At 54.4% G+C, this 70,045-nt stretch overlaps 2 long non-coding RNA genes across 4 annotated transcripts; one reads left to right on the top strand and one right to left on the bottom strand.

The window, feature by feature from the left end:
• The first annotated feature begins 18,719 nt into the window (after nt 1-18,719).
• LOC121077441 lies at nt 18,720-21,949 on the top strand. 2 transcript variants are annotated; one of them, XR_005824045.1, is made up of 3 exons: nt 18,720-18,848; nt 21,285-21,445; nt 21,659-21,949. It is a non-coding gene; the product is annotated as an uncharacterized LOC121077441 (long non-coding RNA). The 2 variants fall into 2 exon arrangements; XR_005824044.1 differs by having other exon boundaries at nt 21,266-21,445.
• Nucleotides 19,172-65,570, bottom strand: LOC121077440. Of its 2 annotated transcripts, none has more exons than XR_005824043.1 (5): nt 65,440-65,570; nt 64,956-65,076; nt 37,885-38,393; nt 37,449-37,598; nt 19,172-20,781 (listed from the first exon to the last, which is right to left on the bottom strand). It is a non-coding gene; the product is annotated as an uncharacterized LOC121077440 (long non-coding RNA). The 2 variants fall into 2 exon arrangements; XR_005824042.1 differs by lacking the exon at nt 19,172-20,781 and adding an exon at nt 24,837-25,822.
• Nucleotides 65,571-70,045: the final 4,475 nt, after the last annotated feature.

The raw sequence follows: 70,045 nt of genomic DNA, 5'->3' as shown, positions 1-70,045 counted from the left end.
GAGCGCTGTGGAGCGGGGATAAATACAGAAGATTCATGGTTCATCTGTCTCCCATGGGCAGATGATCTGGCCCACGGGGGGTTATCCAGGAGCACTCGTGACATTGGAGAGGTGTCTGGAGACCTCGTGCGGTGCTGGGAGGGCACAAGCAGCAGCAGCTCACAGCTTCTGGGAACAACCAGGCACTTGGAGCCAGTAGTGACTTATTAAGGAATGGCTCCATGCTAGTCTGGGCCCATGCAAACACTAACTAACCTCTGGCAGGTCATCTCCCAGCTGCCTCCAAACACTCTGAGCAGGGAACACTTCCCTGGGCAGCAGGGTGAGAGCGTGCAGCGTAGGTGGACGGTGGGAAGGGTTAAAGGTCTCAGTTGAGAGTGGATTGCCCTGGGAAGAGGTCGCTTCCCACCCTGCATCCATTTGCTGTACTTTGCTATTTAGTGAGGCAAATCGATACTGTCACAGCACCTCCCAGCCCGGGCTGTGGAAAGGGCTCTGGGAAATGGCGCTGGTGGTGCTTGGGTCACTTCTCATCTCGGTGTCTCCACGATGCTGGAAGCACAAGAGACCCTGCAGTAACTCTCATGCATGAGGGTTGCTCTTCTTCCTGGACCCAGCAGGCCCCAGCTGTGCGGGGCAGCACCGCATTTAGGGGATGCTCAGTGAGGCAGGAGGATCCCCAGGACCCTCTGAAGGCAGCGTGCGTGCAGCACCCCTCTCCTCCCTCCCGCAGCGCCGCACTGCTGGATTCTCGTGGCACGGGGAGAAATCTGGAAGCTATTGCGCTGGTGCGTTTCTCCAGCAGGAATGCCATGCCCAGTTCATTTCCTTTAAGGAAACACAACCCGAGGGGATAATTAGAGCTTCTTTGCGTACACAATCCCATACTGTTTATCCAACACAAATTAAAAAACGTGGTCCTCAGGAACACGGAGCTGGGGAGATAAAGAAGTGATCGGCTCCCAGACGGGTTTCATTACTGCCTGACGCACCGGGCCCCAAACTGCTTTGTATGTCAGTGCGGTGGCAGAAAAGCCAGGGCCTTCTGAGCACCCAGGGATGTGCTAGGTTTTAATGATGCACCCGGAGTGCTGTAGATAAATATGTGATGGAAAATCAGACGAAGCTTTGCACTGGCATGCCTCTCTCCCGAGCTCCTGTGCCTCTCAGGTCCCATGTTCAGGTCTTGGCCACACGCAAGCCACCTGAAAGCCTTGTTGAGGATGGGAAAATGCTGAGGACTTGGCTGTGGTCCCAGAAGTGCTGAGGGCCGAGCCGACGGCGTGCTTTGTGCTCACACCTCTGCTCTCCAGTGGGTAGGGGCACAGCAGATAGCGGGGATATGCAGTGCAAAACTTTTGCCCTGACGTGCAATCCGCTTTGAAACGAACTGTTTCGGGGGGACAGAGGCTGCTTTGCCCTGCAGGGACACAATGGCCACGTGAGACACCAAGGCACCTGGGGACAGGTGGCAGCTGCCGTGCCGTGACCAGGCGGTGGGGCAGGGGACATGGGCAGGGGACATGAGCAACCACAGGGCACAGCCCTCGGCCCGTCCCCAGCACACATGGCAGCGGTGGCATCCTGTTTTAATCACCCCTCCTCCCGCCCGAAGCCGGAGCTCATTACGGGCAATGCTGTTTGTTTGTTTTGTTAATCGACACCAAGAGGCCCTGTCTGGGCTCGCTCTGCTCAGCACTGCTCTTCGGAGCCCGGCTCTGTCCCTGACAGCAAGTAATTCGAAGCGAATTTTCCAGTGTGGTTTCTGTGGCCTGGAAATGGATTTCGGGATCCTCTTTTGGAGACCTCGATCAAGCCCCCATGGCCCTCCTTGCTCTCCAACACTTCTCCCCCTGCCCTGCTTGTGACCAAGCTGCCCTCCTTGGGCCAGCACATCCTGCGGGGACCCTGCCGCCGCGGGAGGATGGAGAGCACTCCGGGAACCCGCAGTGGCACCCCCTGGCTGGCACCCAGCCTCCCTGCCTGTCCCTGGCATGAGCACCCACGGGAGGTGCCAACCAGAGCCGTGCTGCTGCTCGCCTTCCTGCCAGCCCCTGCTCTGATGAGGCAAAACCCTGCTTCTTGGGAGCACAGAGCAAAACCCCCTGTCCCCTGTCCTGGTGGTCCACCTCCCACCTGGGCAATAGGGCAATTGAATGATGGATGTTCCCCAACCCCACAGCAGTTATCATCCAGAGGTCTCCTGCAGGGATCAGTGGGCGAAGCCGTGTTGAGGATATCCTACCGGAGACTTTCCAGCCTTCTTTGGGCACTGTGGACCCATCGGACCTCTGTTGATGAGGTGGGATGGACAAAGCAGAAAGCACTGTCCTGCAGCAGAAGACCCCCAGAGGCAATGAGTGGGCTGGGACACAGGCAGGGGCTCTCCCGTGGGCAGTCAGCACGCTGGGGACTGGGAGTGGACGTGACGAGAAGCCAAGGCAGAACCGCAGCGAGCTGTGTCACCATAAGGCAGCAGGGCTGTGCAGAGCAGCAGGGCTGCTCCCATCTCCAACCCACCCCCATTACACCTCCTTCCTCATGCCCACAGAAATGTTTTTGTAGCCATACAATGAAAAGACATGGCTGGGAAAGAGTGTTTTAAACAAAAGCCAGTGAATCCATCAGGTGAGAAGGATGGATGAGAATGGTAAGGATTTGGAGGATGAGAATGGTAAGAAAAGGCTTTTCTCTGCCTCCCCCCAGCTCCCTCCGCACACACAGCCCCAGAAGCATCTGTCCTGCTCCAGCCGGGCAAGATGGGAAAAGCAACGTGCCACACGGAGGAGGGCAAGCCTCTGCCAGGTCGATCAGTCCTTCCTCTCCGATTCTGACTGGGGGAATTGGAAGCACGGGCAGAGGCCACGGGCTCCAGCTCCAGCCGCTCACCCAGGCTTGTCAGCACCCTCCGGTGACCACAGCTGGCTGGCAGCAGGGACACCCCGCAGCCCCCAGCTGTGTGCCCTGCCCCTGGCAGGTGGAGAAATGTCCCCGTGGGTCTGGGAGGCTGCAGCTCACCCCTGCTCCGAGAGCCCGGCATGCATTTCAGCCTGGCCTAGGGCTCAGCACCACCAGCGCTCTGCTCTCCCCTTCCCGGTCTCCCAGCTCAGAACATGTGTCTAGCAGATTTTTATTAACTGTGTAGCCTTCCCTTGCTCACTTTCTGTCTGTCTTTTTTTCTTTCTCTCTGCTTGCTTGACAGAATTTAGATTAGACAAAACATGAGATCATTTCTGCCTACAAAAAAAATAAAAAGGGAATCAGGAGAGAAGTAGAAATTGCCTCTTCTCTGCACCCCCTTTCTACCCACCCCCGCCATCACACCCCCAGCCGTCTCCCCCAGCAGGCAGCTTTTCGGCTTTCTGGACCTGACGAACATTAAAAGCAGAGAGGCTGCTCAGCACCACCTCATCCCCAAACCATCCGGCGCCCCGTGCCCGAGCCCTTGCTCAGCCCCCCGCTGCAGGATGGCCTGGCAGCAAGACACAAACTGGGACGCACTGCAGGCAGCAGCACAAGCCCCGTGGTGCTCATGGGGTGAAGGTGGCAGCCTGCCACCCGCCTGGAGGGTCCTCTGCCCCAGGGACCCCTGGACATCACTGGGGGAGTGTCCCCCTCCCTCTCCAATCTCAGTGCTCACTGGAGGAGCTTCTTCTGCCCTTCCCCACAAGCACGGGGAAGGGGCACCGCGGCGGCTTCGGGTTTCCTCCTCGCCACTGCTCCCCTCTCCGTGGAGGAATCTGCGGCTGGTTTTACGGACACCTGGAGGTGCTGGAAAAATGATCTAACGTCTCCGAGGGATTTGCAGGGATGGAGGGAGGTGTGAGAGAGGGGGAGGAAAGGCAGCTCTGCAGCCATGAGCCGGGCGGGCAGCTGGGAGGTGGGAGGATTTCCCCCTCTTCCCTGGTTTCCAGAGAAACTTGTCTTTTGGGTGGGTGGAAGCAGGGTCTGTGGCTCCAGTTTGCATCAAAGTCCAAATGCTGGGGAACACCCAGATCTCGGTGTGCTGCGTGCTTGGAAAGGCTGAGCCCATCCCTGTGGGACCTCTGTGGTGTCCCCCGGGGGTGCCCCCTGCCTCCAGACCCACTTACAGCCTGCAGCCCAGCTCACTTGGGGTGCGTACTCCCAGTGCTGGGCACAGGTGGGTGAGGAAGGCAGCCCGCCTGCCCTGCACACCCCATGCCGAGGGACCCGGCTTTCTTTATCCGAGCAAACCCCACCTTTAAAACCTCCCAGCAGCTGAGGCTGGTGTGCTGCCTGCTTCCTGCAGCTCCTCTCCACCAGCCTCAGGAGGGGCTTGCAGCCAGGCTGTAACATTTTGTCTCAAATCCCTAACAAAGGCAAGACGACAGCCACGTTTTGCCCTCAGCAGCACCAGGAGCTCTTTGTGGCTGCAGAAGCAACTGGCACACGGATTCCTCCGGCCCCAAGTTCAAGTTCCTAGTGAAAGAATCCATCCTGTCTGTATCCAGAGAGCTTTACTGTCCTTTAAAGTGTTGGCCATGGTCTGGTCAGCACACACGCACGTGCTCGCACACGCACCATGTCCCTAATCCCGCGGTGACCACCAAGAAGCGTGTTTGCATCCCTGAGCACGGCAAAGGATGCATCTGTATCTCACAGGCTCACTTTTGTTTCTCTTCCATTTCCTTTCCTCTCCCTGACCTTCCTCTTGGACAGGACACCTGTGTGACTAACTGGAACTTAACAAAGGCACTTGGATAAATAAACACGGGCCCATCTTGCTGGGCTGACATCAGGCCGTGACGCGGCCGTGCCTCCAAGCTCTGCAGGCTGCGTACGAGTGCTGTGCGTGTGCCAGGAGAAGGAAAAGGCTGTGCGGGTTTATTAATTGAGATGTCCACAAATTTAGTGGTGCCAAAGTTTGCTGAGAAACATCTGACTCACTGGTGGGTCCTATTTCCAGCACAGGTGACCTCAGAAAGAGGAAATCAAAGTTTGGCCCAGCCCTCACAAACACTGCTGACGAAGCAGGGAGGTTTGGTTGGGGTTAAATGTTGTTATTTAATAACACCACAGTGACAGCCCAAGGATTTCAGAAATCAAGGCCAACCTGAAACCAATTTGAAAGAAATCTTAACTTGCACCTCATGAGGTCGAGCAAGAATGATGCTTTTCCCTCCCTTACCTTCCAGACCGTTTTGGGGAAACCCTGACCCCATTTCTCAGGTTTTCTTTCCCCATGATCATGATGAGGTTTTTAAATGACAGGCTTCATTTCAGGCCTCGGCTTTGTCCCCAGCTTTAAGAAGCAAAGCAAAGCCTGTGAACTATCCCAAGGCATTATGTGATGAGAGTTACTGTCCCTCAGAACTCCTTCTGTGCTTCTTGGTGGCTCCATACACGGCACAGGAGGTGGCACATCGGTTCTGTGAGCCCAGCCTGGGCAAGCAGAGGCTGCGCTAAGCCCCCAGTTCCCATCCAAAAGTAACCATGTGCTGCTGGTCCACTTGCCATCCTGCAAGTGAGAAGCATCCTTACCCCGGGGATGAGCTGTGGGGCGGGTGGGATGTGCAGCTCAGGTCACACGTGGAAGCTCGGCTCCATGAGTTATGTCCCATCATGATGTCAGAGCACGGAGCAGTGCCAGGAGCCTGGTACATCATCTCACCAATATAGCAGCATGCGCTGTTCACAACAAGAGCAGAACATCTTGAATCCTGAAGTTCCCGATACGTTCCAATTCTTTGCGAGCCCAGCAAAATGTCATCTGCTCCCTCGCAATGCAGTGGGACATCACTGAACGAAAGCCAGCCGGAGCCCCGGTGAAAGCTGGTAGATCCTCCCCACAGCTGGTACTGGGAGGATGTCACAGCGCTGGTAGGTGTTTTGTCAAGAAGTGGCATGTGTTAACATGTGGGCTTGGTGGAAGAGGGAAGCAATCCCAGCAATTTTCACAGCGCTGCTCCAGCTGGAAGAGAAGCGCGGCACCCCACCCAAGGGTGCCCCTTCCAGTGCCGCTGTGGGCGGTGGCCGGGCGCGGAGCTGGCAGCGGCACGGTGCCACCGCGGTGCCGTGGCAGTGGGGAGGAGCTGCCACCAGCCCAGCCCTCCTGCAGCCAGGCGTGTGCAGAGACAAGAGCACCCAGAGCTTTTACTGGGGACTTTACTTCCTCCTCCTCCCTGCTGCGCTCCCGTGCTGGAAGGAAGAGAAAATCTCCCCTTGCCCAACAAACCCAGTCCCTCATGGCGACGTGGCCATCTCGCTAAAGTTGAGGCCCAGTTTCCCACACTTACGTTTCCTGGAGGCCTTTCAGCTTGGCAGAGCCCTGGTGCCCGATCCTTCCTGCTGCTCTTTCTCCCATGTCCCATGTGCGCCGCCTGGGTCCCATCCTGCCCCAGCCTCCCGGGGCGGGGAGCCCCCGCACAGCCGCTCGCCGCGACGGCACGCTCAGCGGCACACAAGTCTCCTATTATAGCTTATTAGAGGGCTATTATGGACTCACTCATTTAGAGAATTACTCATTTTTTAGGCCTTTCAGGAACTTTAATGAGTTGTTTTAAACACATGCAGCAGCAGCAGCAGATGTGGCCTTGGGATGAGCTCTTTCAAACCCTCCCTCCCCCAGCTATTGAGGCAGCAGCAAGCGAGCAGCCACGACAGCTCCACGCTCGGGAGGGAGGGATGGAGAGGGGCTGGCGATGCCTTTGGGGGGCTCCTTGCCTGCAGAGCATCTCCAGCCCCTCACCTCTGCACCATGCTGCTCCTGCACTGGCTGCTCCTGGCTTTGCTGGATGGAGAACTCCCAGAGCAGGCAGAAGGGTTGAAAATAGGAGGCAAAACAAGCAGAAGACGGGAGTGTTTGGGCTGCTTGGGGCAGCTAAAGCCTCTCACCTCCCAGGGGTTCTGCCCTATGGGACCTTCTTTCAGGAAGGGAAACGTGTCCACTCGTGTGTTAGGACCAAGCACCCAACACCGCTGCAGAAAAGCCAGGATGGCTCAGCAACACCCAGTAGTTTGGCATGCCAGCTGGCTGATGATGGGTGCAGAAAGCTCACATGGCTTCCTATTCCCACCCCTCTCCCTTCCCAACCTCACCCCTTCCCAAAGCCACCACAAAGGATTAAGCTGCAATTTGCTGAGCTGGTGGATGATGCAAGGCACTGCCCCGTGAGAAAAGGAGCCTTCAACAGCATGCAGATACTCAGCTCCAGCCTCTGCCTCCTCCCAGAAATTGCCTTGGCTTTTTTGTTACTTTTTTCTCTTTTGGATATTCAACAATGTATTCGGAAAACCTGGACCAAATTATAGCCCATTACCCAATCCAGCTCATTCCAAATCCCCTGCATTACTGCAATCAATAAAGGGAAGCCAGCTCATATCACAGCCGAGACCACGAGCCAAGCGCGCCGTTCCCAGCCCCGCACAGGTTCCCTTGTGCGCTCTCGCTCCTCGTCCCTGCTCCAGGACGCGGCGGCTCTGCCAGCCTCAGCCTGCGCAAAGCAGCTCGGGCTCTAATGGGGGGGAAGGAAGGAGGAAGCAAGGGGAAACCAAAGACTGTGGGTGCAGGGGAAATCTTCAGGCCGTGCTGGAATGTAGGCTCTGTTTAGAGCTAGAATTCATGTAACCTCCCCGGATTACAGGTTCCTCATGCACAGCGACTGCACATGCAGGGGGACGGGGCAGCAGGCACTGTGCTGCTGCTGGGGCAGCTGGGTTGGAGGGGACACAGCACAGCACCCCCTCCCCAGCCACCACCGGGTCTCCCAAACGTCTCTCATCACAGGGCCTGCAGACTTCAGCTGCTCACAAAGACAGCCACATGCAACCGCTCACGGTGATGGCTGTGTGCTCTTTGTTTCTCCCTATTTTTGTAGCGTGCCGCTGGAGCTGAGGAAGCATTTAATCACTCCTACCAACCGCTGCGAGACGGGATCTGGGGAGATGCAGCACGAGGATCAAACCAGAATGCACGAGTGCGGAGTGCTGGGAACGAAGGTGTCAGTTTAAATTGCACCGACAAGAAGTTGCTTCTGGTGCTCCCTTGCTGAACCTGCTTTGGTTCAGACACAAGCCAGCAAGCGTGGAAGTGACTGGGTAATAGAATTAAGTGATTCCATCTACCCGAGGGGGCGGGAGCTTCACCTGCAGGAGCTCTCGCGCAGTGTGCTCACGGCAGCAGCAGCGGACAGAGGCAGGAGCTGAACACGGCCCAGCAGCGAGCCCAGCTGCGGGCAGGGGGCTGGCCACAGGGCAGGGCAGAGGGGGCTCCCTGCACACCAGCCGAGGGCATCGCCGCTTTCTGCAATCACAACGTCCTGTGTCTTTGCACCGAGCTGCCGTGACCTGGCCAAACATGCCCCTCCGTGCCTTTTCCTCAGTTTCTCCTGTTGCTTTTTTCTATACCCAGAGGAGGTTCTGCTCCTCCCGCCCTGGGAGCCCAGGGACAGGGCAGGGATTAGCAAAAGGGGCAGAGCAAGGAAGCAATCAGCAACGTCCCGAGAGCCTGGAGCCTATAAAGGGGGCCCTGCACCCATCTGCCCCCAGGGTCTTCCCCGCACAGGGCTCCGCGTGCTGATGGAGAGGCAAGGGTTGTGCAGGGAATCTCGTGTGAGGGAGAGCTCTGCTTCACCTGTCTTTGTGGCCCTCAGGTTAAGCAGCAGCCGCGGCACGGGTCTGGCCAGGCAGCTCCAAAAACTCCGGCCCCGTTAAGGAGCTGTGTGGCGGCGGTCAGAGGGGGCTGCGCTTCGCCTCTGCTCCCCCGGCAGCAGCGCGCTGCCACCAGCTCCTGCTCCCCCTCCTCAGGAGCACTCGCACCGAAAATGCACAGCGCTCTGGGACGTCTGCCAGGAAAACATAACAAAATGTAAACCAAAGCTTGCTCCCTAAAAGCGCAGCTTAGCCTGGTTTCTCTTACGTTTCTCCTTCTGCGCTGTCTTTCCCTTGATTTTTCTCCTTTCCCAGGGCTCAGGTATTGCTGCTGGAGCCCTGCTCACTGTGGTGCTCTCTCGGCGCTGACACTGCTCTCACTTTCCACCTCGTGTCCGACTGCAGGGTTATTTCTCCCCCATTTCCCTTCCCATTTCTTAGGGCTGGGGACTTGCACCAAGTAGGAACCAACCCAGCTTGGCTTGGCCCTACCCAAACCTGTGAAATATCTCTGGTGGCTTTCAGAGCAAAGCAAACTGCTCCTTTGGCACTTGTAAACATCTCCTGGGCTCTCCGGGTTGCAGCACAGGGCCGGGGGGATCTGTCCCTCGTGCCCGCCGTGTCTCGAGGCCCAAGGGAGGGGACAGGGATTCCAGGCCTGGGGCACTTTAAAGCATGGCCCAAAACGGAGCCGTTTGTCCCCGATGTTGGCCCAGCCCCGCAGCTCTCCCAGTGCCAAGCAGCAGAAAAATGACTTCCAGGAGGGAGCGATCTCTGCAGCGGGAGCAAGGCGAGGCTGCCCCCGCTCTGCACCCCATATGTGCATTTTTCCAGAGCCCCCACTTAGGCGGGGGCTCCTTTCAAACGCCACAGCTTGTCAGAGCTCGTAAAGCGAGACAAAGGAGCGGCAGGGAGACGTAATGCAAGCTGAAGGGCGGCCGGGAGCAGCGGGGCTGGAAGGAGTTGGTGGTGAGGAGGGGGCACCGGCGGCCGGCGCGCTCTGCACCGCACAGCCCGCGCTGTGCTGGGGGTGTCTGGAGCCGAGCACAGCCCAACTGAGCTCAGGTTAAGTTACATACCTTGCTCCAGCAAGGCTCTGAAACGCTCAGCTGATTAGCAGCGTTTTCCATCGGCCCCTGGGAGCCGAGTTCAAGTTCCCAACAAGAGCGGAGACATAAGGCTGGGGGTGTTTTTCCTCCTTCCCCCCGTGCAGAGCTGGCAGCTCTCCTGCCTCTCTTATCTTTCACCAAACACAGCACAGAATGTTTTTTTTCCAGCATGCGAGTTGCAGCTGGAGGCCTGTGTGTAAATAATAAATGTATAAACAGCGAAGGAGCAAAGCGTGAGGCCATGGAAGAAACCTCCACGTAATTGGAAGGATGGTGTTCAGCGAGCGGGAGGGAGCGTGGCATTTTAAGTAGAATACAAATACATAAAGTAATACAAATAGCTAAAGTGGCCTCATCATTTGCTTATCCTGGGGAATGAAATTCTCCTCATGAGGTTCGCTGCCGAACTCTGAAGCAATTTGCCTTGAGTGCGGGGCACTGCAGGGCTGCTGGGTGTGCTGGGGAATCGCTCCGTGTTCCCCCGGTGCCCTGGTGCTGTCTGCAGCCAGGACACGGCCCTGATTTGTGGCACTGCTCGGGTTCGGGGGGACTTCGTTCGCTGGCTCTCGCTTCCAGGGGATGAGGCATTCGGTGGGAGCAGGGAGTCTTGGTTTATATCAGTGACTGCACAGATATCTTCCTTTCTTAATGGAATAAACTAATAAAAGTTGACAATAGCATCTGTTCCCAGGGTTTGATCTGCATATAGATCAGGAATGCAGTGATTCCAGTAGGAGGAAACAATATTTTGATGAAAGAACATAAGACGGGGAAAAAAAATGCCATCCAGAAAATAAAGCAAGGAAAGGTTGTGGCCGTGACAGCAATGGCAGATATAAAAAATTACATCCTCTAAATCATATTGATCTGGGATAGCACTTGGGCTCTGTGCCCACCGCACAGGACACAAAGCGTTTGCTCCTGCTGTTTGGCAGGGGGCTCCCCGTCCTGCCCCTGCCTGTGTTAGCCTTTGATCTCCCGTTACCTCTGATAGGGGAATGCCGGGCGGGGGGAGAGGCCGCTCTGTTCTGTGCTTTGTGCTTTTCCTCCTCCTGAGCAGCAAGTTAAAGGTGAGATGCAATATCGGACAGCCCGCCCGGTACTTGGGATGGGGGTTTCGCTCCAAAGAGCAGCTTGTTACAGCGCTGCTGCGCAGCAAGGAGCAGAGCGGGCCTGGCACGAGAGCTCTGCACCAGAAACCAAGGCAGGAACCAGCCTGTGGGTACTGAAAGACACGGAGCTGCTTTGTAGCTCAGACGGTCTCTTTGCACCGGGCAATTTCGTACAGACATTTTTGTACTTCTTGTTCCGTCCTAGAACGGTTTGGGTCCTGGAGAGGCGAGGTAGGCGTTTGCCCAGGCAGTCCTTCCCCTCTCCTTCCCTCCTCGCGCAGGGCCTGATCTCCCTCTGCTCCTCCGTGCCGGGGTTCCCGCAGGAAGCCTGGCAGGATCGGTGCTGCGGGTGGTGCCGATGCTCCTGCTGCAGTTTGTGCCCCCATTATGGCTCCTGCAGCTCCCTGGGGTGGGCAGGGGGGGAAAGCTCCTGGGGGGCAGCAGGAGCGGGATGCCTGGAGATGGCCAGGAAGGGAAGGAGCTGTGGGTCCATGGGTGAGCCACCAGCCTGCCCTGCTCCGTGGTCACAGCCTTCTGACATCAGAAACGTTCCCCCAGCACCGACTGCATCATCGCGCAGAGGGAATGACCTCACAGGGAGGCAGCAGAAGAAACCCAGACGCCAGGTGAGAGCTTCAGAAATATTGCGAGCATTTTCATGCAAATCTCCTTGGTGGTAAAGAATGAGGGGGGCGAGGAAAACACGGAAAAGTGATGTGTCGACAGAATTGTTTCTATGCAGAATATTTTTCAAAGACTTCAATAAGGGAGTATGCACAAAGAAAACACAGCTGCATCTTCATTCATGAAAGGAAGGAGGCTGGGCTTGTGGCTATCAATCTGTGCTGGGCGTGGGGTGAAACATCAGGGACAGATTGGGGCAGATAATGTAAGTATTTTTCCGCAAATATTTGACTGTTCAGATTAGTTTGCTTTAGCTGCTTCTTCCCCCTTTTGTGTTCCCGCTCCACAAACATTAGCACTATCAACTTTTACTGGCAAGAGTGCTCTCAGTGGGAGACTTCAACAGCTGATTCATTGAGGGTTTGCAGGAAAGAGACTTTTGAAGGGAAAATTTGCATCGTGAGTGCTTTCCACGTTCAGCTAACTGAGGAGCACAGACAACACCACGGGACTTTGGTGGCCAGTTGCAGCGTAGCTCCGAGAGTGGCGATGGAGCACAGGCTCGGGAAGCCCCGGCAGCCCCTGACCATGCAGAGGGGCAGGCACGGTGGTGGCAGTGCCGTGGCCCCCCCACACGGCCCCTCCATGGGGACCACTTTGGGGCTGGTCTGCCCGAATTAGTGGTGTGATGCTGCCAAGAGGAGCGCCGCAAGGTCTTGCAGTGCGGGGAGCTGGAGCTTGCTCGTGTCCTACAAGCAGACACCGCTGCAGCAGGGGCTTTAGAAACAGCCTGGCTTTGAGGAAGTGCTGACTAGAGACGAGACAAACATTTTCAGAGAAGCTTCCAGCAGTTCAGATGGCTATCTTGAACCCTTTCTGATCTTGAAATCACTCTGAAACCATGGCACAGAAGTTCTCCCATGACATGTGCGCCCCATCGTAATTTTGCTGGAGTTGCAGACCCCAAGAATTGTTCCTGGCTTCCCAGCTCAGTGCTTTCATTTCTCATTCTGGGCAAAGCCTGGAGGAACAAAGAGGCCTGGGGGAAGAATATTAAACAGGATCTGCAGGCTTCTAAACCTGTCCTCGAGTGGAGGTTCATGACCCAAGCAATGGCTCAAGCTGTGGCCTGGGGAGGACGTTCAGACTCTGACTTTAACTTTCCATCCTTTTTGCTTTACTTTCACCATCGCATTGCTATTTGGGGAAAAAGCCTGTAATATTTTGCATCCAGCAGTTCTGGGATGCCTTCCTGAGCTTGCCTCATGTGCTGTTTGAGCACAGCAGGACACGGCACAGCCAGGCATGGCACCAGCTCCGCAGCACCCTGCGAGGGGATGAGCAGCTCCCGTGGGGCAAGAGCAGGGCTGGTGCCATGGGGTCGATGCCCAACGCCTGGGCAGGAGGGAACACACAAGGCGTGAGGGGTGTGCTGCTCCCGTTTGTCCTCCCAAGTCTTTCTTGCGTCTTCTGTTTTTCTGCTCCTACTGTGCTTCCTTTGTCTTCCTTATTCGCCCCAAACTTTTCTTCTTCGGAGCTATTTAAGACAGAGTTCCAAGGGGTCTGTACCATTTCTTTCAATTAACCTTCATATCAAAGAGATTGCTCTGTGTTCAGCAAGTGTTTTTTGGAGTAAATGCTAAAAAAAAAAACACTATCCCAATTTTTCTTTCTTTTTCTGTTATGCCTGGTGGCATCAACACATGCCTGTCACAGCTCTTTCATTCCTAGAGCAGCTCCATCTCTAACACATATTCCTTTTCTTTTTTTCTAATTTTAATTTTCTTGTGCAGCCACTTATGTTTTTCTGCCTCCTCGTTCTGATTTCTTCAAAATGTTTTCTCTTTCTAAATTCCTACCCAATGGCAGCAGGAATCTGCCTGCGCTCAGGGGAAACTCTATTGAATTCTTGTCCGTTACTCGGAGAGCAATGTACTCTCTTTGAAGCCACAACAAAACTCCTGCTATAAACTGTGAAATATTCTCCTCTCCGAGTGCCCCCAGTGCCGAGCTCCTTAGCACCCCCGCAGCAGCACGGAGCCCACCCGCAGCCCCTCTCGCTGCTGGGGGATGCGGCAGCACACGAGGACGATGCCCCGGGAGCAGGGAAATGCCCCGCAGCAAGTCCCAGGACGCATCCATCGCTGCGGGGAGCCCGCAGGCCATGCCGGAGCATTATCCAAGCGGTGGCAGCTCCAGGCTCGTTAGGATACATAACATCGATCGTATTATTTATTTATTTGTAGTAAGGAAGCTGGCTCAGCCACTCGATGAGGAGCTGCTGAGCACTTTGGGGAGCCTGGCTGCAGCTCTGGGCACTGAATGTCCCCCACAGATCCCAACCACAGAAATCTGGCCCCGTGCAGGGTCCAGTCCAAGGGATCTCAGTTCCCATTTTGCTCCTGCAAAAGGTAGAAAGGGGTCCTGCCAAGGTAGAAAGGGGATAGAGGTCCTCCCAATCCTGTGGCATTGAACTCTGGCCAGCTCGCAGCCAGCAGCTCCTTGCTGCTGTCCCTCCACCTGGGACTAAAGCCAGCAGTTGAGGCAGAAAATGCACAATTTGGGCCATGAGATCGGAGCTGTTTCTTTCAGGTTAGGAGGTGAGTTCCGCACATCGCTGGACACAAACCCTCCTGATGAGGGAACACTGCATGGCTGTGCTTGGCAGCCCACAAGAGCTGAGGCACCCACTGTGACCAGGAGGAGCAGCCCATCTCCACTGCAGTCTTGGAAGTGCAGACAGGGAGACCAGACGGAGGGGGTCACATCAGGACCCCCCCAGCTTCAGGAGGTGGCCGAGGAGCCAGACTGACCCTTGCCGACTCCCTGGGCAAGGCGTGCTCTCCTCGTGGCCGATGGAGATGGCCCTGTCCTGGCTGAGCTCTCACGTACCTCACTGCACAGAGGCTTGGGCTGCAGACAGAGGCCGTTTTCATTTGTGGTGCTTCTTCACAGAGAGCGCCCTGCACGGGGCCAAGTAGCCGTAATTACTTCTCTTCAAAGGCCTAGGTCCCTGGGCAATCTACCGTGGCAAAATTTTTGGTGTTTTTAATTAAAAGTTTCAGAAAGTTGGGCCTGTTAGGTCAAAGGAATTCTCTATTGCTCTGGCCCATCCTCTGCTTGGAAATTGTTTACCTGGGTATATTTTTCCCCTTTTTAATTAAAGCTGAGTTAAAACACAGGTTATTTGGAAGTGGAGATAATGACCATAAAACCCCATTTGCATTTTGTGTTCATTAGGGCTGAACTCTGTACCCTGTGCCGTGGGGCTGAGCCTGGCTCGCGGCAGCTCCGGACCAGCAGGGCAGGGGGACGGACGCGATGTCCCCACGGGGTCCTGTCCCCTCCTGGTGCCGTGCCGGCTGCTCATGCCAGGGGCTGGTGCAGAGGAGGAGGAGGTGCTCTCCCTGCCCCTGCACGGCATTTCTCTATGGGATATGGGCAGGGCCGAGGCAGAGCAAGCCGCACAGCTTAAAAGCACAGAGCAGCACCGCATGCGTGGGGATGCAGGAACGTTTCCAGCTTTGTTCATCTGTTGGAGAGGCAGACTCCATGGCTCTGACATGGAGCATTTGTGCTCAGTCCCGGACTGCTCCCAAGAAACTGCTGCCACACTCATGAGAAAAAGAAAGAAAAATATAAAAAAGCTCCCTGCTAAGCTGCCCAGGCCCAAGCAGGTTTAAAAACAACAGGCTTTGAAAGAGGGTTTGCCAGCACACACAGGACAGTGGCAGGAAGCCCCAGCCGGGTCTGTGCCCCACCACAGCCCCGTGGGAGCCACCGGGCTACGTGCCCGTGGTGCCACAGCGGCTGCGTGGGAACCATGGCTGGGAGTGCGGGGTCCTGGCGGCTCTGCCCCCAGCCGCAGCCCCTGGCGAACCCACCCTGGTGTTCTGCTAACGATGTGGGATCGCAGGCGGCTTTGTGAAAGTAATTGCTTTATTTGGGGTAAAAGGCACATGTGAAAAAAAAAATAAAAAATCCTACAAGCACAGAAAGCATTTCCGTTCGACTCGTGGAGCATCTCCCCGAATGCAGAACACATCGGCGGCTGCTTTTATTTGCAGTTCTGATCCCGGCGCTTGTGGGAATTAATGGCTGTAGGTTTTGAAATGCAATTATAGGCTTTGCAGTGGTAATTTTGTTTTTATTTCCCACTGTGTTTGCTGTTGCTCTGTGGAGAGGAGAGGCTTTAGTTAAAACTCATGTAGCACAAGCATACCTACAATTTGTTTGCTTTTTCTAGAAACTTTTTCCTTTCCCTTTGTGGGCTGCAGGTCCATGGGATGTTTTATTTCCGTCTCAACACAAATAAATGTCTGGGACCTCGATGGTTCGGCCTGGTAACAGGATACAGAAGCTTTCACCTCGAGGTCATTTCTTAAATCCAAATTGGGTCAGTGAAGACCGAAGGCTGCTGCAGTCCAGCAGAGGCCAGCCCCGGCACGAAATGGTTTGGGCGGCTCAGCACAGACGGGTGCTGCATGCCCACGCAGAGCATTGCTGTGCCGGGCTGAGCAGGGCTGCTCGTGCCCCCTGGGGACTTTTGCTGCATGCCCCGAGCCCTGGGGCTGTGCCACGGGTGCTCGCATCCAGCAGCACGGGTGTGCGTGGCCAGGGGCTGTGCCTCCAGCTGGGAGGGAAAGGGGAAAGGCATCAGTTGCTCACAGTCTCCTTTCTCCAGGAAGCTGATTGAATTGTTTGATTTCTGGAGAAAATTGATCAAAGCAACTACTGTCTGGAAATATTTTTTTTATTTGCAGATTTTTCACAAATCTCTCCTAGAGAAAAACATAAAGACTCAACATGAAAAATGCTAGAAAAAAAAGAACAGAGTATTGTGACAAAACAGAAGTGGAAGACTGCCATTCCTGAATGGTTTGAAGACCTATTGAGATGGTTTGTTTTGAGAAATTGAAGAAACAGTTGTTTCAGGTTCAAGAAACAGTTTGGGAACTATTAGGTACAAACTTGGTGGTTGGTTAAGATTTCCACTTTTTCATCCCACTTAAGGATGGGAAATATCTTCAACATTTTCCTCAAAACATGACCACAGTTAAGTAACCCTTGACTGCCCACACTGGCATCTGTGAAAGGAAGAGTCTTTGGTGACCACCATCAGCCGGTGTCTGCAGGGCACCTGGACCGAGCCCTGAGGTCCAGCAGTGACGATCTTTGTGTAGCACCAGCGTGGCCCCAGCCCAAAAGAGCCATCAGAAATAGCCAGTGGAATGGAGCAGACCAAAAGCCGAAAGCTGTCGGCTCGGAGGTTTTGCTCACATGTAGGCAGCAGGCTCAGCGTGGCCCATCACTCAGGGGAGGGATCACTTTCACCCGGTATGTTTCTGTGCAATGGTTCTCACAGTCCCACCAACTCAGAAAAAAACCATGCTGGAAACGTGCCCCAGGAAAGCCCTGCACTCACTAGTACCCTGCTATAATGCAAGAAAACAGAAATCAGGATGGCCCATGAGCCCTGCGGCCTCCCCGTCCCACATTCCTCTCCCTAGGGACAGCGGTGGCCCTGTCCCCGCAGCTGGTCACAACCCTGGTGCTGTGGGGTCGGGACCGTCCCCTCGTTAACGGAGCACACTAACTGCTGGCAGCGCGCTGCGTAGCGCCCGCCACCTGGCAGGTACTTTGTGCTGGATTAATCATGCATTACCCAAGCAGTAATTTGTGATGGTATTGAACATGTCACAGCCCTGGGAGGCACCGAGAGCTCAGCAACTTCATTATGTACCTCGCCAAGCGACACGTGCTGAATGAGCAAACGTCTCCACACCCGTGAGCATCACTGCTCCCTTGCAGGGAGGAGGAGAGACAGGAGAGGGAGGGGGCACAACAGGGCTCCAACATGAGGGAAACAGCAACAACAACAACTAAGCACCACGAAGGGAGGGGAACAGATGAAGAATGAGCCAGGAGCGGGAGGCAGGTGGGGTGGGCAGGGCTCTGCAGCTCCCTTGCTCGTTCAGTAGGTGCTCAAGGGCTGCGTGCTCCCAGACAAGCTCCTAGGCTGAAGTTCTCAGCACCACGCTCATTAAGTGGACCCTGCCATGCACTTCCCGTAATAGCTGAACAAAGTACAGCAGCACTACTCGCTGCTGTTAGGAAAAGTCTCTCAAAAATGAGCTTTTGAGGAGCAGAGGGGGTGGATGCCCAGGCACCCCGTGCCCAGCAGCCGAGCAGCTCTGTGGCTCTCAGTGTTGACGGGCAGCGTGCCGCCTCTGCAGCAATGCTAACTGCATCGCCTGAAGGACCACGTGCACCTCACACCTCTTGGTGCTGTTCCAGCAGTCAAGCTGAATGCAAGAGAAAGGAGTTAAAGAATGAAAAGTGCCTCCTTGGGAGGCAGGGAGAGGAAGCGATGCAAGTTCTTGGCACTTAGTGTAGCATGCACGGGGATAGCCGGCGCAGAGCCGTCTCCAGCCGTTCGCTCAGGGTGCAGTGTCACGCTGCGAGGGGAACATCCTGATGTGGGTGTGATGCTGGAATTCCTCCTGGGTGAGGTTCAACCCGAGCACCACGCTCAGCCTGGCCGGCCGGTGGCTACCACCTTGTCAGACACGTCCACCTGCCACCCAGAGGGCTTTAAAAACAGCCGAGGCAGAGGCTTTGGGGCAGGTGAAGCCATGTTCCCCTCCTCTGCATTGCTTACTGTGCTCATCCCCGGCGCTGTCTCCCAGCATTTGCACGCCTGTCTGTCCTGGTGTCCTATCGCCCGGTGCAGGCAGCTCCCCGCTGCAGGCAGCCTGCGGTGCGGGCACCGCTGCCTGGCCCTGCTCCATCTGCCCCAGCCTTTACAGACATTATTCATATTTTTTATTGTTTTCTTGTGCTGTCCTAGCATTGGCAGCATGCAGTGACTGTTCAATGGTCAATAATTCAAAAAAAAATAAATAAATAAAATAAAAAATTATAGATTATTCATTGTCAAGACAACACCAATGAGACAATATTTAGTTTTTATGCATGAGACAAGATGATAATATTTAGTTTTTATATACCAGAAAACTAAAAATAAGCGGTTTTCATACAGGACCCTGTAGCACCCTCCTGCCAGCCTTCTCCCACGCTCAGCCTGAGCTGCTGCATGTCTGTGAGTGTGGGGCAGCGGGTGCAGGGCCCCTGCAGCATGGCTAAGCACCAGTAAAAAAATTAGATATTTATGGAAAGTTGTGGCAGCACTTAGTGAGTTGCAGTATTTTACAATGGGTTACAAAATGTAACAAATATATGCGCATACACACACACTCCAATGCTTAAACCCCTGGGGGAAGTGTGTGCTTTGGTGTGCCGGGGCTGCAGCCCTGGGTGGGGTGTCGCAGGCTACCCCGAGGCACGAGGACCTGCAGGGGACACACAGCAGAGCCACCGAAAGCTTCGCCAGGTAATGGCCTCCTCTGTTTTCCAGCTCACAACTAAATAGTCTTGTCTTGTTAGCACTGTCCTGGTAATGAAAAACCAATACTGTCCTTGTTTCGTGCATTGCTGCTCTCCAACCTCGGGCACCGTGCCGTGCCTGCCACCTCTGCTGAGCATTTCTGCGCGCAGCCCGCGGGTAAGGGCAGAGCAGGCAGGGGCAGGGGGCTCCTGAGCCTGCCGGGGGGCTCGGCACCTCCCGATGGGTCCGCGGGGACCTGCTCCTGGCTGGAGGGCAGAAATGACAAATGTGCACTTCTCCAGCCAGTGTGCTGCCTTCAACTGGTGGGTTTTTAAGGTTCAAAGGCTGTTTCTTTTCTCCTCTGCTGCTTAAAATAACAGGGTCAATGTATACACACTCCTCATAATAATGATAATGGGGGCTGCTGGAGAAACGCAGCCTCCAGATGAACTCAAGACACAGACAATCAACTGGAACTCAGGGGTAATTTCGGTTTCTGATCAATCTAAAATCATTTTGACCCAAGGTATAATTTAAAATGTTCCTACCTCGGTTATTATAGCCCCAGGGCACTGTTGGTTGTTTTCGCTCACTCGCCTGCTTGTTCTCTCTCTCTCTGCTTATAAGATCCAAGGAACAGTTTAATGAAAAATGAGTGTGTGGCTGGAGGGGTCAATGGTTAGTCATTCTGGATCCTTTAAAAAAATCGGGTAGGATTTAGTCGTGTTCTTTAAACAGGCGTTTTCACACTGGAGCAGACTTGCAGAAAGAGAAAAGTGTTTATTCACCAGGCAGCTCTCCTGGCCTTCTTCATCACTTCTTGTGTCCCTGTTTTCTCTCTGTCACCCCACAGCATCGTGCCCTTGGCCCTGAGGAGGGATCTCCTGGAGGTGCCCATGGTCACTGGCCTGACACCGCCGGTGGCAGCGGAGGTGGCAGCTCCGAGCCACCCCCCTCCAAGCCCAGAGACCGCTGGATTTCCAGGGAATGCACCAAAAATAAAACCCGGCTGAGCGCGGACAAGAGCCAGCCAGGATGGGACCCCCTCCCCCAGAGCTTCCAGGCATTCCCGCAGGGACAGCAGCCCCCTTTTGGGCCCGGGAGGGATGTTTTGAAGTTGTGGTTTCTCTGCGCCTTGTCCTCTTTCAGCAGCAACAGGGTGAAATCTTTTCTGAGAAATAATCAAACCCCTGGGGCCGTGCCAGAGGACCAGCTGCTCCTTCTGTCCCCCTCTTGCCCATGCCGGCCCAGACTTCACAGGGCTGCCTCCCTCCTGATGGAAGGCGCAGCTCGGTGGGAAACGCCAAGGCAAGGTAACGAGGATGTGGCTAACGAGGGAGCCAATAAAGTGAATCAGCACAAAGCACGCCGGCGGGCTGGAGCTGGGGCGCAGCGGATGCTCGGTGGAGGCACGGAGGGTTTAAGGATGTCAGAGCGAGCGGTTGGCAGGATAATTATTGCAGGCAGAAAACAAAAGAGAGTGACAATTTTCCTGTGGATGGATTCAGCCCTCATGCTTCTTAATTCCCATTGAACAAAGAGCTATAATTGTTCTCAATAGCGAGGAGGGGAAGAACCTAATTTTCAATGTGAGTCAGAGAAGCTTTCAAGCAGAGGGTGGGTGGAAACTATTTATAAAGGACCATTAGGGAAAATCTGATTTCGACGCACAGTAAACAGAACACAGGAAAAAAAAAAAAAAAAAAAAAAAAACTATTTATATTTGAGTCTGGAAAGCATGTCCCATGCCGCACAATGTAACGGCGTCCATGATGCAGCCTCTGAATGCTAACACTGAGGGTTCGCCGCTCGGCGCTGCTGAAGGTTGTGGTGTATTTCTGTCCTTCACAGAGCTGGCAGAACAATGCCTTCCTCCCAGGCATGCATTTCAAACAGCAAACAAACAAAACGTGGATTTGCTCTGTCCTTTCTGTGTTGCCTTCAGAGAGAAGAAAAAAAAAAAAAAAAAAAAAAGAACAATTGGTTTTGTTTGGCCAAAATTTGCAGAAAGCAAACACCCAAGTGAAGTGCCAAAGTAACTGCAGGACTTGTGCTCCCAGTTCACTCCACATGTGTTTGCACAGGTAAACCTGCATCCTTCTGCAGTCAGATTTCATGCAATACCTGCCATTCTCTATTCCCAGCATAGACACACACACACGAACCCGTCTAAAAATAAACTGAAGAGTTAGAATCCAGCCATTGGCTTGTGAGGGCATAGGGTTGTAATTCAGAAGGCTTTCCTTGGAATTAACTGATTCCTGGGGGTCATGGACCTGGATCACGGTGTGTTGGGAACCCTCTGCTCCTTCAGGGACACCGCCAGCTGATGGCCAGGTGCCACAGTGGCCGCCTAGCACCCTGGAGGCACTAGGGCAGGGTGGTGGGATGTGTGATATATAACTCCAGATATTCTCGCCTAGTGTAACATGTGTCTTCCAGCCAGCGGGAAGCACTTCAGACCCGGGATATTTCTCCATGAAGTCACCCTGCTGAGCCTGGCTAATCCTGCATGCACATTTCTGGGCTGGAAGGGAAAGACATCACTGCGTAACGTGTTACCAGGAACCGGGATGTGGGCAGGAAAAGTCCTGCTGTCCCAGGTGAGTAAAGCAGCCTCCCTCCTCTTGGTGCCTCAGAGCAGGAATGGGCTTCGTGGGCCCAAACCAAGGCTGAGCAAAGTCGGGAAGGGCTTGGCCAGGATAGCAGGGACACAAAATGAGCCGAATGATAATCTACTGATTAGTCCTGGCTAAGTACAATCTGCTAGATATCAACTTAACAGCTATCTGGCACGTTTCCTCTGCTGCTTTCAGAGCACTTAACCAACAGCTTTAGTGGATTTATTCCTGTTTTATGGGTCGGCCGATGGAAACCAGCGAGCAGAAGTGACCACAGCTCTCCTCCGAGCCTGTCTCCGTGCCAGCAGCCCTTTCTGCCCGCCACCCTGCCCTCGGTTCTGCCTCTCCCCGTGCTGGTGCTGATGACTGGATGACACGGGCCCCGTCTGTGGAGCAAACCGCAGCTGATGGGATGTCTGCCTCCCCGCCGGCTGGTGCTCCCCCGGCCCGGGCCATGAAAGAGAGAGCTGTTCCCCACGCGATGTACTTTGTGTGCGTGCAGACCTGATTTATATCTCTTCCAACAAGCTGTTCGTTGCTATCATGAGCCAACAGGACCCATAGGGTGTTACAAGACATATTACATGCAGCCAAGAGCTTTAATCCCCCTGGGGGAGTGATTACAAACAACTACACACGTCCCAGAGTTGCTTAATCACTGTTAAGAAATTTCTTTATAATCTGAGTAAATTACTTTAATTACTTGCAACTACCAATTAGCGTTTGAATGCTTCCACTGAGAAGTTTGCAGGCATTAATCTGCTCCCTTGGAATGTTAAATCACCGGCTGGAAGATGGCTTTCGTCTCGGCAGCAGGCAGCAGGCTGCCGGCCGGAGCGGAGCAGCCAGCCCCTACCCGACAGGCCCCTCTGCGTTATTTATTTAGTGGCTGGAAAGGGGAGCGCAGCCCTGCCCGAGCCGCAGCAGCTGCAGGAATTTGCCAGGTCGCCTGTGCTGGGAGCAGGAGGCGCCGCGTGGCCCGCGCTGGCCGCGGGGCTGTGCTGGGCAGCACAGAGCTCCCTGCCCGCACGCAGCTCTGGCTCTGACTTAGAGCAACCTTCAGACCTGGAAAAGTCAGCATCTCGGTCTGAGCTTGCTTGTCTGACCACTTTCTCAACTTCACTGCTATGGAACAGATTCAAACCACTTTTTTTCTTTGATATTTAGTCCCGGGGTGGCCGTGCTCGTCCTCTTTCTCCCTGCTCATTGCTAGGAGCGTGCTGGTGCGAGGAGCGCGGGCAGGAAACCAAAACGCCCTCCGTGGCACTCCGGAGGCACGGCTGAGGAGCAGCTGCCGTGGCAGCAGGGGGCAGGCGGCCTGGCATCGGCTGAGCGCCGGACCGAGGCTCCCAGGGTCAGGATGCTCCCCGAGCTGCGGGGAGGAGAGGTCGAGGCAAGGGGAGGCTGCAGCTCTGCGGCAGCTGGGGAAAGGCGTCGAGAAGCAAGACGTCACGTTGGGAAAAGCTCCTGCACGGTCAGAGGGCTGAGCGGCAGGAGGGAGGATGGCACAGACTCTGTTTGCCTTCACCTTCTCGTGGGCTGTGCTCTCGTCTGGAAGATGTCGATGAGATTAGGTTCTCCTCACAATGTAAAGCCCACTGAGTCAAACATGTCAGCTCTACAGAGCATCAGAGACCTTGATAACTGCATAAAGGCAGTTTCTGTAATTTATGTTAGAAAGAAAGAAAGAAAGAAAGAAAGAAAGAGAAAGAAAGAAAGAAAGAAAGAGAGAAAGAAAGAAAGAGAGAAAGAGAGAAAGAGAGAAAGAACGAGAGAGAAAGAAAGAAAGAAAGAAAGAAAGAAAGAAAGAGAAAGAAAGAAAGAGAAAGAAAGAAAGAGAGAAAGAAAGGAAGAGAGAGAGAGAGAGAGAGAGAAAGAAAGAAAGAAAGAAAGAAAGAAAGAAAGAAAGAGAGAAAGAAAGAGAGAAAGAGAGAAAGAGAGAAAGAGAGAGAGAAAGAAAGAAAGGAAGGAAGGAAGAGAGAGTGAGAAAGAAAGAAAGAAAGAAAGAAAGAAAGAAAGAAAAAGAAAGAGAGAAAGAGAGAAAGAGAGAGAGAGAGAAAGAAAGAAAGAAAGAAAGAAAGAAAGAAAGAAAGAAAGAAAGAAAGAAAAAGAAAGAAAGAGAAGATCACAATGTCTGTGACACTGGTACGCACCAGCCCTGCTACCAAGGTGATGTTTTGGCTTCCCCCGTTTGAAATGGCACACCCGACACTGACAGGAAATATTTAAGTCCACTGGAGCTGACAAAGACTGATTTCCTGCAGGCCTGAGTTCTGTCATCATTTTTTTGGGATTGGCCAATAGCTTCCCAAATTGCTGGGGAAAGGAACAGGGTGGGAGGCCATAGATGATATCAAGGCAGACAGCGTGATTGCCTAAGCCCTCTTTTCATGGGAACCCAGACTAAAAGTGGAGTTCAGTGCCTAGGGAAGGGGACTAGGAGTCAAAACTGTTTTTTTTCTGCTTCCATTTAGCATGACTCATGGTATATTTTGAGGACAGCTTTCTCGTTTGTGCATTTCAGTTTCCCCATATATACACTAGCCATGCCATCTCCCCATTTTATGAACCACTTTAAGTGCTGGTTCTGAAAGTGGCACCACCAAAGCTACGGGCTTTGTCCACTTGTGTGGCCCATGCCAAGCACTCCCGTTCTGCAGAGACCAGCTTCTCTTTCAGAAGATGCTTTTCCTCCCCCCGCCCCCACGCAGAGACATGCATACACATACGTCCCAAATGTATGCATTTCGTAGGTGATAAATAAGCGCTGCCAGCCCTGAGTAGGGAGGGCTGTTTTGCTTGTTTGGATTTAAATAAGACTTTGCAGGAGTGATCCATCTGCAAGAGCTTCATGCAAATTCCTTTCTGAGATAGTCCCCAGGCTGAATCACCGAACCCCTGGGCATTTGTGCACTGCAGGGGCTACATCCTGCCCCTGGGACCGGCTGCACTGCCCGGCCACCCCTGCTCCAACCGGGTCCTGTGGGCGCTGCTGGCACCCCTGCAACCCTTCCCGTGGCTTCCCCCTCCTGCCCTGTCGGAGGCGTGTGGAAAACGTCTTGTGGTTGACCAGACGGGGATTTTCGTACACAGCTTGTAAGGTCAGGAGGGTTCTTCCCATGCCCTGAAGGACACGAGCTCTTGCAGGAGGTTTTCCGTTCAACTCCAAACCCTACTCGTCCATCATCTGTGTCCGCGGGCACCTTGCTCGGCTCCCCGGAGGCATTTCTCACCCAAGTGCCGAGTCAGTGCCCTGGGCACTGCTGAGGACCTCCGGATGCACCACGCCGTGTCACCGGCAAGTCACCGAGCACAGGGCTCTGTGTGCTCAGGCACCTTGGGCTGGGTGCTCGCATGTGTCTTTGCAGGGTAGCAGTGGCAGTCCGTGACCAGGAGCACAGCTACGTGCTGTGTTGTGAAACACCACCAGGCATTACAGGAAAGTTCAGATCGCCAGACGGATCCATGTCACTGCAACCAGGGAAGCTCATGGTCAAACTGGAGGAGGCAGCACCTGATCTTACAGCACACAGCAATGGCAAACTAGCTTAAGTGCTTGGAGCCTTCTTTGTTGCATCTCTAAGAATGAATATTTTGGATTTTTTTGATGTTTTTTTTTTTTCCTTTTTCTTGGAGAGAGACAACTATTTGTTTTTTGACATTGAGGAGGGAGCAGCAGCGGGTAGCAGCACGTCAGCCTGACAAGCAGGGTGATCCTCGCTGGAGGATCCACATGCCAGGCCCCTCAGTTCCTCTTTATGACTCTCAAACCCGTATCACTCAGAGAATGATATTCTTATTTCTTCAAATACACCCCTCAGGGCAGGTGTCACCTTCGTATCAGCGTGTGAAGCTGGCAGTGCAGGCACGGAGGCTCACACACGGCACGCTGCTGTCTCTCTGACACACCTACACACACACGGAGCTAAATTTACCCCTCGCATATTCCTGAGAAAGACTGAAAGGTCTCAGATGCTATCAAATATAATTCCCCTGCGTGCCCAGGCAGCACACACACACGTGCACACCTAGGCATAACACAGACTTGTGCATTTCTAGATGAACATTTGTGTTGGGGGGGGCAGGTCCAAGCCCCCTGCCTGCCCCTGGAAAACTTTCTGCCGGGGGAAAGCATGAATTAGAGGATCTGGGAAGAGGAGGAGCGTGGCCAAGTCCAAGGCCAGGTCTGGAGCTGGCGCCGGGAAGCCCTCTGTGGCCGTCCTCCCTGCGAGCCGGGGCTGCTCAGGCAGGAGCTGGGCTGGGCTGCCCGGTGGCTCGGACTTCAGAGCCCTCGCCCAGGCTGTGTTTATCCGTTGTGATACTTTCACATGAGAAACAAATAAAGGCTGATGATATCTCCTGCAAGAAAAAACCAAGGTTACTCCCCTGACCTGATTAATGCAAATAAACTGAATGGAGTCCTGTCGCCCGGGGCTTGCAAATTTAATATCTGTTAAATTGATTCATTTCATGCTGTTTTAGCCTCTCGCCCTGTGACTGCAATTACCTCTGATGGTCTCTCCAGGCTGCCGGTGCCTGCTCCCCCCAAGCCTCACGTGAAGCACTTTGGGTTGGGTTGGGTCGGGTTGGGTTGCTGTTTGGATTTTTTTCTACTTGTGGTTTAATTTCCTTTGAGTTTATTAATTATGGCTGGGGGCGGGGGGCAGGCAAGTTTAGATAATGCTTCCTCTTTGCACAGAGTGGTACTTCAGACCTGCGATTCCCCAATTGTTGGCAGTCCCGGGATGGGCTGGAGGTAGTGGGGCCAGCAGGGGTGGTGGAAGAAGGATGGGGATGGGGATGGGGATGGGAATGGGGTAGGGACAAGGATGGGGATGGGGATGGTGACCCCCTTCCTTCCCTGTCCTGCCTGGGAGCTCATCTCCTCTGCATCACTCTCATGGGTTTGCCCTGCATTTCCTGGCTGGCTTCACCTACACAAAGCAACTGCTCGGCAGGAGGCTCGGCAAACATCTCAAACTATTTGGTCAGAACAGGGGCCTGGGTGTGTTGTGCTGCTCTCATGTGAGATGCTCTGAACCCAGGACCCGGTGCTACCAGCAGTACCCCGCACAAAGCGAGGATCACGCTTTATTCCAACCCCAACCCCAACAAGTAGGATCTGCTTTCATATCTCAGTTGGGCAGCAAAAACCTGGTGAGAGCAGCAGGTTGGTTTGTTCGGTAGAGGCAGGATTTCTTCCCCCAGCAGCTCTTCAGGAGCTCTAAACCCGCGGGTGAATCCCCAGCCTGGCAGCACTTCTGGCAGTGCAGGGGAGCAGAGGACCGGGGCCGCGTGCTGGTGCATGAGGGTTAAAAGTGGAAGGGAAAAAGCATGAAAGCGAGTGCGGTGTGAGCATGAAAGATAAATGAGGCTGAGGACGTCAGTCGGGTTTCACTTCACTTTTCATCTAACTCACCAGTGAGGGAGCACTCAGTGAAATTAAAAGGGAGCCCCCTCAGGCGGGTGGGGGGCCGGGTGCGTTCACAGCCCGCCGGCAGCGCACCGCTGCGGGGTGTCTCCTCGGCAAGGACTGCGCTGCACGAGGTGCTCCGAGGACCAAGGGCACTGCAGGGCTGGGTCTGCCCAAGCTCTCCATGCCCTGTGTGCCCATTCCCATGAGACAGGGCGGCAGGAGGCCCTGCCTGGCCACCCAGCCCGGCGTGGAGCCCCATGGCTCTGGGCACAGCCGGCTACCGCAGCCCCGGTGTGGGCACAGAAAGGTGATTTCGGTGCTCGGCATCCCTGGAGTTTTTCTGAGACGTGTCGCTCCCCAGGAGATGAAAGATGGCCAGATAGCTCCACTTCTCTCTTTCCACCCCTAGGAAGCATTTAGGCTGTGAAAGTACAGATAAAAGCTGAAACACCAAGTGCGCTCTCTCAGGGCTGGGAAGCCAGAATGCAAAGCAAATGAACTGATTTACCTCCCTAAACAAGTAAGAACAACTTCGTTGCCAAGCCACTGCCATAGCAGCCTCATTGGAGATGCTGGTGCTGAGCAGCACCATATTTCCCCAGGCCTCCTGCTGTCTCTTTGCTGCCTGCTGCAGGGCCGGGCAGGCTGCTCCCTGTGCCCAGTGTCCCCAGCACCTCGCGCCCAGTGGAGCTGAGCCGGGCACCGCTGCAGTAGGGCATCCACAGCCCCCTGCGTGTGCCGAACCTGTGCCGAGGGTAAGCAGGGCTCCCACCCACCCCGCTGCCAGCCTGCCTTTCAGCGGTGCAAAACGCATTTTAAAGAGAAGAAAAGCACGCCCGTGAATGGCCCTTTATAATTCATGAGCGGGGCTCCCAACGACAGCTTGCACCCTCTCTGTTTGCTTACATCTTACTTTAAGTCCAGAGCTGTCAAGGGAAGTGAGAAGAGAAGGATGCTGACTTCCCGAGCATGCACACGCACACACACGTGCATGCTCACACACCCCGTCGCACACCCTTCGGTTTATTTTGCAGTCCTTGTTTAGTTTCAGACACTGGAGCTGCCAATCTCGCCGTGTTTTTAGTGCCTCTGTGCTGAGTCTGTCATGATGCCTTAATGGCTGTATCACCTTGTGAGGCTCTCAGACATCCTTAGCTCCTTTCATCAGCTGTGGGAAACCTGCCAGCCTCTGACAGGTTCTTCCAAACAAATCACAGAGCGATTTCAAGCGGGAGATGTGACCGGCGATCTGGCGAGCGGCCAGGTGCTGGGGCACGCACATCCAGCGGCGCTGGGCACTGAGCACCCCCAGGACACGCAGCAGCCTCCTGCGGCCTCCCCCCGGGGCCGGGCTGCATTTGCCAGGGGCCGTGGTCCCGGAGCCCCAGCTCCATGGTCCCGGAGCCCCGTCTGCTGTGGGCTCGGGAGCTGTGGTGAGCCCGCTGGAGTGCTTCTGGAAACAGCGAGGGACACGGTATTTCATCATTTTGGGGCCCAGACTGTCTCTCCTGCACCAACAAGGGAACTATTTGTGTGGTTCAAAGACTTATTCATTCTGTTGTGCTTCTTTTTTTTTTCCAAACCACCCACTTCAAGTTTTGGGTGAAGGTTCAATTTCATTTTTCTTATTCCCAGCTCATTTGCCCATCCCTAAAACAAACATATTAGAGCAAGCACAGGGGGAGAGGGTATATTAATCAAACCAGAGGGTAGGTGAACTTAATGCTAACAGAGAATGACAATGCATGGAGTATTTGCATAATCCAGTGAGAAAGCTTTCTTCCTGAAAAAGCCAAAGCTACTGGCATAGAGAAGTATGGGTCTGAACAGGAACTCTGGTCCTGAGCAATTGCAGACTTTGGGGGTAATAAATCAGGTATCTGGGTAAAAAATGTAGTGGTTCCAGCATGCTTTCCAAAGTTTGCATTTTGTTTGCTTTGATAGAGGGCCCTATCCTGCCTGCTTTGAAGTTAATGGCCAAGCTCCCTTTGATTGCAGCAGAAACAAGCCCGGGCCTGAAGAACAGGTGCTCGAGTCGGAGTCGCAGCAGAGACCAGGCTCATCAGCAATCAGCGCTGGTTTTATGCAAATGCTGCCAAATGAGGAGAATTGTCTTGCCAGCTGATACAACCAGAACAAAGCCCCAAGCACCAGCAGAGGGTAACGTATGCAATTTCAGGGCTAAGAAGTCCAGGGAGAGATTTAATAGCAGTTGGCATTTTACAAAGGAAATAGCTATTCCTGCACAGGGATGATTAGAGGTATATATTAAAGCGTGTTTTTTTAGGAGCGCGCTGGCTGGCACTCCCCACTTCTGGGTGACCTTGGTCAAGTTGTTTCACCTTGCTCCTGCTTGGTTTTCTGCTGAGCTCCTTCCTCAGCGGGATAATTCTCCCTGCTTCACGGATGGGAAGTGGCTGCATTTGTTGATATTTGTGGGCAGTTTGACTTTCCCTAAGACAATATATTAGAGGAAGGGGAGGAAAATAGAGGTCCAAACGGGATCCTGGCCTCGCAGGGGATGCAGGACATGTAAGGGCTGTGTCCACCTGTGCCAGTTGCTGCTGGGGTGAGGAGGATGCAGAAAATGTCAAGGAGGAAGCAGCAGGAGTCACACACAATTGGTGCTGAAGGATTTGGGTCTGTTTAGTCTAGGGAGGTCTGAGACAATGGTCTTTAAATACATAAAATGAGTCTGAAAAAGAGAGGGAGTAGATTGTCCTATCCGTCACGGACCTGTAAATAATGGACTTGGGTGACAGCAAGGGAAAGTCAGGTTAGACGCTGGGAAAAGCCTTGTAACGGGGGTGCTAGCACAGCCCAGGGAGGACAGGCCTGCACCCAGGAATGAGCCAGGAAGAGGGAATTAGATGGCATTAAACCAGGCTGGGCCTGCAGCTCCGCAGCCACCGGGGCTGGGTCCCGGGGATGGCGCAGGGCAGCGGAGGAGCTCCGCTGGCGTGCGATGGATGGATGGAGCCAAACCCGAGCCCGGCTCCCAGCACTGCCCCCGTTTTCCGCGTGCGAACCGAAGGCAGGGCTCACGCAGGAGCCGCAGCACATGCCTGAGCACAGGGCTGGAGGCAGCTGCCCGTCCGGCCCACAGTAAGGCACAAGTGGGTAATACCATATGTTTCCTTCCCCTGTAATTTTATGGCTGAAGGTATTTGATCAGACCGGTTATTCACTAACCATCTGTCCCCTGCACAAATACAGCTGATTCTTGTTATAACTCTCTGATGGCGAATGCCCTTCTCCGGCGCGGCAGGAGCGCGCTCAGGTTAACTGCGTTCCAGCCATTTCGGAAAATGCTTCTCGTTTTAAGAGCCGGGGCTGTCACGCGTGCACATGAATGGCAGCCGATGTCTGTGCTGATTACAGTGGGAGGATATTTAAAGCCCATTCTGCAAATCAGTGCCTTGGATACTAATATAAGTAACTTTAAAAAAAAAAAAAAAAAAAACAGAAAGAAAGGAAAGCGAGGAGATAAAAACCCCGTCATTTACATTTCTAAGGAATATGAAATTGTGCTTTTGAAAAAAAGCAATTTGTAAACTTTAGATAGCAGCAAATTCCTTGTTTTTTGGATACAATACCAGCTTTGCATATGCACTGAAAGAAAGAGGGAGAGAAAATAACCCTGAAGCATCCTGCCCACTGCATTAGCTTTTAAAATAAAACCCATTTATATATAAATGTTGGCTTTTTTCCCAGTCTCTGTAGAAAAGCTTTTCTATATTAAATGCTACAATGAATTAAATTAACCATAATGATTTCTTTGTGAATGGAAACCCTTTTTCCTGTGTGACATGTTTTTGATCATTTTTTTTCCCGGTTACAACAAGCCGTACTCCTATCAAGTCGAGGATTTTGTTTGTTCTGCTATTTGCACAATGCAATACAATTATTATTTGCACTTTTTGTTCTTAAGAAAAATAAATCACAGCTACTCGGCAGGCCGTCTCTGCGCAGAGCCCTTTGCCAGACCCACTCTGGCCGGTCGGTGGCGGGGCCGGGACAGGTCCCTCAGCCCCAGAATTCAGAAGCTGAGAAGGAGCAGCCTGAGGGAGGGGGAGATCACCGCCTTCTTGTCCCCCCCTCTGCATCCCAACATCAGAAACCGTTCACCTGCAGCTCCCGGCCGCTTCTTCCCCCCTGTTCTCCTCGCAGGCCCTCGGCACAGCTCCAGCTTTTATTTCTGCTGTGACGCTGTGCTGCCCTGCGGCACGGGGCTGTGCTCCCCCCGTCCCTCACCACCCCTGCTCGTGGGGCACCCCACGGCCGTGTGCCCATGCTGGGCAGGCAGGGGAGGCCGGCACGTCGCTGGGACGGGAAATTAGGTCACGGTTCTGGTTGGAGTGTGCTGGATGGCGTCCCATTTATTCAGGATTTCTCCTAACAAGTGACTGGCTTGTATGTTTCCCCCACCTCATTTGGCTGTCTTTTTTTATTATTATTTTTAATCATTTCTCCTTTCACCCACCTCTTTTTCCTTGAAAAACGAGGGGCGGGAGGCAGGCCCAGGGAAAGCTGGATAAGTCCGCAGCTCCCTGTGCTCGGCCAAGGCTGATACGGGAAAGCTTGGCCATCCCACGGGCTGCTCTGTTGCAATCATCTGAGCAGGGCAAAGGGCTTCAAAAGTCAGTTCAGAGCAGCAAAAGAAAGGAAAGTCCCCTTCCGTGTTCATCTGCCCATTCATCCCAGTCAAAGCCATCTCGTGCCCCCTCTAGCAGACCCGTGGAGTTAGCACGAAGCCAGCCAGTGATCTGCAGTTTCCCTTGCTGGATCTTAGCTGCGGTGTCCAGAGCCCCAGACCCCAACCAGCAAAGCCTGGAAGATGTTAGGATCATGGCCCATCTGGGGGCTGCTGGGCTCCACCACCCCGTGCCTGGGGGGAGCAGCAGGCAGCATGGGCACGGTGTCTCCTCGCTCTAACCAGGTGCTCCCCCAGCCCCCAGTAAACCACCCCATATTGCAGCCTGTGCACATTCTGCGTCCAGCTCGGGTCAGAAACAATTTCAGCTCAGCAAGGATCACTGGAAGGATTCGTTCTCCCTGACACCCAGCCCTGATTTACTTGTGCTGGATTTGGTCCCACCACCCCGCCCCAAGCCCCTTGAGCAACCCCTCTCCTCTCCCGCTGTGTCCTCGGATGTTCTCGGGCAGCGGCAGAGCCCCATCCCCTGAGCCGCCCTCCACCCAGCCACAGGGGCTGGCCTGACAAATAAAGCAAAAATCAGCCAAAGTGGAGGCATTTCCAATCGTTTGCTTTGTGAACTGGCACCCAGTGTGGAAGTGTCTCTTACTTGGGAAGGGCAGAAGGAATTGGGTGCAGAGGTGCTGCCGTCCCCCCGCGTGCTGCTTGTGCGCCGCTGCTCTGCTGAAACACCGAGCTCGAACAAATGATATGTCACTGCGAAATCCGGGTTTCCTAGGTAATATTTTATCTCTCATCTGAGTGATCAGCATAATGAATGTTTTTGTTCTTGCATAAATGGCACCTGAAAGAAACCCCATTTAGCAGAGAATTACCAAATTCAGAGAAAATGCCTGACACTGAGAATCCCCTCAGGACTTTCCCTGCGGATGGGATTGGCCAGCGTTCCTGGAAGGACAGACTTTCCAGCTCGTGCTGGAGTAATAAGGTAATTGTGGAATGAGTAAGAAACGGTTGCATCAGTTCCCTGGGGAAGCTGTGCATAGATGGGAATATTTTCGGTCTGGGGTCAGCGTTTCTGCTGCCATTCACAAAATCAGCGTGAATGTGCAGAGGTGGGTACGGATCCTCCCTCGGAGGGGGGAAGAGGAGGGAAATAGACTCTCCTGGATTTCAAATACATTTAAGGGAGGGATAGATCTGACATGAGCTGCAAGTCCTGAAAATTATTTCTCACCTCACTGCCAGAAGCGAAAACCCAGGCAGGGGCTTGCTGGCCGTGGTTCCCAGGGCAGGGCAGACCGTCCTGGTGCTGTGCCTACGGGGGACCCGGGCAGGGCTCACCGCACCTCTGCCCCCGTGCCCACCTGGTGGAGCAGCCGCGTGGGGAGCGAGCAGACGTGCACCAGCCACTGGGTGGTTACAGCGAGGGTGGTCACCTTTCTGTGGACAAAAGCAGGCCAAATTTGCCATGAGAAATAAATAAAAGGTAAATAAATAAAAATAAATAATTAAAGAAAGCTCTCTCGCACTCACTGGAGCTTGGGAAATGCTTTGCAGGGAGACAGGCAGGCAGGGGAAACATCTTGCCATGGCAAACAGGGTTGCATCACCAGGCTGAAGGGGGAAGGCAGACCGTGCCATGTGTCCTGGGGCTGGCCCTGGGCCTGGGGCAGCTTGGAGGACCAAACGCGCCCTGCTTCACACGCACTTGTCACTCCGGCCACCACCGACCTGGACTGTCCCTGAACCCAGCCGCAGCGTGCAACGTTACAGGAGATTTCTGCAGCTCCCCCAAACCTGCTCGTGCCCTGAGCTAAGGCAGAAGAAGTAGGTCCCTGCCTAAATTCAGCAGCAGGGCTGCAAAAAAAGCAGTGAGATTATGGCTATTTGCTATGAGACTGTGGCACTGCACTGTCCTCAGAGCTTTAATTTAGATGATTTAGGGTCCTTTTATTTAGGTTTAGCCCATTTACAATTGTAAAGAGGCTGTGAACCAAGTCGCTGGTCTCTGCAAGTATCGACAGAGCTGATCAATTGCCTACTTCGAGGGGCATGATGTGGTTAGGCAGGAAAAAAACATCTTTTTTCCATCCTAATTAGGTGCTCCATTCGGCTCTGCAGGCACACGTGTTTCCAGTGGCAGGGGTGACACTTCCAGCTCACCAGGGCGACGCCAAGGGAAGCAGAGCACACCGAGAGCTGGGGGCGGGCATGGGACCTGAACACAGCCCCATTGCCATCGCATCCCACACGGGTAAATGCAGCACCCTGTTAAGCTGGGTGCTCACACCAGCAAACCCCAGCCCACGTTTCACCCGGCTGCAGCCACACGAAGCAGCACGAGGCCGGGCAGTGCTGCCAACAAGGGGGCTCCGCGCCCCGCACAGCCCCAGCCGTGCCTGCCCTGTGCGGGGGGCAGCTGGGGATGGGGACAGGGAGATGAAAGCACAGGGAAGGGGCTGGGAGCTCCCATGTGCGCTGGGACCTGACCTGGAAAGCGGCAGGAAGGAATTGGTGCATCAGCAAACAGCCAAAAATAATCACGCACCCGAGGAACGCCTGAGCAGCGAGAATGCAAAGCGCTTCACATGCGAAGACTGGAGGCAAAAATACCCACATTAGCAAATCAGGGCCATTATTCTCCCCCTCTCCCTCCCCCCAGCCTGTCTTCACATCGCCTTTAATTAATTCGGCTGCTGTTAGAAGCGGGCCATGGAGACCCCCTGGCCTGCCAGGCTGTGTGAGCAGCCCGCAGGCAGCAGCAGGCGGCAGAGGTGCGGTGTGGGCACCTCGGGGCAGCTTTCGGCTCCTCCAGCCACCGCTGCCAGGGTCACGGTGCGGACCCGGCACTTTTGGCACCCTTGGTGCTGTCAGCCTGGGAGCCAGACACACACCTGGGAGAGTTTCATCCGTTCCTCTTTCTGATCAGTCTTAAATACGAAATGTTGATCTGAGCTGAGTGCTAACAGCCTTCCCACTGCTAGTCAGGAGCAACCAGAGTCCTGCTCCCAGATGGACAGATTTCAGGGATCTGTCTTCATCTGCTCTGCAATCCCACCGCCCAGAGCTCCCAGTGTTTTACCATGGGAGAAAACAAAACCTTTAGCAGTGAGTGGTCCTCCAGACACCCCCACACTCTGGGGATCAGAACTCACATGCCAGTGAGAGCCCCCAGATTGCAGCCTGGGCAGAGGCAGGCAGAAGAGGAGGTGGTTTTGTAGGGCTGGGATCGGATGTTGCATTGGCTTTGGGATTTAGAAATCTTCAGAAATATTTTCCAGGCCTCCAGGCGTGATCCTGCAGCCACTGATATCGGTGAGAGCTTTCCCTGGGCAGCCAGGGCCTGAGAAGAAGACCTCAGTCCATACACTTATTGCAGCATGGCAGGCTCTGTGACGGAGCCCGGTCACCCAAGTGCACAAAGGAACTGGCTTGCAGAGCAACCGGGCAGCACGGCAATGAAGAACGCACACTTCTGCCCATGCTACGTGGAAGGGAGACTGCTAATCCCTTCCAGCTGCAGCCCTGGGACAGCTGAGAGACCTGATTCCAACCGGGGCAGGTTAACCCAGGGAAGGTGCTGTCCTGAGGACACGGATGTCTGAGCACCCCAGGAGCTGCCTGCTCACGGACCGAGTTTCCAGCTTCCTCCTCCTCTGGGACCCAGCTCCTTCAGTGCTGTGTTCTGCAAATCGAGGGACACGATGGGAGCTGGAGGCTCTGCTGGCTTCAGCCACCCCCCAGGAAGCTGTCCTCACAGGTAAAACTCGGTGGCTGTGACCAAGCGTGGCACAGCTAGGAAAGTTAACGATGGAAAGTGTTGGAGTCAGCAGAGGTTCTCAGTGCTATCTGTCTTGTCCTGAAAGCTCCCCGGCGATTATTCTGCCTTCACACAATAACTGGAGCTTTCTGTTAAGCAGTACCAAATGCACCAGGTTCTCGCAGGCTCGCTGCTGCTGCTGTCAGCCCGGCTTCTGGCAGCCGCATGGGGAGACCCGTGGGGTCGAGGCGAGGAGCACCATCATCTCCTGACTGCGAGCCAGCGGTGAGATACGCTGAAAGGTAGCGCACAAGAAGCTGCTGGTGTTGTTGTTCCTGGTTTCCTCTGTGTTTTTTTTCTTCTTACCATCTTCCAGATGCTGCAGAATCCCCAGATGCAGCCACAACAAAGTTCTTGCATTTTTAACTTTAAAAAACATAATTGGGTAACTGAGAATAATGACTAAACAATGCAATAAATCATGTCTACACCTGGCTTGGAAATGGGGGGAGGGCAGTTCAGGGAGAAGTGCTTCTTCCCTCATTAAGGAACAGAGCTGAAACACGGACACAAAATGCTCCCAGAGTCAGCAAATCTGTTCCAGGCTCCGCCAGGCAGCCCCTCGTGTCTCTGTGCACCCGCCTTGGGGTCCACAGCCACTGGCCCTGGGGCCAGAGCCCTCGGAGCTGTTCCTCAGGCTGGGGCACAACGGCAAACATGAAGTGAAATGTCACTGCTTTAGTAGCTGAAGACATTTTTATGTCCCGGCAATAATTTTTGACTGCGCAGTGCCACTCACCTTCTCTGCTGTATAAACATTGCAAATAACAATTGCCACGCTGCCGCGCTTAAAATGGGGCAATTATCTAGGACAGGAAACTGCGATAACTGCGCAGAAGTTGTTAATGTTCATTTTATTTGCTCATTTATATGGCTAGCAAGACCTGCAAACCTGCCTCCAGCGCAGAAATCCCTGCCAGCCACTGTGGGGCCGGTGGAGGCAGTCGTGCCGGGGCCGTGCCAGGGCTGGGGCTGCTCTCCCCACGGACAGCAAGACTTGGGCTCTGGCTGAAGCTACTGGTGAGCATTTCGTATATCTCGGTGCCTCCTCCTCCTGCCCAGCTTGCCCCGATGCTGCAGATCAGCAGGTGTTGCTCTCCCCTTTACGGAGCCCCGTATGACTGCACAGACCTGAACAGAGCGAGTCGGCGTGGAGCTTGTTGGAGATGCCTGGGGCTCTGCCCCCGCTTTGTGCGGGACTAAAAGGGATGCCCGCAGCCATCCTGGTCGCTCAGGGAGCCCCGGGAGCACTGTGACTTGCAGGGCAGCAGCAGCACACTATAGCAGCATCGCATGGGGCTGTCAGAGCCTCCAGCAGCTCCTTTTGGCCACCCCAGCCCCGTGCCTGGTGCAGAGGCTGAGGATGCTCCCGGTGGGCATCGCACCCAGGGCAGGTCGTTCGCTTGGCACCAGGCTGCAGCACCAATCCTGCCCGAGGTGAGTAACTGGGAAGGCGCAGGGGATGCTGATTCTTTTACCTCTGCCCTTGTTGTGCTTCCCCCATTTTGGTCAGGGTTTGGGAAGACAGCTTACACCGTTCTTCTGTGCGGGACAGCCCCTGCACACCTCTCCAAAGAGACATCAGCGCACCCAGGCTCAGGGCTGTGCCTGCCCCCATGTGCTAGTGATGTGCTCTTCCCAGCACGGTACGTTTATCTGCTAGTTCAAGGCGAGATGCTTATCTGTTTGAGCCTCTTCAAGCTGATAGATGCTCTTATCTCTGCTGCTCTCTGAGTGCTGCACAGGCTGGGAAGTCTGTGGCAAAAACGCTAGGAAAAAGTTGTGGGTTTGGAAGCCTGAGGTTGCTCTCTGGGTCTTTCTCTCCCGTTCATCACTGCTCAAACTCCCCTGGGCAGCCCTGAGCCCCCACAGAACTCCTGGCCATTGCGGTGCTGGGCATGGGAGCAGATCCCTTCCTCCCGCAGCCTCTTCCCACCCCAGAGCACACGAAGCCACCTCCGCACCACGGCAGGGCGGTGGCAGGCGGGCACAGCAAGGCCCTAAGGCCATCGGCACAGCCAGGCCGATTAGGAACTGCACTGAAAGCTCCAAGTTTGACTGACGGTTGCATAAAGGCCCCATCACCCACCTTTGCAATTAAACGTTTCATTCTCTGGCTGCTCTGATCCTCCTGGCTCATCCTAAGCTCTCTGACTTGTGCGGCTTTGTCTCCCGACCTTCTCCGTCCTGGTGCAAGGAGCAGCGGGTGCTGGGCAGGCCGAGCGCCCACGGGCAGTTCCTGAAAGTGGCAAAGAAAACATAAACATAATTGAAAAAAATAATTGAAACTTAGAACAGCGTTGATGAGAGAGTTTTCTCCTTGGCCTGCCATTAATCGCCAGGAAATAAATACCTTTACGGCCTCTGTAATTACGGCCTAAATACAACGGAGAGACATTTTCTATCATTAAACATCTCCTTAACGGTCTCAGCTTCCACCTGCTTCCCTCTGAGCACCGCTTTCCCAGACTTTGCCCACCCCGCAGCCTCAGAACCGCTTTCCAAGGCACAAGGGTCACCCTAACCTCAGACAAGGGGAAATTTTCCAGGTTCCTCCGCAGAGCCTTGCCCCATTGACTCAGCCTCGCGCCACTCTGCGGCCCCAAAGCAGGCTCCGTGTCAGGGCAGGCTGCAGCCCCGCTCTGCCCAGTGGGACCAGTACAACCAGTTGGCCTCTGCCAGCTGCTGGAGCCAGGAACGCGCCCCGTGTTTGGGCAGGTGTTGCAAGACGACCGCTCCTCCTAGGGCAGCAAGAGGTGGGACTGGAGTCTGAGACACGGATCCCGAGCCCCAGGTGGGGATTTCAGGGCTGGGCAGGAAGTGTCTGTGCCGTGCGCCCCAAACGTCGTGCCTCGGCTCCCGCAGCCATGGTGAGAGCCAGAGCTAATCCGACGTGTCCTGAAGTGGCTTGAGACCCTTCGGCAACAGAGAGCAAAGCGTTGCTGCATCCATTGTGTTTATAAGCTTGTTAGTTGATTAACCACACTCAAATGCTGGCAAACCAACGGTTTCGCTGAGTGGCTTCAATAAGAGCCTGGAACAATAAGATACACACAGACAAAGGTTTTAATGGATAATTAATTGTTCCAGCGTGTAAAGTTTCTGTGCAAAGATCCCAGTGAATCAGAGTTTCCGATTTCCACCCCCTCGTCCAAAGTGACGGAACAGAAACAGAGAAAGCCCGGCCCCGATGGGAAATGCTTCAGCAGGGGCAGAGGTGGAGGAAGATGAGTTCTGAAGGCAGGGAGCTGGGCACGAGGACACCGGACCTCCTGGTTACTTCTTCTGTGCTGGGAGTGGAGGAGCACCTTTTCCAATGCTTATCTCCCCTGAGTCCTTCCCCCCAGCTGGTTTGCCCTTCCCAACGAGCTTCTCCAACCATTAAAAACCAGTGGCAAAGCAAGCAGATCGGTGCCTGCCCCACAGCAGCAGCAGAGGCTCTAATCCCCGCCTGGGAATGGGCTCCTCGCAGAAGGTGGGAGCTGATATCACGGCATCGTCTGAGCTGTCTGGAAGCAGCGCTGGGAACGTAATTGACCCCATAAGCCCATTTGGTGTGGGGTGTCTTGGTGTGAGCCACTGCCGCTCTGTAATCACCTCTTAATCCAGAAGCAGGCTCAGGGCATCCTGCACACTCGGAGAAGGTGCTTCTCCAGGAAGATTAACAAAGAAAGCTGAGAGAAAGCGAAGGGACAGTCAGGGCTGTGCATCCCCGCAGGTGGCATTGTGAAGTGCCCAAGGGGCGGCCACCTCTCCATCCCTCCGAGCTGCTGCTGGCCACCAGCATGGACCAGGCACAGGAGCATGCCCTGCCCGCAAGCCCCTGGGGCCAGCAGGCAGCATGCCTCCCAGGCAGCTCGGGAAGCCAGAGGCTGCCTGAAACCACCACAAACCGTGCTCACAAGCCTCGAACCCGCCGGCATGCATCACGCACGTCATGCTCACACCCAGCCGTGTGTCCCCAGAGCCCCAGCCGCCAAAATGCAGTGCCCGTGTCCGCCCCCTTCCATCCCTCCCTGCCTGAGGTGCACTTTGACACCTCGCAGCCGAGCACAACGCCCCGTGCAGCACGACACGGGCACACCGCCCCGAGCGGCTGCTGCGAGTGCACATGCTCGCACATACATTAGAGGCAGCCACATGCTAAGCACACACGCATGCATATTAATCACTTTGTTCTGTCTGTCTCCCTCGCTCCCTTTTCTAAGCTGTGCTTAAAGCCAGAGAGATTAGCTGATCACAGCCAAATGCATGCTACAAAGCAGACTTCAATGGAGTCCGAGTATAATGGTAGATTACATTAGAGAGAACAGACAGACGTGTCCTTGTCATCCCAGGTTAATATGACTATAGATTAATGCTGTAGCTGTTGATTGTTATGGAAATCCCTCCATTTAGCTCGTTCCTAAGCATTGACAGTTCTAGCCTTGAATTCGGAGCAGGGGTGGAACTTGTTAATGGATTTCATTTTCCTGCAGGAAGCCAAAGCATTTAAAGGGAGAGGGAGTGCAAATTTGCTGACTTTCTGGAAGTGTTCCAGTGTGCATTGAGTCACTGTGGACATTTAATCCCTTGTTCAGATGCAAAGCAATGCAAAGAGCAACGTTGGTCTTGCCTGTCTAGGAAAAAGGAGGAATTGAGGTTTAGGGAAGTGAGCGTCTATGGGTTGTCTCCTCTTAAAGCCTTTCCTGACCCAGGACCAAGTGTCTCGGGCACATCCCTGCGCCCCACGGGCAGACACACACGTTGCTGCACCTGCAGCAGGGATGTTCCTGCCAGGCCTGGTTGATTGATACCAGCTTGGGACTGCGGCTGCTGCTACCCCTCTGCTTTGTTGTCAACTTGTAGTTACTGTGTTTGTTTGCTTGCTTTCCCCTCGCTGGGTGGGAACACTCCAAATCCCAGCAGTGTAGCTCAGCCGCGATGCTTTTTCCCTTTATCACGTTCCTCTTTCATCACTTTGTCGCTGTACCCCTGAGCAATGGGAAAATTTCCAGCAGCCCCTGCGCAAACCCACCATTTCTCCATAGATCCCCGCCCCGATGAATTATTTAGGTTTCAAGCAGAGAGCCGAGTGGCAGCAGAAGCTGTGGGATGAAGGCTCTTCCACGGGCACGCGGGGAGCAGAGGGATCGCTGGGCAGAGCCACCCTGAGTGACGGTTTGCTCTAGTGGGATTTCTGCTGTGTTTAATAGCAGGGTCCCCTCCCTGCTCCCACTCTCCAGGAGAGATCATTAGTCCTTCCTTGCACGACCACCTGAGTAGCAGAAAGCTGCTCTTTGGCTCCCTCAGCATCTTTTACTGCCTGCTGGGGAAGCTCAGGGATATTTCGTGACCATCCAAAAGGTCACCAGTACCTGCGAGAAGTGACGAGATCCCACCGTGTCCCTTCCCGGTCCTACACTTCTCAGCAGCAAAATGACCCAAATCACAACAAAGCCCCAGGAGGTGCCACGGGGTTTTATGGTGGTCACGGTCAGGCTGGGACATGGCCATACAGCTGGGGGGTTGGAGCAGCCGGGGGAGGTGGCTGGGAGCCCCCAGCAGCAATGACAAAAAAACCGGGTACCTCCCCTTTCTGAACCACTCCATCTTTTGGGGGAGCCTGATGTAAAACTGAGTTTGCAGAAGCAAGGACCGTGTTTTACAGTAATTTTACACCTGCCCAGCATATGGGACACCTGGACTCGATGGGAGCATTGCAGCACTACTGCAGCTCATGCAGTGCACAGTACCAATGCTAATGAACTTCCCCGTCCCTAATTGGTCCCAGTCCTGGGGGTGTCACGTACTCACTGTCCCCGGGGCTGTCAGGAGGGCTCCTCCATCACTGCTCCTGTGCTGTGGGGATGGCCGGGGTGTCCCACACCCGCTTCAGGTGGAGGAATAAGCAGCAGGAAGGGACCAGAGCCCCAGGAACAAAGCTGCCCTCTTGTCATGCAAATGTCTCTGGTGGTGCCGGGAACACGAGGGAGGGAAACACGGGGGCTCCGCGATCCGATAGAGATGCTGCATTGTTTCTAATTAATTAGCATGTTTGTCAAAGCTTTCCAGGAGGCGTCAGCAGCTTTCTAAGGGCATTTTGCCAAAGAGCATTTAAATGGAAATCTCCCTGAAACACAACGTACTCCTCGCGGGGTCTCACTGGAAGGGGGATTCTTCCCAGGGGAAAGCAGCCCCGAGCTCCTGCCCCATGTGCGGGCCCGTTCAGACCTCGGACCCAGGGACTGCGGGGTGAGCGTCGTGGGCAGCCCTCTGCTGCACACCGATGGTGTGGTGCCATCCTCAGAGGGGTCGTCCTGGGGCGGCCGGGCTGGGTGCTCGGCGTCGGGTTAAGACAGCTCCGCAGTCTGGCTCTGCCCTTGCCAGTTTCTTCCCCTACCGCGTGGCAATTCAAATGTTCCTTTCCCAAAAAGATTATAGCGCTCCAAGCCAAAGGTCTCGGTGACGTGCCTGGAGCCAAATTGCTGGCTCTGACTTGAGCACACACATTTCCCTATACAGAGGAAGTTGCAATTGTGCTACTTTCACCAAGGACATGGAATTTCACATCGGCTTATTGCGCGGGCATGCATTTGTAAGATTTTCATGGCCCTGTGATTTATGCTGGGGCCTGAGTTATAACTCACATTTCTGTTTAAAAGCTAAACACTCTAATAGTGGTGGCTATTACTGTCATCACGTACCAGCCGCACTTCTGAGATTCAATCTAGCCAAAGCTGGCCTACGTGATATTATCTGTGTGTTTGTCTGCCTGATGGAGCTGCCTTTATTTCTTTTCTTTCATATATTGCTGTCTCAAGGACTGTTTTCCAAGCAACAATTCATGTCTCCTTCAGTCATCAGTGAAAACAATCAAGCTCAATTTTATTTTTGGCAGAAATCAAATGCTAAATGAGATCATGGAATCATAAACAAGAAAGACGTAGACAAATTGGAGGGAATTTGGAGAACAGCATAGATGATGAAGCGGCAGGAGGGACCGGCTGATGGGGAAAGATTAAAAGTGGTAAATACTTAAAGGTAGGCTCAGAAAAGACTAATGGGGGATGTAACATCTCTCTAGGAATATCCGAAGGGTGCAAACACCGAAGAGGAAGAAACATTGTTCAGAACAGACCCACACCAGGGCAGCTCAGAATGAAGGTGATGCAACCTGACGGAGGGGAACGCGGGCTGAGCACCAGCATAGATTTCCTCTCTCTCTGCTGATAGGCAGTGCCATGGACTTTCCGAAGGAAAGCAGGAGAAACATTTGCTCGAGTGCTCTGAGCCTGCCGAGAAGCACATCCCTTAAATAAATAATTGGCAGTGGAACATTTTCAGCTTTATGCTATCTTTCCTGGTAACTCGTCTAGATGAATGAATAATCCATGATGGATAGCTTACTCACAGAATGTTGCCGCTGACATTGCTCACAGTTTGCCAGTGAACAGATCACATTTTCCTTCGATTCATCTATTACTTCAGGTTATCTGATTCTTTTTTTTTTTGGACTGCCTGCCTGCAGGAAGCTGCGAGTGCGTGGGGTGCAGCCCAGGAGCGGTGCTGGACGTGGGAATTGCTCCTGCCCGAGCCCAGGCGAGCACAGCCCTGCTGCTCAGGAGCACTGGGCAGAGGCCGCCAGAGGTTTGGCTCTGCCACGAAGAGCAGGTGAGTGGAAACGGAGTCTTTCACAAGTTGAAAGACCTCTTCCTTCTGGGCGATGCTGACCTTACCAGGAGAAGGGGAAAGGAAAAACAAGCACAGCTATTGCTTAAAGAAGCCGAGTTGCATCATTTCTCCTGGCATTCGCAGGAAGCCGCACGGTTCATGCTCTGTGGCATGTACGGCTGCTTCCTGCTCTGACTTGTGCAAACGGGCTCGGCAAGGAGCCTGATGCTTGTCCTCCTTTGTTGGGAAGTAACACCCACCTACACGGGCTGCATGTGATGGCCCATCATTTTCTAAGTCACTGGAACCGAATAATTGGATGTCAGCACTGTTTTCATCCCTGGCCCTGACCAGGCTCTTGGGTGCCCTCCTGCCTTGCTGGCTCAGTTCCCTGCTCGGAGAGTGGAAGCGAGTCTTGGAGCAATATTGTACCTGAGCTCGATGAATCAGTGTCCCATAAAAGTACCGGCTACTTTGATTGCCTAATAAAACATGCAGGGTGGATAAAAATAATTGCAACGGCAAGAGGTAGAGAAGCAGGGCTGGCCTGCAGAAGTGCTTGGGCCCAGCTGCTGCCCCCTGCACGGCTCCTGCTTTCCAAAAGTGTCTCTCCTGGTACACAACAGGAAGCAAAGCTGGACCGAGCAGATTAAAGTTTAAATTCAGCTACAGCCTCGCAGATTTTTCCTCTCAGGCTTCGGTTGGTGCAGCTAATTAAACTGCAGGCACACGGGCTGCTGAGCTCTTACCGCACGCTTCCCGAGCGCGGCTAAGGAGCAGCACATCTCCTGCACGCAGCCCCTGGGGTAAACCCGCTGCTTCGAGCCAGGTGCTAAAAAAACATGAAGAAATGCTCGTCTGGGACATTTCATCCCACCGTTTGAAAGGAAGCTGTGAGCTGCTGAGCTGTGGAAAGGCACTGCTTTGAGAGGACAGGTCGTGATCTACCCTCAGCTGTAAATCCGGGTGCCTCGGAGCGCAGCTCGCTGGGATTTACCGCGGCATGACGGCGAGCAGGGCGCTGCCTGGCACTCGCTGAGCTCAGCTCGCAGGGGCAGCCCACACTTGGCCAAACGGGGGGATTGTCAGCAAAGCTGCCAGCAGAAGAGGTGTCCTGAAAGATGGGAAACATCCCCTGTCCTCCGCAGGGCCACTCCCAGGACACGGGGAGGCAAGGGGAGGTTCGTCTCCCCCAGGAAGGTTAGTGCCTGCCCCAGCTCACCTTGTGTCAGGAGCTGCGGGATGTAAGGGCTGCGTGGGATGTTCAGCCCATCAGCAAAGTGACAGCTGTTTGGATTACTTAAGAACTGAGAAATGGGCTGTTAACCTGGCACTGCTGGCTAGCAGACAGCCAAAAACCGTGCGTCAAATAAACACCAGCCTGCATCCATCTGGAGCTCCGCTGAGGTGTGCAGAGACCTTTCAGACCAGTTGCTCCAGACAGTAACACAAGCAGGTCTCTGCTCCGAGCTGGGATGCTGTAATCCCCCCTGTGGGCTTTGTGAAGGAGATTCTTCGCCCCACTTCGTGCTCCTCACCCATTCCTTCCCTTTCCTTTCTCCCACCTGCATTAACCTTCCCATTGCCAGGGTGGCCAGGTTTGACCTTCAGCATTTTTTGGCTCCGTCCCTGCCTGCACAGGCACTGCTACACCACTGCTTGTCTGCCCTGCCGTGAACAAAGGGGCAGAAGAGCTGCTTCACCTTCCCAGCCACCTCGGGCTCCCCTTTTCACAGGCTTTTCTTCCCGAGCCAGCAGCCGCTGGTCTCAGCCTCAGCTGCTTTGGAGGCGCAGTGCTGCCACGCCGCAGGGCAGGACCCAGCCCTGCGCCCGGGTAAGGGTCGGCACCGGCTTGTGCCAGCTCACCCGCTGCCCTCAGCACTGCTTCTGCTGCCGGAAAGGGTGAGCTGCAGCTTTTTGGGGGAAGGAATAACTCACTGCCAATAACAAACATTAAAACTGCCGGGCCGTGATTTGGCCAAACAAACATCGGTGCAACAAGGAGCAGGAGGGGGGGACTCGGGGCACGATGCTGCTGGTGCCCGGCCCCTGCGCGGGGGGCTCGCCCCAGCTGCTCCGGCACCACGTGGAGACCGAGCGGCACAAATAGGAAACACATTGGGGATTACTGGGAGAGATAATAGCAACAGACGGGGCTCTGCCTGGCCTTGATTATGGCGAAATCACGGCAATCGCTGCTGTTTATAATTCCAGCAGAAGTCTCTCTTGTTTTTTTATTGTATTCGCTTGATTGTGTTTTGGGCTTGTACCCCCTCTATTGTGAAGTTAAAGGGACCCTGACAAGTAGTTCAGGATCAAAACTGGACCTGACGGGGAATCGCCGTAATCTGATTACACGGGAATGTCCCCCAGACCTGAAGCAAGTAAACACTCTAATTGCATTTGACCTGTCCTAAAACATTATTCCTACATTTTTATTAAACAAACAGATATATTTCAGTCTAATATGTCTCGGGTTGTTATTAGCGAAATCAGGGCCTTGGTCCTGCTGTTGCACTGCAAGCGTCTCCTAACCTGAGGGCACTGGGATTGCAGCAATTTATCCCGGGGTACCCACAGGTGGACAATTTGGGCAATAAAAGCAGCAGGGTGACATCTGAGCCCCGGGCAGAGACACGGGGCACCTCCTCAGCTCAGCAAGGCGCTCAGGACCCCTCCATTCGGCGAGCTGGCCCAGCACCGCTGCCGGGCTGGGGGACCAAACATACCCGAGCATCACAGGGCAGCAAGGGGAGGTGGTCGCACCACGTTAGTCACCAGATAGCTGTTTTCATCGGAAGGTACAGAGGAGTGCTGCCCTCCCAGAAGAAGCAGCCATGAATTTTGCACGGGGATCAGGCTGGCGAGCGAGGCGCCCCTGCTTTCTGCACAGGAATTCAGCCCAGGGAGCAGCTCCGCTCCTCACCGCCTCTCCAAACGCCTCCTTTGTCCGCCTTGATCCATTTTGCTTTTCTGTTCATTTGTCTCTACAGCCATCCCTCTCCCCCTCCCTGCCTGTCAAATTTCACTCTCCCTTCGTACCTGGAAAGCCTGAATTAGAGGGTTTTGAAAACCACTTTAAAAGACAGCCATCACCCATTGTTTTTCCAATGGCATATGGTGATAATAACAGTGCAGCAGTCCCAGACCTCCTGGCTTCAATTACTTTACAGGATCAGCTAATCCCAGTTAAAATTACCTATGTAACTGAAGAATAATTGTAAACCGGGGTCTCTCCTGGACTCTGGCTTTCTGAAAAATCGTTACTGAGGTGCTCCCTGTGCCAAGGCTGCGGAGGATCAGTGGATGAGTAACAGGTTCTGGGAGATGCTGTCCGAGGAGATTGCTTTCTTTTGCTTTTCGAAGCAAACTCCAAACAGATGGCCGCTTTTTTTCCTGCAGCTCCGTGGAGTGCATGGGATTGAAGCAACGGGGAGAAAAAGAGATTTCAGGAGTTTCTTTAGCCGGGTGGAGCTCAAAGGGCTGAACCTCTCCCGGGACTGTCCCAGCCCGACAGAGCAGTACCGAGGCGGCCGACGGGGGCTCGGTTTGGGAGATCTCTGCCACAACGGGGCAGGTGCAGGTCCGGGGCGAGCCAAAGCAGGGCCCCGAGCCCAGGTGAACGCGAGGCTCGAGGCAGGGAGCATTGCTTGCGCCAGTCGTCAGCGCCATCGCTCTTCGCTGCCCTCAGCTGCGACAGGAACGGGGAGACATTAACAGGAACTTATTTATGGAGACAGCGTGATCCTGCCCATGGCATGAAGAGGACCGGCTCTGGCACCCCCCTGACATCTCGTCTTTTGCCGGGGCTCCCTGGGCCTTGTACCTGCTTTGCAGTCTGAGGACATCTCTGCGGTACTTCCATGGAGTAATTCTGCCTGTTACTGTGACAAGGCGTGATTTTTCTCTAGATGGGCGATAAAACCCTCCTGAACCACAGAGCTGTGTTTTGATTGCTTCTATACTTATGGAAACTTCCATGACAGTTTTTCTGCAAAATGTTCCTTTTAAATCTAAAATTCCCTGGATTTAGCCCAGTTCTTGATGAGGTCACCTCCCCATTACCGTTCCCACTGCCAGCTTTGCCCAGGTATTTGGCACCCTGCGTTATTTCACCAGCTGCCTCTAACTAGCAAATGTATTTTCCCTGGCAGTTTTGTTGCAGGCCTTGACGAAGGATCAGACAGACACTGACAGCTCAAAGACTCCATAAACTTTATGAACTCCTTGACAGGCTGCCCAACACGCTCCGTGCAAGACTCCTCTGTAGCCCAGGGTCTCAGACCCCACCTGGTGCATCCTGCAGAGAGCCCTGGTCCTGACATTGTTTGGCAAAACCTGTCAACAACTGTAGATTGGATCTCTATAAAAAAAATAGAGTCAGGTGTATTCCAAGAGATATCATCTGCTCAGGTACGGCCAAGAACAGCACACATTTCACCCAAAGCGCTGCACATCATTCTTCCAGCCTGCTGCGGCCAGCGCTCGTTGCTCCCAGACTGCGAGCTGCCGTGGGGCTGTGTCACCCCTGTCAAGCAGACGCTATCGAAGCTGTTCTGGCTGCCCCTTGGCTTCCCAGCCCAGGGACTGGGAACATCTCCCCATGCCTGAACGTGCCGTCACCTCCATGGATGGCTACATCGTTGTGCCAGACATCAGCCCTGCCAGCCGGCCTCGCAGTACAGGCACAGCTGCAAAGCTGAAGATTGCTCCTAGAAGCGGTGCTGGGGCTGACAATTTGTCAGTGCAGGGACAGGAGGGGGGCTGCCCATGTGATTTACTTAATTAAAATGAGATTATCTCTAAATAGCGCACTAAGTAAGCACACTTGAAACGTAAAAAGCAACAATACAATGTTTAGCATCTAATTGCACTGTGGCTTAAGTGAAGGTTTATATTGTCTGGAGTTTGCTGAACACTTTTGCAAAGAAAGACAAAAATGGGAAAACAGTGGCATGATCAATGTTGCTATTTGGTCCTCCTCAAATTGTTTTTCTTCTGTAAGTGTAGCCCAGCGCTTCTGTTACCATTATTACTCTCCCCTATTTTTCAGTCTGGTTTATGAAAGCTATTGATCCATCAGATGCTCGAAGATCCTGCTTCCCTGGCCGGGATGTCTCATCTGAAGCTATTATAGACTCTGCACACTGCAGTGGTTTAGGATCAATACCGCCATACGCGCTCACACGCTAGCCGAAGTGTAACTTAATTGATATGTTGGTTAGGAGATACTCGGGGATACTCGCGGTGCCACGAGTGTATCCGAGGGAAAGGGGAGCGTCCGCGCTGCTTCGTATCGCGTTGCAGAGAAGTGCAGTTCTGACAGCCAGCATCCGGCTCTTTGCTGCTAGGCTTGCCTTAATGATATTTGATTTGCCTCTTACCAGCAGGTAAATAATTGCATAAGACCAGGAGCTTGCTCAGAGGAAGGATGAGGGGGAAGAGTCATTTTCTGATTTCCAGTTGCAAACTTGTGGTGTTCTTCTGGGAGAAGAGTGTCTTTGCTGGGGACGTGCTGACTCCAGCCAGTCAGCCTCTTCTTCCTCAGCACGTGCCACCCAGCATCCAAGATGTGTTGACCACTGTTAGGGGGGCAGAGGGGGCTAGAAGGCATTCACAAGTCATCCAGCATGGATTTACTCAACCTGCCCCAGCCACGCGCTCCCACCCGCCTGGGGACACCCCTTGCCCCCGTGAAGCAAGCCTCACATCACCCTAAGCATTTACCCCACAGGGGCTGGCTCTCCACCTGGCCAGGGCCAGGTCCCTCTCCTGGAGCAGGAATTACTTTGCATATGTGGAACAATTTATCGTGAGCCGGCGCAGGGCTCCTCTCCAGGTCCTGGGCCACTATTGTGCCAGATGAACAGCACTTCTCTCTTCCCGCTTGCCTTCAGGTGTTCGGGGTTCCTTGACGTTTTTACAGACATTTCCTGTGAACATCTCTGTATTTTAAATTGAAAAAAATAAATGACTTATGCGGCCTCCCTTCCTGCCATCAGCAGGCACGTGCTCTTGGCCCCAACTTTGGAACAATCAAAGCAGCGTTTACCCAGAAAATAGATCTCAGGTTTTCGTTTGGTCTGTCTGCACTGGGATGGGAGGGTGTGAGGTGCTTTGCTTCAGATGGAGATTGATAGCCTAATCTGAGTCCATGTGAGTAGCAAAGTGGATGGCAATCTACATTCATTTTGGAATTAATATTAATTCCAAGCAGATGAGGCCAAGCAAGCCACACACCAGGGCTATTTGCACAGCAGATTGAAGGCTCAGTGACATGGAGACACTGTTGAGCTTTAATTCCCTCTGCTGTGCTGCTGCGGAAGAAGGCGTTGCCACGGGTGGGTCAAATGGAGGCAAGATAAACCTGGGGCATGGTCACACTTTCGGCATCTGGGAGAGCTGAGCAGCATTTTGGGAAGGGCAGGGAGATGGGGACGGCGTTGCCTGGCAGATGTGAAGAGCTCAGAGGGGAAGGTGTCTCCCTGCAGGACGTAGGAAGCTGGTGGCGTTTCCGACATAAATGGTCCCTCCTCTGCTGCACCGTGCTGGGGCTCAGAGGAGCACAGTGTAAATAGCAAGGCAGAGAGCTGGAGCAACATCTCAAGACCTCAGTAACTCCTTGCTGGCATGGAGGAGCTAATGTGGTTTTTGCCTGCGGACTGGCAACACTTTATTCACTGCTGGAGGTTTCTAATGGGGTCCCCCTCAGCTCTGCTCCCAGCCTTTCAATCCAAGTGTCCTTTGTGTGCAGGAACAGGCCAGTGGCTCTGCAAAGAACACACTTTTGTAAGGGTTTTTACCATCCTCTTGTGTGTGTTCAGGGAGCCAGCTGGACAAGTTGAAGAGCTTACAGAATTGAAAAGGGCATGCGCCAACTGTGGCACCTCGTTTAGTCCTTCTGCCCAGAGGAAAGGTGCGGGGGGCAAGGCAGGGACCTTCTCTGGAAGTCATTTGAGGTCTTGCTGGGTTTGGAGCAAGAGAAAAGGACAGACCAGTCTTCACTGCAGACCAGCTCGGTAGGCACGTCATTGCTGCTAGGGGCAAGCAGCAGTATTAGCATGCTCGTCAGCAGACAGAGAAAGGAAAACAGAGCTCAGGAAGGGAGCTGGAACTCCCAGCTCTATTTCCTTCAGCTTTAGGGGCTGATGGCACAGGGAGCCCCACACGGGCAGTACGTTTTGATGCCAAATGTATTTCCTTTCCCTCTTCCACTCACAGACACGCTGATGTAAGGCCGGCAGGTATGCGCACGCACAGCTCCCCTCTGTGCCTGGCTGCACAGCGCCCGCAGCAGCCGCACCGCGCTGGATGGGGACAGGCTGCTGGGAGGTTCGGGCTGGCTTTGTGTTGTTCTTTCAAATATCCTCGGTTTTGTGATGCTTAATAAGAATATTCAAAGCCAAACCAAAGGTCTAATGTATTTTTGGCTGCAGCAGAAATAATTATCCCCTGTTCAGCCTGGCTTCTGAAGTCAGTAGCTTGTAACAGCTGCCTGAGGAATTAGTTCCAAATGCAGGGAGCTGTACGGGGAGAGAATGGAGATTTTGCTCACCCAAACCATGATGCTATCCACCCACCAAAGGAGCAGGAGCAGCCTCTTCTGCATAGCAAGGGTGTCCTGGCACGGGATCAGGCTGGCAACAGCCCAGCTCAGAAGCATCTATTAGCAGGGCTTGAACTTATGTCAGCCAGGGGCTGGGCTAATTCCACTTTCTGAGACCTCTCTGGGTTTCTGCCCAAAATCCCTACCTAAGATAATCTGAAATGAATGTCAGGCTTTATCTGCAAATATAATAGCATTCTTGCGGAAAGCATAACTTGATTTCATTATTAAAAAAAAAAAAAAAGGGCGGGGGGGAGTGGGGAAAAAAGCCTTCTAAAGCATGGACAGCCCTGCAGGAGAGTGCAGGCAGGTCACCACAGCAAGCCCCCAGGGGGTGATGCTGCCACAGGCGGGGGCAGCAGACCCCACAGGCTGTGTGCCCAGGCACCACCACCACCAATACAACCAGCATTCGGCATTCGTCCTGCTCAGGACACGGAACAAGGTATTTTTTATTCTATGTTCTGAATTACATCACAAAAATTGAAAGCTGTTCGTAGGCAATTTTCAATCTGAAACCAAGTAGAATTATTCTATTAAACAGGTTACTATGAATAATTCACTCGGACTCTGGAGGTGAAGGTGGCACCCATTACAAGTACAGAAGGGCTTTGCTGAAGAGGTGAAAGTTTGGGCTGTGCTGAGAGCAGGGTGCCCAGAGTGCCAGACTTGGGGCTGCTGCTGGTGTCAGAGGCGAAATGCTTGTCCCAAACTGCTGGTGGATGTCGAGGTGTACGGCAACCGCCTGCCTGCCACCCACGTCCCTCTGCCACCCACGCTGCCCCGCGGTGAGACGGCGACCTTGTCCCCACACCACCACCTCTGGTCGGGCAGCCAGGCTCAGCCAGCCCGGGAGAACCTCATTTCACAAGGTGGCAATTAAAATTTTATGCTCTGAGTTTTCCCTGAATGATTTTAAAACATCTTTTCTGATGACTTCCTAGTAGCGAGTTGAGTAAATTAGAATCGGAGCGCAATCAACATCCTTAATTCAGATGCCAGCCCGGGATCCACTGGGGAGGCTGCATCTGAGCAAGCTCTGCCTCCCTGAGAAGGTCAAGGGCTGGGCGTCCTCGGGGGCTGCGCCCTTGGAGCATTGTCAGGAGGAGAAGAAGCACCAGAAAGTAGGACACGGTCCCCCAAGTAGCACAAAAATCCCACCCCGCTCAGCAAACTACTTCTTTCCCTCACACTCATGTTTTCTGTCACATCTGAGGAGATGCGACTTTGATGATATATGAATAAAGGCGCCTCGCTGGCAGCTGTGACAAGCTCAGCCCGCTCCCCTCCGCGTGCCCCAGGGAGCAGGACGCAGGAGCGATGCCCACCACGTGCCTGCCACGAGCTCCTTCCCCCCGGAGCTGGCCCCAGCAATGCTTTGGCTTTGGAGGCAGCTCCTCAGCCCTGCACCCACCTCAGCACGTAGCGAGGTGCCCGCTGGCCCTGCTGCCCCGTGCTGCCCGCAGCCAGTGCTGCATATTGCACGGGAAGGTGCAGCCAGGGCCATCGCTGTCCAGAAGCTCCGCACTAACCCTGCGCACCCCAGTGAAGCACTTCACAGGGTCCTGGGTTTTGTACAGCGGGTTTGGAAGACAGCACAGACCTGGAGAAGGATGTGTCCGTGGGCACAGGACCAGCAGAGGACAGTGGCTCTGGTGTGCGCTGTGTCAGTGCGCACACGGACGTGCCAGGCGCGCAGTGCTGGGGGGGGCTACGCCCCGGCACCTTCCCAAACACAGAGCGGTTGTGAAACTCCCTGCAGCGCAGCCCCGAGGTGAAACCCTTGAGCAGAGAGCAGCCCCTCTTAGAGAAGAGGGGTGGGAGAGCTTCTCTTTCCAATTAAAAGCTTGGCAGCTCTGATATGCTGCAGCTGGGTTGCTCGCCCCGTCCCTGGGGTGCACAGGCAGGGCTGGGTGGGCCCAGCCCTTAACAAACCGCAGAGCAAACGGCACGCAGGGGTCAGGCTCTCAGCACTGCGCTCCTCAGAACGAGCTCAGGCACAGCATTGGTAAAACATTGTGTTACAACCTACAGTGCTGGGCGCTAACGGGGACCGGGCAGGCACCGGCATGGAGCAGGGAGCAGGGCCTGGAGCACCCCGGGGCCCCCGGAGGAGCAGCTCAGCCCCCCGGGGCGATGGGCGCTGGGTGCAGGGACAGGAGGGACACCGCGGTCCGGCTCGTGGCCAGGCTGCTGCGGCTCCCCGCTGCCCCCACTGAATGAAAGCTGTTTTTGTTTCGCCTCCTGCCTGAGAGCGGAGGTGTGTAAACAGGAAGAGGCACTCCCCGTGCACCCGGCGAGCGGAGAACGAGGTGTTGAAAAGATGACAGCCGGCTCTGCCAGAGCCTTCACCTTGCTGAGGACAGGGGGAGGCAGGGAGGCCGGGGAGGGGGGGCTGCAGAAGGGGAGATGCTCGGAAAATTTTATCTTTTATTTCAGGAGGAGAAAATATTCTCCACCGCTTCCTGCCATCAAAGGTTTCTTGCTTTCTTCCACCCTGAAAAAATAAAGCCAGGGCCATCGGGCCGCTGAGAGACGGAGGGGCAGCGGCGGAGCCGGGCAGGCAGGAGGACAGGCAGGATGTACCGTATGAAAAGCGCTCTATGCGGCTCAACTCTCCCGTGGGCAATAAGGGCTGCTGAAAAGCCCAGAAAGGCGCTTTATCACGGAGTGTTTATCGCTGAGGTCATTTCTGCCCTTCCCCCTCTTCCAGCCTCCTCCTCCCTCCCTGTCTGGGGACCAGGTGCGGGGTTTCCGAGGACAGAGCCTGCGATGTCCCAGGTCCTCCCAGTGTCCCCCCAGTGCCACCCAGGCGTCCAGTGGGTGCCTGTTCGGGTACAGCCACACTCAGGACGCTGTTATATCAATGAGCAGCGAGCAGTCAGTCCCAGCAGTGCTCATGCAACGCCCTTTTTCTCCATGGCCCCTCATCCGTCCCACGCCAGCAGCTACGTTTGGTGGCAGGATGAGACACCTCCATCCTTCGAACCGTCCCCACACCATGCAGTAAGGCAGGGGACCCCGTCCCCACTGCCCCTGGATGCCCACGTCCCCACACACCGCCTGTCCTCTCCCCGGTGCGGGGCCGGGTGGCGTTAGGGGACAGCCAGCTCGTGGTGCGGGAGCGGAGATGCACGCTGTAACCACCTGGTGGCACCAACAAAAGTTGTCTGAGCAGGAACTAATTAATACCAGTTGCAGCCCTTGGCTTGGGAATTGCAGTGCAGTTTTTAGTATCTCTGTGGTTCGCCGTGTGGTTGTTAAACACCAAGTCATGTTTTATAGCTGGAGGGTTAATGGTTGTGGGCTGGAGTCGCGCAGCAGGGGACAGGTTTGGGCTCAGTCTGTGCAGCAAAAATAAGAGGTGAGGTAGTGCCCAAAGAGAGGGGCCGAGCTCCGCATCCCACACTGCTGCCTGCCACAGCTTGGGCTGGTTTGTGCTCCTCCGCTGGGACAGGGCTCAGGAACAGGAGCTGTGCAGGGGGCAGGGGCCGGCCCCATGAGTGGGGACAAGGGGGTGGCAGTTTGGGGCTGTGCATGGGAGCTGAGCACTCACAGCCCTGGTCTGCAGCACCGTGATGGAGAGAAATCCCCGTCCAGCCCCAGGTGGGACCCTGCGCAGTGCAGGAGGACCGAGGTGCTCTGGGCACCCTGTCCCACCCCAGACATCCCCCAGGCCGCAGACAGATGGAGCCCGGGGGCTCCCAGCAGCTCCTGGTGCTGACATTCCCAAGCCCTCCTTGGAAAAACACGCCACGGTACACCAGGGGACCTGGGGACACGCCGATGGCACGGTGGAGATGTAAGTGCCCCATGTGCGGTGGGTCCTGTCTGCAGCCAGCAAGGCGGATGGGTGCTGGGTGACATTTTTCTCCGGGTCAGTAGGAAATGGATCCGTCCCCACTCCAGCGCCGCCCTCAGCCCGGAGGAGGCAGCAGGGGTGAGGTGATGCTGAGGCAGGATGCCTCCCGCCTGCTCCCGGAGCCTCCTCCCCAGCTGCCCTGCTCCACAGCACCATCTCGCTGCTCCGACACCTCCAGCAGCCATTTATTCACCCATTTTCCCCCAAAAGAAGCAGCTGCGTTTCATTTGGGACGCCAGGAGGTTTCCTGGCCAAAAGTTACCCTGCCGTGAGCGCTGTTTGCACATGCCTCTGGTGGGGGCACGTGGGGGCACCGCGGGCTCCGCGCCAGCTCCTGGCGTGGGACTGCCCCAGCATCAAGGACCAGGGCGGCACCGAGGGCTGCGGTCCCTGCTGCCCCGTGGCTGTCACCAGCAGAGCACCAGGCCCCAGGGTGGGTGGGAAAATCCCCCAGAAAAGCCCCCGGTCAGGAGGGAGGCTGCAGGACCCCGCAGGTTGGGCCTCCGGGACAAGAAGTCCCTGCGGTGGCTGTGCTGGCCATTTGTTGATAGCAGCTGGCTCTCGTGGGGCCTCAAAGCAACCCTTAAACTGTCCAAACAAACACTGATCTCACAGTTTTCCCAGCCAGCATGTAATCTGTCACTGGCTCTGCTTTATCGCGGGTGGAGCAGCGCCCAGCTGCGGCGCTCCCTCTGCTCCAGGGCAGACCCTGCTCTGAGCACCAGGAGCAGCAGTGGCCAGGGCACGGCCAAGGGGCAGAGGGCTCGAGCTGTCCCGTGTCACAGCATCACTCTTCTGTCCCTGATAAAGCATCCTACGTCCTCTGGGGAATGGCACAGACAAGCACCAGGGCAGGGTGAGGGTGGGATGGTGTCCGATGGAGCTGAGACGAGAGGAGAGTGTCCGACCCCGTGAGCAAGGATGGAGCAGGACTCGCTGTGAACTGCACCGTGCCCGTCCCAGCCCTGCACGAGTCTGCAGGAGCCTCCTCCATCCTTCATTTCCCCATGATATCGCTAAGCAGGACCTAAATTGACGGCAGGACATCTGATGAAGGAGAGCATAATTGCTTCAGGTTTCCTTCAAAAAGCATAGCTTGAATAAAGTTTGGGGGTGGGAGGTAGCGGCTCCTGATAGCTTCAGAGATTTATGTAGCTCAGCTGCTCCTGATCAGCCCCGACCACCTCCAGCTCCCCATCGTGTGTTTTCCACCCTTCCAGTGTCGTCCTGCGTGTTGAAATGTTTGGGTGTCTCCGGAGGACTGAGCCTTGGCCCCCATTAATCCCCCCTCACTAACCCGACAACAGGGAGGAAATTGGCTTCAATTAAATGTGTAAGGTTTCATTTCCCTTTGAAGTGTGGAGCAGCACAAGAGGCTGCTCCGGGAGGTCTGGAGAATAACCAGATAAACTGGGCCCAAAGTCTTAGAAGCGGGGACTTGCAAACTGGAGATGGGGCTCATCGCCAGGACCAGACCCCAGCCCGGCAGTGGTTCCTCGTCCCTTGGGAGTGCCCCCATTCCCAGGAACGGATGCAAAGACAGCAGGAGGAGCAGAGTGTTGGTGCCAGCGTGGGCAGGGCAGGGTCTGGCCGTGACGATCATGTGCAGAAAGGTCCCTTCAGGGCAGCCTGAGCTTCCCCAACCCATTTCAGCCACCCTTTCGGGGCAGGAGAAGCATCCTCTACCTGCGGTCGTGCTGGGCTGGGCTCGCTCCTTTCACAGATGTGGAGGTGGCACCTGGGCACGGGGATAGGGTCAGGGTTAGGGTCCGGGCACAGGTGCAGCATCCTTGTAGGCCAGTGGGGACACACATCCCCGCTCTGCTGCCCCTGTCCTGGGGACCGCGCACTTCTGAGTGCAGGGAAGGCATCACCCAGCCTGGAGACACCACTGTGTGCTTAGTGAAATGAGGTCTCAAAACACCCAACCACATTTTCTGCATCTTCTGGCGCACTGTGGGAATAACAGATCACCAGCTACTGCCTGTCATCCATCCTGCTTATTTCCTGCGCAGGACCTGATTTATGCCTGCATCTCCTTCCTTTATGCCATCAGTGCATACTGATAGATGGCCCCTCTCTCTCCTCTTGCTGTCCCCTTGTGCTACATCAAACCATTAATTCTTTGCCAATGTAAACCTGTCTCGCCTTCAAGACTTTAATTTTGCAAAAGCATAAACACCTTATAATCTGTCTGTCTTTACCTAGCCGGCTCTGGAGCTTTCGCTCCCCTTCCCCTGGCCTTAGGTTATCTGGGGTGACAGCAGGGCTGCAGGTGAGGACAGCGGGGAACACGGCCTCCCAGCTCAGCTGCCCCGGCCAGCTGGGCAGGAAGAGATGCTCACCGTCCTCTGAGCTCCTCCGACACAGCCAGCAGCCGGGGTGCTCTCCTGGAGAGCTGGGGAAGGCTCGGTGAGGCCCAACAAGCTGTTACACCCAAGGGTCCCGTGCTCGGCAGGCCAGCTAGGGGTCTGAGCCCAACTGAGGCCTCTGGATAATGTCCAGACCTCCTGCGCTGGGAGAGTTTCCATCCTGAACGAGCAGCCTGGCGTTTTGTGGGGTTTCGGTCCCGGTGAGAGGCTGAACGTGGGGCTTTGGGGTGACCTGGGAAGCAGACACGCTCGCTGCCCGCTGCTGCTCTGCTCCCAGCCTGGCTCCTGTGCACAGTGCCAAGCTCATGAACGGCCTGGGGATGGCAGCTGGGGCACCTCCGGCAGGACCCATCCCCACCTCCTGGGGTTGCTCCAGGCTAAACGAAAGTGCCCTGGTGCAGAGCAGGGCTGATAAGCCAGCCTCTAACGGGGAGGTGTGAACACATCGGCCCCAGCTCGGGGCACCCCCAGCGGCTCGGGAGCAATGCCAGCCCAGCGGTGGGACGCCCCAGACGGGTGCTAGCTCTGCCTGGCACGCTGACCAGCACCCGCACCACCCGGCCGTCACAGAGCCCCCAGCGAGCCCCTGCAGAGCTTTGTCCTTCCTCTCCTAACTTTTCTCTCTCCCCTTTTTGATCCTTACTTGAATCATTTGTCCTGATCTTTGGCAATTCCTACAGCATATAAAAATATGTGCCATTTCTCCCTTTGGGGAACGACATGAATTCGGTTTCATGGCTGTAATCCATTTAGTGCCAGGTTATTAAAATGAAGATATCTTTCAGCACTACAGACCTGTTAATCAGGGGAATGGCTTCAGAGGGCTTTTGTGGGCTCTGTTAATTTGTGCTGCATTGAGCCACGTAGAGCTGAGAGGAGCATTAGGGACGGGAGTGAAGGGAATAAATCAATAAAGTGGATTGAAGAGTGCTCGGCTGGCTTGCTATTCTGCGGCTGCTGTGTTCTGACTTAAACGCTTTACATCCATCACAGCCCGCAGATGTAACTCTGACTCGCAGGCAACAGGTTTTGTCCTTACCGGCGCAGTGCAGGTTCGCCAGCATGTCCAGCTGCCCGGACGCCGCAGCATCACCCTCCCAGCCTGCACTCACAGCTCAGCCCTGCTAAGCAGAGGACTTGCGTCCTCCCACCTTTCTGCTCGGCGTTTAGAAAATTAAAAGCTCGAACGCACTCCGAGAGAACCTCCTTGCCGCAAGGAACGAGGAGACAAGCTCTCATCTTTCCACCGGGGTGCCCCAACACCATGCCAGGGCTGCCCGCAGCTGGGCTGCTTTCTGCGCCAGCGTCCCGCAGAGAAATGCAGCTGGGGGTGAGGGCCGGGCGGCACCACGCTGCGCAGCAGGTGAAGTCGATGGATGTGCTGGGAAGAAAAGTCCCTGCTCCCACCTTCCATCCGGGCAGCTCCTCCCGGCAAGCATCTTTGATGCAAGTGCAGGGAGGGAGCGGTAAATCAAAATAATCAATAATTAGCACTGCTCCCCCTCCAAGCCCGTGCCAATAGGTTGACTTTTAGAAATTCATGACTTCTACTAATTAGGATTTTCCTTTTATAATAATGGCATTCTGGCAAACAGAAATGCATAATGCCACCTCCGCACTGCCTGCCTATCTGCTTCCAGTGGGAGAATCTCCAGAGCTCCAGTAAATACGACGGGATTACACAAAACCCTCTCTGCAGAAGGACAGCTAGTGTTCTGCCTTTTGGCAGGTCTGATCGTTTGTAGCTAATTTGGGGCACGTGTCCCTCTCCATCCTCCTTCTGGCTAGGAGGGAGCTCTTGTTTCTGAAGGAAATACTGCATTTTCATTAGGTTTAATTCTTTAGGCAAAGAAATCATTCATGTCTTCTGCCATTGAAACCTGGAAGCATTATCATCTTGCTGTTAAAAATATTTTTCCTGAAATATTACAGAGCCGCAGCTTTTAAGCCTTCAGTATGGTCAGCTAATGGAAAGACAGCATCAGGTCCATGCCTGTGGGTAGCTGTAAGGGAATTTTAGGGAGGTAGATGCTGGAAGTTAAGCACCAACGTCATGGATTAGGATTGTTATCAAGCCAATGGTGTTGCTTAGAATAAAACAAACACAGAGGTATGACCCGCCTTAGGTTTTCCTGCACAGTGGTGAGGTGGGGTGCAAAGGCACCAGGTTAGGTGCAGGAAAAGGGGTGGCTGTAGAGACCCCGCAGTGAGCGCAGGTGGCAGGGAGAAGAAACCCAGCTGGCTTTAAGTACGGGGCAGCATGTAGAGAACTAGCCCCTAAAACTGCACGCTCCATTGACACCTGCTGGAGTTTGCCAGTCTCAAAGTTTCGCAACAGTAATCTGTAATTAACAATCTCATTTCCCTAAAATTTACTCATTGGCACTTGCTCACGCTGAGAATAACTGAAACACATTTTCAGTGCCCAGACTGAGCTGGCTGAGCTGCAGCACTCCAAAATCATATTACCAGACTTTTCCCAGCGCAACAAATCTCTCAGCTTTCAGACCCCAAAACCTCCAGGTTGTCTTTATCTACTTAACCTCAAACTTTGAAGCAAAAATAGCCCAGCTGGAGGACGCGGCCGAGATACTCCAGGCTGGACGTGCGCCTGCCGAGGCTGTTGGGAGGGTGTGCCAGGCTGCTCACGCAGGGACCTCAGCTCCTGCTGCTGCCAGGAGGCAGCGTCGCCGCTCCACCAGCTGTGAGGGGTGAGCTCAGAAACCTGCCTCTCTCGTGGCAGCTCGGAGGAAGAATGGAGTTATTGACCCAAATACGTGGGTAGCTCAGGGCACAGCTGGCTGCTCTAGAGCCTTCGACCAGCTGCGGCTTTGCAAGCGTTCACCTTGGGGACACACACAAGTGGTGACTGCGGAGGAAAGGGCAGTGGGTAGCAGGAAGGGACGACCCCAGCTGCCTCCAGGGCCAAGCCTGGCTGCGGGCATACCCCAAAAAGCCCCCACAGGAGGGAGGACGAGGAGGTGCCAGCCTGGGGGGGGCCGCGGGTCAGCCCCTCCCGGGGGGTCTGGCTTTGTTCTCCGTATGACTGAGGAGGCGAGGGGAGAACCTATGAAATCTGATTTGGGGTTTTAAGCGGCAAAGAAAGCTTGTGGCGCCTTTGGAAAAGACATCAATAGCTGGCATGCCTGCAGCCTGCCCTCCGCCTCCCTTCCCCCCGGCCGCAAGAGAGAGCGCAGGCACGAAGCTCTGGAGCTGAGGTTGTGGAAAATGCTCTTTGTCAGAGGAGGAGAAGAGATTTTCATGCATTCTGTGTACATTCCTTCTGGGCTGGCTCCGGCTTTGTATTTAAAAATCTCCTGGTAACTCTCATTTTCTGTACTCTGTCTGCCTCTCAGCTTTCTTTTTTTTTTCCTTTTCTTTTTTTCTCCAGGTTAGTTTATCTCATCTGGTCTCGGTCCCCCTCCATGCCCACTCCTCGTGCTCCCCGTCGTGCCAGGGCTGTCATCGGCTGCTCCAGGGGCTCTCGGGCACAGCTCACCCAAGAAAATGAGATCTCTGCCCACAAGCGATCACACACGCTCCGGAGTGACAGAAGCTGGCAAAAATCCCCTTGATTCAGTTCCCTGGGGAGGACGTGATGCGGATCCTCCACCACAGCAGCCTGCTGGGGCTGGGAGGCCGCGCAGCAGGAGCCTGGCCCGCGGTGCCTGCCGTGGGCACGGAGGTGAGGCTGCGTGGCACCCAGGGCACGAGCGATGCGATTAATGCCACGTGGCAGGACAGCGACTGAAAACCAAGCAGAACATCACGGTCCTTAACACAAGGCTGAAGCGCCTCCTCTGCAGCCACAAATCCTCTGTCGCAGCTGCAGGACCCGGCAGGCCGCGCTGGGTGACTTTGCTGACGTGCAGGCAGTCAGGGATCCCACGCAGTGTGCTTATTATCTCATTCTGAACTCGGCTTGACAAATATTTTGAAGTTAAGAGCCATCAAGGGATTAAAAACATCAACATGCTCCGTTCCAGCCAGGTTACCAAAATGTTTCTTTCTTCCAAAGGAAACTTAACTGGAGGTAACTTCTTCCTGTGGAAAGGCTTGTTTTCAGTGAGGCAGTGTTGGCACGGCAATATAAAACCTTATCGACCCACTCCATTTGGGAATCGTTGGAGACACACTTGGGAATCACTGGAGACACTCTGCGGCTGGGGCCTGCCCCAGGCTCGGTGCCGTGCCTGCGATCCGAGGCGCTGGGGTCCGTCGTCCTGCCGACCCCACGTGTCCCTCGCTGTCCCCTCCATCCCAGCACCGCCACGGTCGGGGCCTGGTAGCAGAATCCAGCCCCATGTGATGCCCTTACCACCACAAAGGTTCCCAGGCTGGGCTGACGAAGAAATGCTTGGGCTTCCCTCCACCTTGTGGGATTTTGTACATTTGTCTTGTGGGCCCTCGCCTCAGCCTCATCCATCCAAATTCTGCCGCGTTATTTTCTTTAGCAAATTCTCCTCACATACATGATAAATGCCACCCAAGACTTGGCCATTCTCTTCATGCCATTCAACAGACCGTAACACCAGGCTTGAGCTGCAAAATCCTCTCTGGGTGGCAACCTAAAATTAGCCATGATGTATGAGGGTCTCCAAAGAGAGATACTGAAAGATAAGTTGCTTAAGAGGTTTAAAAAATGAACTGGGAGGATTCGGGGCAAAGAACAAGCCAGTGTCTGCCAGAAGGGAGGCAAAACCCACGCTGGTTTTAAGAAAGCCCTCCTCATTCAGCCTCTTGCTTCAGCAACATTAGTCTTAATGTCTGCACAGCTCTGAAAAGGAATTGAGACCAATTTGTGCCTCCTTTATGACTGCACAGAGTGCACTTAATTTGTAGGTCCTATGCAAATAGCAACCACTGTTTATCTGTTTTTAAATTCTTATCAACTGTGATATATTGTTTGTTTTTAAACAAAGAAAGGCTAGCATTTGAGTGATATTTCTCACTAATTAGAAGTTATTGTGTGGGACAGAGCAGAAAGGGCAGGTTGCCTTTTAGCTGAGACCATGTGTAAGAGCGCTCTCATTTTAATAAAGCTGAGTGCCGCTCACTGCCAGCTCCTAATCTGAAAAAGCAAAGTAAATATTTCAGCATTTAACAGCCACTTTTCCGTGCTTCACAGCTTTGGGGGGAGAATACATTTTCATAACTGTACTTCTTAGCAATGAATTTGAATATATCTGGGGAAAAGGCAGAGGAGCCGGCCCTAGCACAGGCATGGAGCTGACGTGGCCCCGTTGGGGCAGAAGGAACATGCCAGTGGGCAAGCTGTCCCTGACTGTCAGGACAACCTCCCATCTCCGTGCCTGGCCTGGGAGGCACCAGGACAGGGCTCCAGCCTGGGGAAGTGACCTGCTTGCTGCCCAGACACTCCTAAAGCAGGACCAGCAGCTGATCTGAGGACAGAAAGGTCACCCTCTCTGTCCTGGGGCACAGCAGGAGCTGGGACATGGTCTCCACCAGGTTGACATGGGTCCCTTGTCACGCACGTGTCACCTCAGCTGCCTCTCCCAGGGAGCTGGAGCTGTGTGACCATCTCTAGACCTCAAACCATTTTATTATTTTTTTTTTTTTTCCTGCAGAAAACTTCATTCTAAAGCTAATTCTTCCAGTCAGCATAGGTGAGCCCAGTTCTATTGACTTGTAGGCCTTTGTGAAGCTCATTAGTTTTCTGCGGTCTTTGCCTTAAACTTTGAGGCCAAGGGAGTAGTCCCATTAAATAAGACGGCATAATCTCAGCACACAAGTTTTGCGGTAGATACCAATTAACAAATTTGATGATGCTTTTAGCTTTTTTTGTGTGGCCCCGAGACAGTGGGACAGGCATAGGCTGGTGAGGCTTGTATGCATTTAAAAAGGGCAGGTTAATAGCTAGGATAGCTGCTTCGATATCGGAAGGATTTTGAAGACCCTGGGAAGCTGTGAATGCGGAGGAGTGTGGGTATGATGGAGGACATCCTGCAGAGAAAAAGGGAGCGCTGGCCTGCAGGATATCCTGGGAGAGGGAAGAGCGAAGCAGATTGGCTGTCTGATGGCCTCTGCTGGAAATTATCATAAAATCTTTAAAGCAAATAAAGTTCCCTTAAATTGAAAAGGTATTATTTGAATGCTTTCTGAAAGAAGAGGCTTGAACAGCATGATCTATTCTGTCTCCAAAATGTCACGAAGCATTTATACAGCTGCTCAGTTGGCATTAAAATCTAGGTCTTCTGCGGGAACGTGGCAAACAGCCGCAGGTCACCGGGATAAGCCCGAGACCTCAGGCAAGGCGTGGCTGGGCCCGGCGGCCGGCAGCGGGATGATGTGGGTGCTGTGGGATGATGTGGGTGCTGTGGGATGATGTGGGTGCTGTGGGGAGCCACGGGCAGCACCCCGCGGGCAACTGCCGGAGGTCAGCAAGGTTTCCAGGCTGGAAAGCAATTTCCCCACATAACGCCAAGGACTGCCTCAGGAAAACGTCAGCAAGCAGTTTTGGGAGGGCTGGGTACGTCAGCAGAAGTGTGGACGCTTCGCCTGCTGATTATCTCCTCTCTCCACTGGTCCTCTTCCTCGCAGCCTACCGCCTTTCTTCCATCTCGCTGCCCTCTCCTCGCCTCCTGCACATGCCAGCTCCCGACGTGCTGAGCCTTGCTGCCAGGCGCTCACAGCCCACCTCTGCCTGCTGCTGGGCTCCTCATGCCCAGAGGCAGCCCAGAGCACCTTTGCCATCTCAATAACAACTGAGAGGAGGTGCCTGGAGATGCGAGGGTGATGGGACATGTTCACGGCTTCCGTCCCTCCAGGGGCTGCCCTGTGCACCCCATAACACCCCACCGCTTGCTGCCAGCACAGAGTTTTCCTCCAGCCCAAGCGCTAGTGGCTTATGGTGAGCATCTCGCCTTTGATCCTTTCTCATGGCTGCGGTTCCCTGTTTACACAGACAACCACAGATCTTTGTATTTGCATTCATTAACTCTTCTGAAGCGTTTTTTGATCGCCGTGATAAGGCTCCCAGTGTCTAAGCAGGGACTGAGCCCACATCCCAGCATTTCCTACCTTGCCCCAACAGATCCCTCTGAGGTTCTCACAAGTGATGCGGGTTTGTTGATCGTGGCAGCCATCCCAGACAAACCCATGGGAGGGTGGATGTCTCCTCCCTGGGCAAGCACACCTTTTGTTCCCCAGAAGGCCAAGGCACGGGAAGACCCACCTCGTGAAGGCCAGCCATGGGCGAGGACCCTTCAGGTAGCAGGGAGGACACGCCTCACTGACAGAGCTTCTCCTTTACGTGCATTAGGGATTTTTTTTTTGGTCGCTTTTATCCTCCTAGTCTTTCTGGCAGGCTTTTGAACATACATAATGACTTGGAAGGTACAGTAAAGGTTCTGGCATCTGCGCAGTGCGGCGGGAGCGGAGCCAAGACACTGGCCCGCACAGTGGTTTCATCCCATTTGCAAACTATAAGGCTGCCTTTGAGCAGAGGGGGGCAGTGCGAAAGAACATGTGCTAAACATCATGTTGGGAAGCTTAGCGCATTAAGGGGAACAGCGTGCTGGCTACGGACAAATGGAAACGGTTTGAGATTTGTTATAGGAAAAGGAGAGGCAAGGAACAGTCTCTTTTGATTTAGGTTTAGTGCACGGTCTGTCAGGGCAGGTATGATGGTCTTCTCTAGGTATTTTAGCCAAGCAAGTGTCAGAGTGGTATAAATCAGTTTAACCCGAGTCTGTCAAACCTTTGAGAAGAACTCCTCGGTATTTGAGAGTTCACACATAAAGAGGTGTACAGACACAAGGCAACGAGATGGAAAGAGAGTCTTTGGGAAAATAGAAACCCAGACACCAGCCCGCAACATGTGCTTCGAGCTTGGGCCCCGAGAAGCTTCTCTCAGCCACCTGGGCTGGCACGGAGCTGAGCTGCTCCTGCTCAGCCCTGCTATGTCCTTTACAACATCACATGCAAGGGTGACTGCTGCCTCTGACAGCTCCAGAGATAACGAGAGACCGGCTCGTTAGGCATCAGCTCACCCACAGTATCTGCACAGCTCCCTTCTTACCACAGCACGCAGTGCCCCACGGCAGACCTCGGGTGACCAGGCTGCTCTCAGAACCCAAATACCTGCACAGCGGACAGACGTCGTCCATCCCTGTGCTGCTTGGGACGGCGGCATGGACGGAAGAGCGAACCTCAGTGCTGGCGTTGTGGCTGCTGACTGACGGGATCGGTTGGGTCGGGTGCCCTGGGATTTGGGAAAAGGTTCAAAGCTACAGTCAAAAACTGAAATCTCTCCTTCAAATAAATCCCGATCTGTCCCTGACTTTCCCCAGCCCGAGCCTGCAGGAGGCTGCTTGGTCAATGCAGGGACAGCGGGCAGGGGGCTGCAGCCAGCCGAGAAGCCCAGGGTCCTACAGAAACAGAAGGGTTTTTCCAGACCTTTTTAAACTCAGCATCCACAAAGCAGTGCCCAGGTATCAGTCTGGGGACATAAAAGGGTTCACAGAAGAAGCCAGCTGAGAGTCTCCCAGCAAGCCACCTTTCCTGAGACCTCGGCAGCCCCTCGGCTCTTGTCCCTCCCTGGCCCTGTTCCCGCTCACAGCCGCACCTGGCACGGTTCCGAGGGTCCTCGCCGCTCCCCGCCGGGCGCAGCAGCCACCACGGTGCGGCACGGCTTGGCTCTGCTCGGCACGGCTCGGCTCGGCTCTGCTCGGCACGGCTCTGCTCGGCTTTGCACGGCTCGGCTCGGCTTTGCACGGCTCGGCTCTGCTCGGCACGGCCCAGCACGGCTCTGCTCGACTTTGCACGGCACGGCTCGGCTCGGTTCGGCTTTGCACGGCTCGGCTCTGCTCGGCACGGCCCAGCACGGCTCTGCTCGGCTTTGCACAGCTCGGCACGGCACGGCTCGGCACGGCTCGGCTTTGCACGGCTCGGCACGGCTCGGCACGGCTCTGCTCGGCTTTGCACGGCTCGGCTCCCCCCGGCCACGCGTGCGCCCGGCGGCTGCTGCGGCCCGGCCGGGTGGTGTCGGCGCATCGCCCCGAGGCCCGGCCGCTCCTTTGCCGGCAGCCGTGCTGCAGCCCCGCGTGTTTAATAAACACCGCCCCGGCGGGGCCGGGCACGCAGCGCAGCACGGGGCACGCAGCAGCCTTCTGCTGAGCGGGGGAAGGCCTCGTGCCCCCGCATCGCCGCCGGTTTAATGGACGGATCAAATCAGTCGCACCCGGCAAGTATAAAAACGGCACTGCCCCGCTGTGGTCTGGCTGGGAGGCCAGAGCCGTGGGTCTGACGCCACAGCTCGTGAACTCCATCCTGCACCGCGCGGGGACCCGGCGCTGCGCCACTCGGCGCGCTGCACCCTCTGGGCTGCGTGGCAGGAGCCCCCGGCCAGCACGGGGTCCAGCCGGTCCCCCTACGCCCCCTTCCCACCAGCAGCCCCAACGCTTTGCTCCTCCAGTCCCCCCCCTCTTTTTTTCCATTTGTTTGTTCATTCTTTCTTTATTCTCTGCAATTGTCCTTAATGGAAACAGCATCTCAGCAGAAGTCACCCTGCAGGAAAGCTATAGCACAGAGGGATTTTTGTAGATGGCTTTAATAAAAACATTGAAGGTCTGTTGTTGTTACAGTGCTGTGTGATCCATTAAGTCTATTAAATACAACACAGAGAAACTGTGAAAAAAGCCAGAGGAGGCCATGATGTCACAAAAACAAATGAGCCAGGGCTGCTTTCCTGGTCTGCTTCAGGCGGGTGGTGCCACAGCTCTGCCCTGCGCTTTGCCACCCGTGCCAAAGGAGCATCGCACCCGCGTTCTCCTGCCACGTGAGAAGGCGTGTTCTCCCATAAACGTGGAGTTTCCAGATATTAAATCCAGAGGATATTAAAGCCGAGGGCCCCAGGAGATCTGCTCTTCCCTCTACAGCACACGTGTGCTGGGTAATTGCTAGCTTGTGTGCGGGCGCGCACAGGTGTCTTCGGGTATCCGCGCGCCGCCGGGTCTGGGTGGCCCACAGCAGGAGCAGGGACCGGGTGCGCGCTCTCCTCCTCATAAAACACTCATCAGCCGCAGGCGGGGATGGACCTGACCAGGCGTGCTGCTCCTCCGCCTGCCAAGGCTCGGCTCCTGGAGCCTCACTGAGGCTGAAGCCCAGCCCTAACCCCGGGACAGGCTTCCCGTGCTGCCCGGGGCGCTGCGGCATGGCAGGGCAGAAGGAAGGTGGGGACCCCTGCCCTGGCGCCCTGCCCCGCCACCTTGGGGCTGGCCGGGACAGAGCTAACGTTCCCTGCAGCGCCGTGCGCCTGTAGGTAGAACAGCCTTGGTAACACACCGGTGTTGTGGCTACCGCTGAGCAGTGTTGGCACAGCACCAGGACTGCCGCCAGCACCCGGAGGGGTGAGGAAGGGGCATCGCCAGGGCAGCTGGCCTAACCCGACCAAGGGGATATTCCATGCCGTGGTGTCACACAGCAATAACAGGTGGAAAAGAAGGAGAGGGGACGGGTGGGCTCCCGTTGGGAAAACGTCTATCCTCCCCAACAGCAGCTATGTGCACTGAGGTCCTGCTTCGGGGACGTGGTCAGGCATCACTCCTTGGTGGGAAGCAGAGAGGAATTTCTGTCCTCTGCACTTCCACATGGCCTTTGGTTTTTTTTTGTTTGTTTGTTTGTTTTTTCCCTTTTACCTTTACCTTTTCTCTTTAGTTACATTATTTAATTAATAATAACTTTCCTTTAATAATTATTTTTCCTTTAATTAAATTGTCCTTATCTCGACCCGTGAGTTGTTTCCTTCTTTCTTCTTCCCCTCCTCTTCTGTCTGGGAAGCACTTGGAGATGCTGTGCTGGAAGGGTACATGGATTGTATTTGTGCTTGGGTCTCTACTTTTTGTGGAGAAGGGATGTGGTGAGAGCCACGAGGCGAGGCTGGAGGTCGCCTTGTGCTCCTGGCCCACAAAGCAGGTGGGAGAAGATGCCTGTGGGTGCATCCATGACGTGAAGGGTGGAAACATTCCCAAGTGCTTCAGCATGTAGCCAGCACATGCAACCAGACCACAGCCTGGGAAAATGATCCGGAGGCAATTTCCCCGGTCCGGAGGCAGATTGCTCAGCACCCAAGGCAAAGAGCAGGAAAAGGAGCGCGGGCCCCAGCCGTGCCGCAGAGCGCCTGCATCAGGCAGGCATTCCAGCAATTCCCTGCGCAAACAGCCTGCGATAATCCATCTATTCTGTTTATTTGCACAATATATTTTTTTTTGTTGACATTCAAGACCCTTTTTCCTCTATCCCCCCTGCCCTCGTGTTGCCAGAAGACATTAACCCCACTCTCACAGCAGCACACCAGAGCCCTGGAGGCTGGTGAGGCATGGCCAGGCAGCACCCAGGAGCCCTACAGATGTGCCCACGCCGTGCCTCGAGCCCAGGCTTGGGGTGGAGAGCACGGGGACCTCTGCTCCTGTCCCCAGCCAGGCACAGATCTCGGCCGCTCCTGTCCCCACCCCGCTGCAGTGACATCCCGGTCCCAGTGCTGCTCTCCCAAGTCCCTGCCTCCTCCTGTGCTGCTCTTGTGGCTGCTGGACAAAAATCCTGGGCCTGGCCGCAGTACACGGGTTGCAAGGCGCTGCTCCCAGCCCCGGCCATGTGCAGTTTCCCAAGGAAGAGCACAAGAAAGAATTCCTGTAGGGAGTAACTGTATCCCATGTGTGTCCTCCCACGTTCTGCCAGGCTGGGGCTTACACTTCTGGAGTTGCTTAATACCCCCTGTTGGGCCTGCCTTCAAAGAAGTCATCTAATCCCATCCTGAAACCTTTTAATACCATTGGCTACTTCCCTATTTTGTGGCTAAGAACTGCTACGCAACTGGCCGGTCCTTTCCTACCACCAGGCTTTCTGGCCATCTACAGTCCATGACAAGTTAAAATGGGTGTATGGACTTTAAATAAAAGCCTCCAAACCATTATCCTGTTCATATCTCTAGCTATTATAATTATAAATAGCAGCTGTGGCACTCAGGAGGCTAGAGACAATACCTGGGAACAAAGATAGCAGCGGAGGAGAAGGTCTCTGTACGCAGGCTCCAGCGCAGAAACAATTTGTAATTCTTCCGCCGTTATTGTCCCGGTACACAAGGGAAGCATCACTTTCGTAGGAAGTTGTGCCGCAATGTGTTCAGAAACATCAGCTCTGGCTTTTCAAGTAAATAGAAGTAAAACTCGATCTTTGACAACAATAGCTGCTCAAAACCCGCAATGCAAGCTTGGAAGCCTACTGATCAGATTATGATTTTAAACACCCGAACACGAGGAATTAGACAAAGGGCCCCTTCCCGTGTTTATCGGTTGTGCCTTTAAGCTTGTTTTTCTCCTGAGGAGGGCTTTTCCAGTAGTCACGCTCTCCTTGGTACAGCGGCAGGCCGTGAGAGGCGGGATGCGCAGCATGGCTTGCTGCTGTTAGCATGAGGCACTCCGAGAATCTAAACTTACCTCCCGACTTTTTAGGACTTTGGCTCTTAATCAGAGCAGTAAGTGGGTGTCAGTGTTTTTATTTGAACATGGCACAGAAAGCTTTCCTGGCTCTCCAGGCCTGGCTGCATGATAGCTGCAGACAGATACATCACTCACGGACTGAGCACTTCAAGGAACTGCTGGCCAGTCTGCTTTCGCTTGGAAAAGCAAAGGGCTGTGGTGTCGGATTTGGGGCTGGATGCGGTGCTGAGCACAGCATGGGGACGCAGGAGCAGCCGCCCGGACCAGCGGCCACAGGGTGCTCGTGGCCAAGAGCACAGGCAGAGAAGAGAGCAGGGAAGGGACACAAAGCCCACGCTTCTTGTCTTTCTTCTGAGGGGAGAAGCTCCAGAGCAGCGCCCAGGAACCAGCCATCAGGGGCAGCCCCCTGAGAACCCCTTTGCTGCAGAAATACTGCTATTTCCATTTTATTTCTGATCCTAGCCACAGAACATGTATGGCTGCTTGGCTGGTTCCTAATCCACAGGTCAGGGCTTCTTAAACCACCAGGCTTTTTCTTCTCCTTAAGCTGACTGCAGCGGAGTAAATGCAGGTCTCTGTGCTCCAGCCTAACTCAAACAGGAGACTTCCTTGATTGCAAAGGAGTATTGCCAGAATTGGGTCAGAATAAAGGAGTCTGGTCTTGGAATAACAATATTCACAGCAATAGACTGTATTATATAATGTACTATAATAAAAGATATTACGGTATTACCA

This window comes from Cygnus olor, chromosome 13, assembly GCF_009769625.2.
Source record: "Cygnus olor isolate bCygOlo1 chromosome 13, bCygOlo1.pri.v2, whole genome shotgun sequence".
In the NCBI taxonomy this organism is placed as follows: Eukaryota; Metazoa; Chordata; class Aves; order Anseriformes; family Anatidae; genus Cygnus; species Cygnus olor.
This window is presented reverse-complemented; position numbering and strand designations above follow the sequence as displayed.